Below are 70397 nucleotides of genomic sequence, written 5' to 3' on the forward strand. Positions count from 1 at the left end.
CTTACAACTCTGTGCTCTCAACACACTCGCTTCTTGAGCACACTGATGTTGCTATCCTTTTGGATAATGAAGCCATTTATGACATCTGCCGTAAATCTCTCGACATTGAAAGACCTACTTACACCAATCTTAACAGGCTTATTTCTCAGGTATTTTATTTGTAGCATCACACTGTTTTCCTATTTTGAAATGATTTGTTTGATATATTTATGAGATGGACTAAAATATTGGTTGATTCTGTAGGTTATCTCATCGCTGACAGCTTCTCTGCGTTTCGATGGTGCTTTGAATGTGGATGTAAATGAGTTCCAAACTAACTTGGTTCCATACCCAAGGATTCATTTCATGCTTTCCTCATATGCGCCTGTGATCTCTGCTGAGAAGGCCTACCATGAGCAACTTTCTGTTGCTGAAATTACTAATACTGCATTTGAGCCATCGTCTATGATGGTCAAGTGTGACCCACGCCATGGGAAATACATGGCCTGCTGCTTGATGTACAGAGGTGATGTTGTGCCCAAGGATGTAAACGCGGCTGTAGCCACAATTAAGACCAAGAGGACCATTCAATTTGTGGACTGGTGCCCAACTGGGTTCAAATGTGGTATCAATTACCAGCCACCAACTGTTGTCCCTGGTGGAGACTTAGCCAAGGTGCAGAGGGCTGTTTGTATGATTTCAAACTCGACTAGTGTTGCTGAGGTCTTCTCAAGAATTGACCACAAGTTCGATTTAATGTACGCGAAGAGGGCTTTTGTTCACTGGTATGTGGGTGAAGGTATGGAGGAAGGAGAGTTCTCTGAGGCTAGAGAAGATTTGGCTGCGCTTGAAAAGGACTATGAGGAAGTTGGATGCGAGTCTGGTGATGGTGAAGATGATGAAAATGAAGAGTATTAGGTTCATTTCTCCATGTATTTTTCTTGGATGATTATGTAGCCAATGGTCTCATTGGTACCTAAAATTAGAAGTGGTTCATATTCAGTAGGTTCATGTAACTTTCTTCTGAATATGTACTTTGCTATTTTCAACTTCTTAATCTCTCTGTTGTCTTATCAAATATTCAATTATCTCAACTAATTTATTGGAAGTCATCAATTCTTTCCAAATACATTGATGTTGATATATTCACCATACTAACGTACGTGTTCATTAACTTTTTGTACATTGACGGGTAAGTAATCACTACACTATTCTCTTAACTTTGCTTATCAACTACGTTTTTGGTATTTCAATATTTTAATATACATAGTGGAAGTTGGAGATTCCGTCTATTTTCTTCCTACGTATTATACTGTACATCAAAATATACATTAACGGAAGTGATAAGATAGTAACTTCATCTCCATCTCTATTTACGTCATCCCTTTTTCCTGTAGGCGGTGTATGGCCCTATTCCCAAGCATAGATTAAATCTTCCTGTTCCAATCAAGCAGAATTATTATTAACCTGTTAATTTACAACATTTTTCGTATTCTACAAAGCGAATAAAGATTCTACAGTAAAAAATTATACTACTACTAATCGTTCTTTTGATATATCAACAAGTGGTAAAGTAAAAAATGTTAAACCAAACTAAGGAGATTTTTAAAAAAACGCTCTACCTTGAACAGAGACCAGTTCCGAAGGAAATTCAATTGAATTTCAAAAGAAGAGAAAAAAGTCCATTAAAACCCCTGCCGGACGCTATATTAGAAATTCAAAGACCAAAGAGTACTTGTGCATTCACCGCGTTTATAAAAAATTGTCAAAATCTATAGTTTAATCTCAAATTTTGAATCCGTCTCTAATCTGACTAGAGAAAAAATGGAAAATAAACAAGAAAGGATAGTCGAACTCACCTAGGTAGCAGACTTGATTGGCGTTTTTCCACCAAGTGGTGAAGCAGGCAACATAGGCCTAGAAGACAACATAAAAACAGAAGCAACATCCTGATCAACAACTCTCTCCCTAAGCTTCTTAGCTATATCTTCCCCAAGCTGTGAATCTTCTGCTCTAATTCTCATAATTTGGCTATGAATATATGCATTCATTTTGCTAGCACGACTATACTCAATCTCTCTTTCTTGATTAGTCTCCATTTGTGAGTGTTGATATATCATTATGGATCCAAATTTATATTGAGGAAAAAGGATAGATGAATATTTGAGGCAAGCAAGTGATGGTAAAGAAAACAAAACTATGCCGCTTTGGTTTGTCATGGTTATATTGGGAGTATTTATACTAGTTATACATGTGTCCTCTCTTAATTACAAATGATAATCATAAAATTTGTGCTGCATCGGTGGGCCGGTGGGAAGCTGACTTACCTGTTGAGTTACGCATTTTAGGTGGAGCTAAAATTAAGCCTTTTTTCAACTTGTTGACACATGTATAGCCCCTTGCCTAATTTTTTTAATTTACACATCTACTTCATTTGTTGACAAGTCATATATGCTATCTCATCGTCTCATTTTTATTGTGATTTTATAAAAAATATTTGTTGACAAGTCATATATACTATCTCATCGTCTCATTTTAATTGTGATTTGATAAAAATTTTTTAAATAATTAAAGTTTTTTTTAATTAAAAAGATATTAAATTACTCTTTAACTTTACGATCTTAAATATATATTACTTGAAAAATTAATTTATTTTAAGCTCATTTTATAAACTAACAAAAGTATTATTTAATCTATTCATATTTCAAAGTTCAAACTAGCGGTTTGAATATAATTGACTAAATTGAGAATAGCAGTATATTTGTTGAAAGGTTATATGTATTACTCTTCATAAGGACTTAAGTTTAAAGCAGATATTGATTGAATTAAACAAATAGCATCTTGGTTTCACATATAGATATTCTCTACTAATCTTTTTTAAATGAATAATGGAACGTCTAATCATGAAGTTAGTCGATACATTTGAATATAAAAAAACATGTGAGGATCTTGAATATAGCCTAAGTGGGCTACAAATATTGGATGGGAGGTCTATATCAAATCTGCACAGTCCCAATAGAGTTGCCAAACAATCAAGAAACTGATGAAGACAAATATTTTTACAATAATTCAACTACTAGTGGTGTCCAAATTGCAAGGGAATTGCAATTATGGGTGGGTCAAATGGTCATACAAGGATTTCTACGTGAGAGGAGATTGGAAAACAAGTGGCATCTTTTTTAGCTATTAAATAAAAAAAATTAGAATATGATAGATATTTCAGAATTAGGCTTTAAATTTTGACAATCGCTATCTATAATATATCAACATATTTGGATTACCAGACACGTGGAATTATTGGAAGGTTCAAAAAACTTCTGTTCTTAGGCAATTGCGTATTAACCTAATACTGGTAAATCAAGTCATTTGTTACCGTTTATTTTTTTTTTTACTTTAATTATCGTATATTTTGTTATAATTATCTTTGATAATTTGTGATGATTTTATTCTTTTTCTTGACTGCTTTAACTTAAAAATGAAGTCTGCTTTGACTTAAAAATAAAGTTTACATAATTTATTTCAGAATTCGAACTCATAAAAATATATTGAAAATGATATTTATTGTGTCAAACTCAGTAGATAGATAGACAAAATGATTTTCCATGATTTTGTGTCAAACTCAAAATTGTTCAGTACTCTTCATCCTCTTTCTCAGTGTTCATTGAAATGACAAGCAGCAGCCACCTTAAAAGTGGACTTTAGGATTCTATTGGTTGATGACTATTCAATAATGCATCTAAAGAGACTTATCTTTTGATGAATATATTTATTTACTGTACCTAGTAATAGTAAATTAAAGTTACAGAAGTCATTTACCAAAGTATTTGTATATATTTTATATATGGATCGCATTTTTTATGTCTCTTTCAAGGTATCGTAGGAAATTAAATTAGAAGAGCTATAGATAAACGGTCATGAGATTGCCACGTAATATACCAACAAGTATGGGATATTAGGCACTTTACCAGCACAAATTAATTAAGGCTGAAGATCCATTTATTTGATTTACTGAAGTCTGAATGTTGGGTTACCGTGTTATATTCATCATGCTCTAAAAATTCAAGCGATAAATCAAATTAAAGTAAATCTTAAAATAGACTAGAAATGAGATAAGATGAAAGCCACTTTAAAAATAAATTATGAAACGCAAGCTAAAAATTTATGAAATTATAGCACAATCCATTACTTTTTCTTTCTTTTTAGGATTGAGGGGAATAAAAACAGAAGATTGGAAATTGTTCCCTTCACAAATATTTAAACAATAGGGAAAATTAAAAGGTTACGCAAATATATATTAGATAATTAGTTATTATAATTATAGTTTTTACTTAATTATTGTTAACGATCAATAGAAGTGGATTCATCGTAATTAGTGGGGTTGCACGTTCACCCGTTAACTTCGAAAAAAATCATATATATATATATATATATATATTTAGAAACGGGAAGAAATTAGAATATAATTATATCTCTATATTTAGAAACGGAAAGAAACCTGAATATGATTAACAGTGCACCACGAAGAGCATAGAAATGTCTTATACTGTTTGTATAAGGTAAAGGAACCACCTGTGAAACTAGGGTCCGAATTAAGCTAGAGCATTATTATTATTTTTATTTTAAATTTAGCTTAGATATCATATTTAGTGGATCCGAAGTCTTCAATCCTGATTTGGACTGGGGTTTCGAGTTTGTATGATTCAGAATTTGCATAACGTAATTTGTATAACTTTTGTATAATGTAACTTTGTACAATATAATAACTATTTAAAGTTCAAATATTGGTGTTTGTATAAATTCATTATTTCGAATTTATATAAAAATAGTTCAATTATACAAACAAGACAGCTTGAATTCTAACTATAACCCATAAATATGCAAAATATAAATATAACGCATGATTAAATTTAGGGAAGATTGTATATAATAGTAATCTAATAACCTAAAATAAATGGAGTCGCTAGGGTTTGATTTAATTGTGTTCCATAGCAAATGTTTGCAAAAAATTGTCAGGCGCCTCTCTCCCAAATATCTCGCTCGCCACTCTCCTCCAATCTCTCGCTCACTTCTTCACTTTTTATACAAACACAAGTGTATAAAAATTGTTTCCAATTGTATAAAGCAGAGAAAATTGTATAAATACATATATTTTTGTTCCCCTCTCTCCCCTCTTCCAGATCTCGCTCGCCACTCTCCCAAATCTCGCTCGCCACCCTCGCCTTTCTCACTTATACAAACAAAAGCGAAATGTATAAATTGCGTTTCTGTTTGTATAAATCGTGAGAAAATTGTATATACACATGCAAATACATATATTTTCGTCCTATACACTTATGATTATACAATAAAAATACTCCCCTGCCCAGTCTCTTTCGCCTTTCTCTCTTTCTCGTTTTATACAATTTTCAAATTGTATCTAATTTCTCTCTTTCTCGTTTTATACAATTCGATTCAATTGTATATTCCTTGTCAAGTCTCTTTTGTCTTTCTCTATTTCTCATTTTATACAAATTCAAATTGTATATAATCGTTCTATACACTTATAATAATACAAATCATTTTATACACTTCGTTTCTATACAGTTCTCTATCCAAATATCTTTCTCTTTCTTGTTTTATACACTTAGAAGCTTTACAGCTTCCTCCACTCACCTCCACGGGCGAATAGAGTCTACTAGACTAGCCAAGAAAGAGTGAGGTAGCCTATATTTTAGGTCATTCGGAAAGGCTCCGTATAATTTTGGGGTTGCTTCAACTGTATATGTATAGCGAATTATACAGTTTCTATGTTTTCTATAGAGCGCAATTATGCAAACTTTGCTATAACATACAAATATAAATTTTTTTATTTGTTATATGTGAAAATTGCCCTTAAATTTATTGTATTGACTATTTCCGAAAATTCTCCAACTTATAAAATGGAAATAGCAAAGGTCCATTATCCACCTGATATTCTACCGACCCAATAATTGGTGTGGGCCTACGACAGGAAAATTGGATTACGATCCACAAGACCACAACATTTCAATGGGAAATAACCCATCCGTCTTCCATTGTTCCTTGTTATCCATATACTTATAGCTTTTATTTAGAACAACTTATAAAAATGTACACTTAGGAGGTTATTGAAGTTCGGTAACTAAACAGTGTCAAATTTTAACTTACAAACATTTAGGAGGTTATTGAAGTTCGGTAACTAAACTGTATTAAATTTTAACTGCATGTTATTAATTTATTATTATTATTATTATTTATATAGTAATCTTATAATGTACTAAATAATGTATGATATATTACTATAACTGTCAATCTTTTATCACTCTCTAGATCATACGAAATGCATATCCTGATTCATTCACGTAATTCAAAATTAAGTTGTATTTATGAATGTATTTATATTCATAAATATAATATATTCACGAAATACAAATTATAAATGTGTTCATAAAATTTTTAATATAAAGAGTATTATTTTTTTTCTCGCTATTTTTTTTATATGTTTTCTATTTCTACATTAATACAATTGTAATTACAATAACTAAACAAGGAAAATGTATTACTTGTACAATTAGCATGTGAATTCAATGGTGTTTCTATTTATAAAACTTAAAGTAATAATATATCAATTGTATACAACTATGTATAAGAATTTAATGTATTAATACATCAAACAAGGTAAAGTAGTACAATTTTAGCGTATGAATACTACAATTTGACAAATGCATGGATATACTATTGTTAAACAAAAAATGAATACACCACTACAATAAACATATGAATACATTGTTGTTAATAAGAAACATAGAAAAACAATAGAATGTGTAGGCATCAAAATGTGTACGTATTCGACTGTATAAAAAATTGAAAAAACCAACAAAACGTCAATCTCTTCTTGGTTAGTTTTTCCTATAATACTTGAGGTTTGGTACTGACTTAGGTATTTACTTATTTATAAAAATATAGTATTATAGTATTAATGTATTTAACTATACTTGTATTAACTAATCAACCTTTCAAATTGGATATATTACTTATGTATCCAAATATAATTGTATTCACAAATCACTATTTCAACTTGTGTGAGTATTATAATACAATTATATATGTACATAAATTTGACACTATATACAAATTCGACAAACAACAAAATTCTCTCTCGACACTCTTTGCTAACAACAGTAACCTAGAGGCTCCACTAAACTTCGGGTATCCCCACGCTCCGTCTCATAGAGCCACTAGGGAATCTCTCATCGGCGCGCCGGGACAAAGAGATGGCTCCAACAGTAGAGGTGACACTCATCGCAGTACATTTCGTCATGGGAAGAAAAGTATAAAAGCAATAATTTTCATGAAAAACAAATTCATCAGATCAAAACCCTATAAAAATAGATGAAAATAGACGTATACAAATAAAAATTTCATAAACTGAGGAAAAAAATCAATTAGAAAATACGTATTGAATTCAAATCACAAAAATCACTACTAGAATCAAACAAAAGGTTCTTGAATTGAAAGAAATTTGAGGGAAAATACAAAAAATTTGTGATGTAAAAATATTGATGAAAAAGAAAAGTATTAACGAGGACATAATTACTTATAAGTGTTATAATCACTTTCCCATTTTATATTTATTTATATTAGATATATATAAAAAAAACTGATTGTTGATATATAATTAAATTTGCTATTTATTGTTTAGTTATATCCATATAAAATAATAAAAATAAACTATAGCTATTTGTTTCAAATGTATATTGGCATTTGCCATATTCTATAGTTTTTCCTTTTATCTATTTGTTTTGATCAAATCTTAATTCCCCTTATGTTTTATAATCATAATTAGTAAATTTTAAAAAATCTCACATATGGGAATGAAATTGTATATCGTATCACCCTTTCTAATTTTTTAGGCAATTTTCAATTTTCATTCACCATATCCTCTCTTTCATTTCAATTTATGTTCTTCCTTAAATATCTTGTTCATATTTCTCTACTAGCCCAGAATATCACAAAATATTACGTAAATTCTTCGAGATTAAAATAGATTTATTACATTTAATTCTTTGTTATTAATATCTCAATATGATCAAGAAATTGTATAATGTAATCACCATGTGTAATTTTTTGATCGACATTCATTCACTTCATAGCCTCTCTCGTTATAATTTAGGTTATTCCTTAAAATTTTGTGTCAATATTTTCCTACTAACACCAAATATCTCAAATAAAGTGTACATCATTTGAAATTGGAAACAATATTATTGCGTTTGGTTCCCTATATCAATATCTCAGATATGAGAAAGAAATTATATATCATAATCACCTTCTGTAATCTTTTGATCAATTTTCATTCACTTCATAGTCTCTCCCGTTGTAGTTTAGGTTCCTCCTTGACTTTTTGTGTCATTATTTCCTTATTAACACCAAATATCTCAAATTAATTATAAATTTTTTAAGATTGAAAATAAATTTATTCTGTTTGATTTCTTGTATCAATATCTCATATATGAGAAAGAAAAGGTATACTATAATCACCCTATGTAATATATTGATCAACTTTCATGCACTTAAAGTCTCTCCAATTGGAATCTAGATTCTCCCATTTTTTTGTTTGAATTCCCTATTTATCTAACATATGAGAATTAAATTGTATATCGTATCATCATTTATATTTTTTCAAACAACTTCTTTGCTGTGTTTGATTCCCTGCATATATCTCATATATGATAAGAAAATTGTATATCGTATCACTCTCTGTATTCTTTCAGGCAACTTTCGTTCACTTCATTGCTTCTTCCTTTGCAACCTAGGTTCTTCCTTGAACTTCTTTATCGATATTTTCCCGTCAGCGCCATTTGTTTCGAATAAACTGTAGCTCCTTTGAAAGAGGAAATAAATTTGTTGCCCTTGATTCCCTGTATAAATATCTCAGTATTTTTTAACCCTCTCTATTTTTTTCGGGTATTTTCATCAACTTCATCGCCTTTTTCACTGCAATTGATACTCCTGTTAGCACAAAATATTTCAAATGAACTATAACTCCTTTGAAATTGGAAATTAACTTATCGCGTCTGATTCCTTGTATGAAAATTTCACACAGAAGAAAGAAATCATATAACATCACTCTATGTAATCTTTTCGATAATATTAAATGAACGATTTTGATTTATGTAAAAATAACAGATTACGTATCTTCATATTTGAGTAAAACCGCGCAATTATATCACTATCGATGATAAATATGCACCAATTATAGTACACTTCTGTAAGAAAAACTCCAATTAGACTCTACAAAATTTGAAAGTAAAAATTTAAGGAATCCCATAGTGTAATTCAATAATTACACTCTGTCCCGACAAATTTAGTATTTACTAAAAATCCCTTAAAATTTTTGTGGCGTGATACTTTAGACTCTAGTGATACATGGTAAATGATACATGGTAAGTTTAAACTGTTAAGAAAAAAATGGGGAAAAAACGGTACATTTAAACTTGTTAACTAAAATAGCTTAATTTACGGTAACAGATCATTAATCAACATTAAATCAGCACGTAATTGAATATTAATTTCAAATTTTGAAAATCAAATATTATATCATCTATTTTGAATACATTTTTTATGAACAATCTGTTAAACTTCGATACACAACAAATTTATGTATCAATGCATCGTCTAAAACACTATACACACTTGATGGATTCAAAATGTATCAGCAAGCACACTATTCAAAATGTATCAGCAAACACTTTATGTATCAATGCATCGTCTAAAACACTATACACACTGATTCAAAATGTATCAGCAAGCACACTTGATGGCGCAATTATTGAAATTAATCACTGATACATGATAAAAAATTTCAAAAACCCTTGATACATAGGAAATCATATGATACACATCTAATTCATGTATCAAATCATAGACTAAACATTATAATCCACTTAGTACTTATGTATTAAACCTATTGTCTGATACATGATAATAATTTTCATAATTTTTTGATACATATTGGATTCCTTAAAATTTTTACTAATTTCAACAACAATTTTAAAATAAGTATAAAAATACAAACCCGAAACAATGTAGGCCTGACAACAATGTTTGCTGCTTTTTTGTTGTTGTTGTATTTTGACAAACTTTGATTTTGATGTTTCGCCAGAGTCTTTGTTTGAATCCTTCTGAAGATTCATAGGATCATGCAAAGACTTTTTTCTATTTTCTTTCCAATTTTCATCGTCGGAATCATATATCCTTCTATTAATTAACAGATCCATTACTATGATGTAATAGAACAATTAACCAAAACAAAAAAGGGAAGAAAAGAAGAACTGATGATGGATTAAAAAGAAAAAGAAGAAACCAATAAAAGATGCTGGGTTAAGAAGAAGAAAGACGATGATGGATTAAGGAGAAAAACAAGAAACCAATAAAAGATGCTGGGTTAAGAAGAAGAAAGATGATGGAGAAAGAAGAAGTGAAGACGTGATGGAGTAAGAATAACAGTAAGAACGGGAGAGAAATTGTCCAGATTTTTGAAATTTCAAATTTTTTGAATTTTGAAATTCAAAATTTCAAAATTGGGTGTTTTAATTAAAATTAATAATTCAAAATCCAAAAACTGATTTAGAAGATTGAGTGTTTTAATGGAGAAAAAATAGGCATTATATTGGCTAATTGTGTAATATAGGAGAGAGAATGTTATGTATCTATACACTTCTACTAAAATTAAAAAAAAAGGAAATTATGTAATATTTAAAAAAAAAAGGGAAAATTAGAGAATATAAAACTTATAGTTGTGTATTTAAGTTATTTTTCCTTTAAATANCGTGTATTTAAGTTATTTTTCCAATTTGAAATTCTCAATTTGATGATGCTTTTGCACTTGGAATTTGGTGGGCCATTTTGCCGGGCTTTGAAGTCCCAAATATAGACTCAAAAACCCAAAACAGGAAAAACGAGACTCTGAGGGGTAAACGAACAACATAGAAATAAGAAATGATTGAAATATAAATAACAATGACAGATAGGAAGAAAGCAGTGTAACATAGAAGAAAACGCTCAAAGTTTCAACCGACCAAAAGTGGCTCTCTGGTTAGCCATCTTCTTGTTAATTCATCAATCTTCTTCTTCTGTTAATTTCAAAGTTCAATTCCATTTCTAATTTCTTAATCGCTAAAGTACAATTTTTTGATTTTTTTTTCATTTGCAGAGAAACCCTAAATCCCTAATTATTAGATCGGTGATTTTAAAACCTGATCGGTCGATTTCGGGTTATTAACGGGTTTAGTAAGTTTAGATTGTGGAAGTTGGAATATTCAGGCAGCGTGTGACTTCGGAAATTCAGAAAAATGAGTGCACCGAAGAAAAAAAATTTCCAGATAGAGGCATTTAAGCATCGGGTTGTTGTGGATCCGAAGTATGCTGAAAAAACTTGGAAGATCCTTGAACATGCGATTCATGAGATTTACAATCATAACGCCAGTGGTCTAAGTTTTGAAGAGCTCTACAGGTTTGCTTCTTCCTTTCTTTGTTTTTTTTTTGTTTAAGATTTTCCTTTGGTGATGTTGCTACTTGTTATAAGTTGTTTTATTAGCGGAGAAGTAATTGTTTGTATTATGATGTTTGAGGGAGAATTGATAGCTGTTAAATTACTCAACACATAGGCACCCAAGGATGCGGTATAGTGGTCAATGTAGTAAGTCGAGAATCATGAGTTCTCAGGTTCCTAAACCCAGCAGAAGTGAAAACACTAGTAGATATATTTTCATCTGTCCTAGTTTCGTGGACATAGTAACTTGGTACCTGTTGGCTGTTGCTGGGCGAGGTTAATTTTGGTCTGATGACTGTATTAAGAGACTTGAAACTATAGGATAAATACTAGTATATGGATTATAACAAGTTAATTGGTAGTAGTCCATTTAGTCTATTTGTAGGTTGGTATATTAGAGAACCCTAAATAATTGTTTTTTTGGATGTGCTTTTTTATTTAATACCTCTTTGTTCCACCCGATCAGGCTCCTTTCCATGCTGACGAATGCAAGAGGAGGATTTGTGGTCACAATTTTGACCATAGTTTATTAAAATGTGAGTCACGGTTAGGTTGACATTGATGCAACATAAAAAGCTGATACCTCAGGCTGGTTTGTCAAATGTAGATGTTCTTATATTATCAGGAGGAAAAAAGTTACCTCATTCCACCTAAGTAAGTTAAATAGTTGTAGTTAATTTTGCGAGAATATTTTCATTTGAGGGGAAGGAAATGCAATATGATATAGAGATACTATTATGTCGGTTAGGGAATGCAGTCCTTGTAGATTCACACGAAAAATCCCGCACAGAACGTTTATTGTTGAAGATTGAGCTTTAGAGGTTTTTCTTTTAATAAGTGGACTAGATAACTTTGTAAAAGGTTCTTCTCTTCGTATTAGATTTCTGAATAGCGACGTGATAATTTATATGGAAGTATGCTCCTCTTTTAAGTACACATCTATGTCATTTAAGTGCAAGTATTAAGTTATTCCTTGCCCTTCTAAGTCCAAACTGTTCCTGTTTATTTGGTTAAGGTATATTATAGGTGGTATAGCACTTGTCGTCAAAAGATTTGTTAGCTTTTTTGCCAAATGTTTTCATGCATAAACCACACAACTTCCCAGTTGACATGAACAGATAGTTTCAATATATCACTTCACTTACCATTTATTGGGGAATGGGAGTTTAGATGTTGATACAATTACTTGCTTTAATCTTTTTCTTCTGTAATTGAGCTTAGTGACAAGTTCTATTGCTTGTATTTTAAGGAGGCAATCTGCCACCTTTATTTTGATAGTTTTTTCTTCTTGAATATCCGTCTTATTACATTGATGTTCTTATTATCTGAAATCTGAGCAGAAATGCATATAACATGGTACTACACAAATTTGGGGAGAAGCTCTATGCAGGACTTGTGTCAACTATGACAGCACATTTGAAGGAAATTGCAAAACATATTGAATCTACACAGGGAGGGTTGTTTCTTGAAGAATTGAATCGGATATGGGCAGAGCATAACAAGGCACTGCAAATGATTCGAGATATATTGATGTATATGGATAGAACTTTCATTCCTAGTACTCACAAAACACCTGTTCATGAGCTTGGTTTGAATTTATGGAGAGACAACGTCATCCACTCTAGCAAAATACACAAAAGGCTTCAGGACACACTTCTTGAACTAGTTCAGCGTGAGAGGACCGGTGAAGTGATAAACAGGGGTTTGATGAGGAACGTAATACAAATGCTAATGGATTTAGGGTCTTCAGTATACCAAGAAGACTTTGAAAAACCGTTTCTTGATGTCTCGGCTGATTTCTATCGGCTTGAGTCTCAGCAATACATTGAGTGCTGCGATTGTGGGGATTATCTGAAGAAAGCTGAGAAACGTCTCATGGAAGAGATTGAAAGAGTGTCCCACTATTTAGATACAAAAAGTGAACCCAAACTTACTAATGTTGTGGAGAAACAGATGATTGAAAGCCATATGCACAGGCTGGTTCATATGGAGAACTCGGGCTTAGTGAATATGATCGTAAATGACAAGTACGAAGATTTAGGACGGATGTACAACTTGTTGCGAAGAGTGTCAACTGGGCTCGCACTGATTAGAGATGTCATGACTTCTCATATTAGAGAAATTGGGAAGCAGCTTGTCACTGATCCAGAAAAGTTGAAGGATCCTGTAGACTTTGTGCAGAGGCTTTTGGATGAGAAGGATAAGCATGATAAGATCATTAGTTCAGCATTTAACAATGACAAAACATTCCAGAATGCTCTCAATTCCTCATTTGAGTTCTTCATTAATCTGAATCCACGATCACCAGAGTTCATCTCTTTGTTTGTGGATGACAAACTTCGGAAAGGGCTGAAAGGGGTTACTGAGGAGGATGTAGAGATCATATTAGACAAAGTGATGATGCTCTTCCGCTACCTTCAGGAGAAAGATGTGTTTGAGAAGTACTACAAGCAGCACTTGGCAAAGAGGCTACTCTCAGGGAAGACGGTATCTGATGACGCAGAAAGAAGTTTGATAGTTAAGCTTAAAACAGAATGCGGGTACCAGTTCACCTCAAAACTGGAAGGCATGTTTACTGATATGAAGACCTCACAGGATACAATGCAGGGTTTTCATGCTGCTGTGGGTGCTGATCTTGCAGAGGGTCCTTCACTTACTGTCCAGGTTCTTACTACTGGGTCCTGGCCTACACAATCTGTTAATACTTGCAATCTTCCTTCGGAAATCTTAGGTGTCTGTGATAGGTTCAAGACATACTATCTGGGGACCCATACGGGTAGGAGGTTGTCATGGCAGACAAATATGGGGACTGCTGATCTGAAAGCTACATTTGGAAAGGGACAAAAGCACGAGCTTAATGTTTCCACTTATCAGATGTGCATCCTTATGTTGTTCAACAAATCGGATCGAATGAGTTACAAAGAAATTGAACAGGCTACAGAAATACCAGCTTCAGACTTAAAGAGGTGCTTACAATCTCTCGCCTGTGTCAAGGGGAAGAATGTTTTGAGGAAGGAACCAATGAGCAAAGATATTGCTGAAGATGATACCTTTTACTTCAACGATAAATTCTCGAGCAAGTTCTACAAGGTGAAGATAGGTACTGTTGTTGCACAAAAGGAGTCAGAACCTGAGAAACAGGAGACTAGGCAGAGAGTGGAGGAGGACCGAAAGCCACAGATAGAGGCAGCAATTGTCCGAATCATGAAATCTCGGAGGGTGCTAGATCACAACAATATAGTTGCTGAAGTAACAAAGCAGCTGCAGTCTCGATTCCTGCCAAACCCAGTTGTCATAAAGAAACGAATTGAGTCTTTGATTGAGCGTGAATTCTTGGAGAGGGATAAAACAGATAGGAAGTTGTATCGTTATTTGGCTTGAAGATGCCACAGGCACTGAACCTGTGATTTTTTGGGGATTTGTTGGGCCTTAACTTGTCACAATGTAAGTTTGAATGTTTATCAAGTCACTTGGTGCCCAGGCGGGCTTTAATGACAGTTGTTTGCACATCCATTTTATTCTACTTTTTCCGTTCTACTTGTTTGCAATTATCGACATCTGAACTAGATAAGCTTACAAGTCTCAGAGAGAATTCTGGGTAACTTGAACTGGAATGGGTTTAATATTAGTAGTAGATGCTGTGTTAAATAGTCCAACCCTTATTATGCAGCAATTTTTGTAATAATCATGTGCAGCAGATGAATTTTTGAGGTACATGTTAATATTAGTGAACAATTATATGAAGATGTGGTTGATAAATTTAATACGACGTGAGAAAAGAACTATACGTGTGATAGAACTACTGTTTAGAAAAAAAAATGATTTGGTGTATTTGGGATAACGCATAATGTTGTTCTTTGAAAAATTATCTTCGAGGTAGGTTTCCTTTTTGTGTTTGATTAGATGTTCAGGTAATTAATTAAACTTATATATAAGGTGGAACCTGTGTAATTGTTTGCTGAAGTAAATATAATATTCAAAAGAAACATGACTTGTGCCTATTAGTGACGGAAGTCAGTTTTCTTATTTTTGATGCAATAATTTTACATACTCTAAGAAAATAATTAAATCAGTAGTACTAGTTACGACGTAATAACATCAACAATATTTTTGCATAAGTTTCATGTATTTAATTAATAGCACCTATTGATAATGTTAAATAACAAAGTAGTAGACTTCACGTGAATAATTCTTCACGAAGAGCTCGGGTTCTTTCCCTGAAATCCTTCCTTCAAAGTTTCAAAATGGGGAAGGAAATAAAAAGTTTGAGTCCAATTTGCTAAATTTAGTAACAAAACGACACCCTAAAGATGAATTAAACGACCCAATGTCCGCAAGCGTTACTATATCTCCAACACGCTATTCATGTTCCATCTATAATCGACAAATGCGGTTCCAAAATTTAAATCTATTATTTATTGCAATTTTAATGAATTTTTACGTATAAATTTATATTTTGCATCAAACACCTTCCGTCCCGGCAACTAGTATAAATACTCTACTGCATCTCCTCAACATAGAGACGATTTGAAGAAAAAGATGAAAGGAATTTTAGTGAGTTTGTTTATGTTGCTAGTTGTGGTAGTGCAACTAGGAGAATCGATTAATTGTGGTGAAGTTGGTGGAGCACTAGCCCCTTGTGTGCCTTATTTGACACAAGGTGGAGATCCATCAGGTTCATGTTGTGATGGTGTGAAAAAAGTAGTAGAAACAACTCCAACACAGCAAGATCGGCAAGTTGCTTGTGAATGTATGAAATCTGCTGCTGCTCGTTATCCTAATGTTAAGCCAGATGCTGCATCTAATCTCCCTTCACGCTGTGGTCTTACTACTCCTATCCCAATCTGATAGAATGTATGCTTTCACTTAACAAGTAATGGACCAGGTCCCTTACTTCAACTCAGAAAATTACCAGAAAGTTGAATGCAGTAAAATCAACACAATGATTTTATGTGGAAACCTCCTTGCTTAAGGGAGTAAAACCACGACCTGTCTCACAGGATTTTCAATCGTTTTCACTAATCTTCAAAAGCAAAAGCGAAACACGATTACACCAAATATAAGAAAGAGTTATCAATCTTACCGTTAAGCAATAGACCTCTATTGCTCAACAAGCCAAAGTAGAAAAACAATCTACCCACTAAGCAATCCCACCTGGACAACCTAGACTTTTAACTCAACACACCAATTCCTTTATAGATTTAGGAGTGGTTTACAATTTAAGAACAAGAGAATAAATTCCTAAAACAACTAGACGAAAAGCTCCAGATGTTGCTGTTGTTCGAGGAATGATTCTGCCTTTTGCCTTTTTGTTAGCCTTTGCAAGAGTTCTTGAAAAGTGTTTATCAAGTTGCAAAAACTACCAAAAAGTGTTTAGGAAAGTGTCTTTTGTATTGACAAGTCCCTTTCCTAAACATCTTGCCATTGGTTGGAAAGGTCACACTTTCTGACGCCATCGGGAAGTGTGCACCTACTTTCTGTACTATCTCCAGCTGGCAGTCGACTGGCTCACTCTCAAGAGAGCCTGGTACCTCTACTAGGTCCCTGGGTTTGTTTCATCTGCAATACTTCAAACAAGACACCTGCAATACTCAAGTAGAAAACCCGGTACCTTTATGAGGTCCCTAAGTTTGTCAAATCATCAAAACTACAAATAACATTTTCCCCCTTTTTGATGATGACAAACAATGATATGATCTGAGATCTTCACCAGAGTCGTTCCCCCTGACATTGTATTCCCCCTTTCTGCATATTCCCCTTTTTCTTAATATTCCCCTTTAATGCATGTTCCCCCTTAATGTATGTTCCCTTTTATTTTGCTACTTACAGTTTACTTCCCCCTTTTGGCATCATAAAAAAGATATGCAGTAAACCATTGAGTCAACATAAATATTGTACAAGATCAGAGCTAATCAGCAATCAAACAGTAGAGGACAAGCATTCACAAAAGAAACTGGGAAGAACATCAAAGGAATAAAGTAACCAACAAGCCATTATAACATAATACATTAAAAGCAAACTAAAAATCCATTAACACGAGAATTTGCCACACAAAAAAAAAAAACAAGGAGGGATTTGATTGACAGGTTTAGGAAGAGGGAGGGGTCTTGGATAGGGACTGGATAACAAGAGTGAGTCGTGCATTGGCAGCATCATTATCCTGGATGGCCTTTTCTTGCAGGGCAGTTATCTTCGCCCTCAACTCCTTGTTCTCTTTCTCCAGAGCTTGTGCAGCTGAAGAACCAGGTCCCTCAGTTTGTGCAGTAAGAAGCTCTGCCTTGAGTACAGCAATTTCAGCCTCTTTACCACTCAAACGCACAGTGAGTTCCTCAGTCTCATGTTTAAGCTTATCCAGGTCCGCAAGAAGTTGTGCCATTTTGCTTTTTGGCAAGCCTCTGCCTTCAATGCACTCACATTCAACCAAGGTGTGCTCAGAGATGGTCTGCTTGACTGTCCCCACCTTTCCAATACCAAGAGGAATCTGAAAGTGTGTGAATACTTTAGTGAGAAAGTATCCATATCCCATTCCATGTACTCCTTTCCTCTCGATAACTGTCTTGTGAATGTGTTCAATCATAAGACCAGGAAGACTCAGAGCCTCAAAGCTGCACAGCATCTCCATGATGTACAAGTCAGCAGCAGTAGCAAGTGTTCTCTTTTCAGTTCGAGGGAGAACCACTTTGTTGACGAACTCGAAGACCAGCTGATACTCACTCTTCATGAGTTTCTTATAGATCCCAGCAACCTTGGTTGTGGGAGTCTTTGAAATCAGAGATGCAAATTCTGAAGAGCAAGTTTTCTCCTGCACGGACCGGGTCCCCTCAGTAGGCACTCTGAGTATTTTGCCCAACATCTCCTCATTTAAAGAAATGGCAATATCGTTCACACGTGTGAGGAGACTCCCATCCTCCAGAAATTGAACATTGTAATAAAACTCACGGACCTCTTCTTCATGGAGGATGGGGGATTGCTTGTTGAACAGGTGCAACCAAGACTGGATCTCCACCATGTCGTGCAGAGAGTCCATGCCTGGAAGAGTGATAATCCCCATATCAAACACTCTACCAGCAAGAACTGCTTGGTTCCTCAGACTGTCAACTATTTCCTGCATGTTGACATTCTCACTTTTCTGGGCTTGAGAACCAGGTCCCTGTGTCCGCTTTCTCTTCCTTTCAGTTTTCTTCCCTTTTGACTGTGACTTCTCAACCTTCTTTGTAACCACTTCTCTTTTCTTTTCTGACTTCTTCTTGTCACTTTTCTTTTCAACCTCTTCCCCAGACAACTCAACCAAATTTTCTTTGGGTATCTTAAAGTGTGATACCTTGAAAGTTCGTGCACTTCTGACTGCGGCAGCAGATCGTGCACTTGCCTTCAAGGCATCCCCCATTAATTTCTGTGCAGCAGACCTTGTATTAGGTCTTCTCTTAGGAGCCTCCTCCACAACCTTTTCTTTCCCTTTTCTACTCTCCACCCTCCATTTTAAAGGTTCTTCTTTACTAGCAGATTCAGATGAAGAAGAAGAAGAATACCGCCCTAAATCTGGGGTTTTGTCAAAAATGGGTTGAGAAGGCCTTACCTCTTCTCTTTCAAGAGCAACAGTGTGTTCTGTTCTGGCCTCTTCCCTCATCATTGCAAGACTCTCAATCACGAGTTCCTCACTCGCTGCTAGAATATTTGACTCTGAAGCCCTGTGTTTTGGTAGATCTCCCTCAAACATGTTGTCAGGCAACATGTCTTCACAAGTACCAGGTACTGTAGAAGTGTTTAGATCAATGGAGAAGAACGGGTTATCTGGAGCATTTTGTGAGGGACTGGGTGGGAGAGGAGTGCTGGCTGGAGCAGGTGTTGGAGAATAGAAGGCAAGAGGTGTAATTTCATCAAGTGTGCCCAGCATTTGCGTCGAAGAAGATGACGAGGAAGACATGGTTACGATACAGGAAGAACGCAAGAGAGAAGGAAGACAGATTTGCCTTTGAATGTGAGAGGTCTTTGTGATAAATGAGAGAGATAAAGTTTCAAGATGAATGAGAGTTTCAGGAGAAAAGACCCCTTTTTAAAAGAAGTGAGAAGGTGCCAGGTCCATTGATTAGACGCGTCGTTTGAGAGAAAAAACGATTGGACTGATCGGTCAGAGTAACCGATGACTGACACGTGGCATTTTCAACGGTCAAAATTTTTAGTTTAAACTTAATGTAAAATGCTAACCTGGACAGGTACCAGGTACCATGATAGAGTTTAACTTCATTCCTTAATTGTTCTAACCTCTTCTTTTTGCTGAGCAGATCCCTATTGAAGGTATACCTACGAAAGGTACAAAAATGATCTTGAGCAAATATTTAAAATTCACACAAAGGATACCTGCACAACAGTTCTAACCATCGAGGGAATATTTCTGTTTGAAGCTAAAAACATCACTTGGAGATCAACATCCCCAACTTCAGCCGATTTCTCTCAAATTGGTCCTTGCTGAGAGCCTTGGTGAAGATGTCTGCAATCTGTTCCTCCGTTGGACAGTATGTGAGCACAATATTTCCCTTCTCAACATGATCTCTCAAAAAATGATGTCTAACATCAATGTGCTTTGTTCTCTTATGATGAACTGGGTTTTTTCCCATACTCACAGCACTGGTGTTGTCACACATTAGAGGGATTGCTTTAATGTGGATTCCAAAATCTTCTAAGTGTTGCCTGATCCACAGCAACTGAGAACAACAAGCTGCAGCAGCTACATATTCAACTTCAGCAGTTGAAAGAGCCACAGAGTTCTGCTTCTTAGTGCCCCAAGAGATAAGTGAAGATCCAAGGAAATGAGCCATTCCAGAGGTGCTCTTCCTGTCAACTTGATAACCTGCAAAATCAGCATCTGCAAAACCAACCAGATCAAAAGTATCACCTGCAGGATAAAAGAGAACCAGGTCCCCTGTTTTCTTCAGGTATCTGAGAATGCGTTTTGCAGCCTTCAGGTGTGAATCACGAGGACATGCTTGAAACCTGGCACACATTCCTACACTGTAAACAATATCAGGTCTGCTAGCAGTCAGATATAGCAGGGAGCCAATAATTCCTCTGTACATTGTCTGATTCACAAGGGGATCAGATTCTTCTACTATCATCTTGGAATTTGTTCCCATAGGAGTGTCAATAGGTTTGGAATCAAACATGTTGAATTTCTTCAAAAGCTCTTTGATGTACTTCTCCTGGCATATTGAAATTCCATTTGATGATTGCTTGATTTGCAGTCCCAAGAAAAATGTCAGCTCACCCATCATGCTCATTTCAAACTCTCTTCCCATTAGTGATGAGAATTCTTCACACAGGTGTTCTGAAGTGGCTCCAAAAATTATGTCATCCACATAAACTTGAATGATAAGCAATTCTTGTTCCCTTTTTAATAAGAACAAAGTATTGTCTATCTTGCCTCTTTTGAAATCATTCTTCAACAGAAATTTTGACAGCCTTTCATACCATGCTCTTGGAGCTTGTTTCAGACCATATAGTGCCTTGTTTAATCTGAACACATGATTTGGTAGCTCTGTATCTTCAAAACCAGGAGGTTGCTTGACATATACTTCCTCCTTGAGATCTCCATTCAGAAATGCACTCTTCACATCCATTTGATACAGCTTGAATCCCATAAAAGCAGCAAAAGCTATTAAGATTCTAATAGCTTCCATTCTGGCAACCGGTGCAAAAGTCTCATCATAGTCAATTCCTTCTTCTTGATTGTATCCTTGCACTACCAGCCTGGATTTATTTCTAGTAATAGCTCCACTTTCATCAAGTTTGTTTCTGAATACCCACCTGGTTCCTATTATTGTTCTGCCTTCAGGTCGAGGAACCAGGTACCATACCTTACTTCTTTCAAACTGATGAAGTTCTTCTTGCATAGAGTTGATCCAGTCTGCATCACTTAATGCTTCTTTAACATTCTTAGGCTCAATGGATGATATGAATGCTGAGAATGCAACTAGATTTCTTGTTTTTGATCTAGTTTGAATTCCAGAATTCATGGGAGAGATGAGATTATCAAGAGGATGTGATGAACTATGCTCCCATCCTGACCTTGCAGCAGACTAATTTGGCAGACCATCATGATCTTCTTCATCAGGAGTGACATCATCTTCTGGGGGTTCTGATGTACTCTGGCTGGAGTTTTGAGTAGTACCAGGTACCCTATCATCCTGTTCAACCTCAGCATCTTCCTCAGGTAGACTGTGATTCTGATCTTCACAATCATTTTTCAGTTGTTGATCTGCATCAGTTTGAGCGCCTTCAATCTTCTTGGATGTTAGCATTTTTAGCACATCATCATCATCATTTGATCCATCACTCTTCAAGCTTCCATTTTCATCAAAAACAACATGAATGCTTTCTTCAATGCATTGTGTTCGCTTGTTGAATATTCTGTAGGCTTTGCTGGATGAAGAATATCCAACAAATACTCCTTCATCACTTCTGGGATCAAATTTTCCCAGATCATCCTTCCCATTGTTCAGCACAAAACATCTGCATCCAAAGGCTCTAAGGTAATTCAGCATTGGCTTCTTGTTGTTGAGTAGTTCATAAGGAGTCTTGTTTAGCACAGCTCTTATTAGACACCTGTTGGTAACATGACATGCTGTGTTAACAGCTTCAGCCCAGAAACTTTGAGGAAGATTTGATTCAATAATCATAGTTCTGGCAATATTCACCAAGGTTCTGTTCTTCCTCTCCACTACTCCATTTTGTTGAGGAGTTCTTGGAGCAGAGAAGTTGTGGCTTGTACCATTTTCCATACAGAATCTATCGAGAGTTGAGTTTTCAAATTCTGTCCCATGATCAGATCTAATACTGCAAACAACTTGATTCAATTTGGTTTGAATCATTTTGAAAAATACCACCAACTCATCAGCTGTATCTGCCTTTGATCTCAAAAATCTCGTCCAGGTGTATCTTGAATAATCATCAACAATCACCAAAATATACTTCTTGCCATTTCTGCTTTGAATCTTCAAGGGTCCACACAGGTCCATATGCAGCAACTCTAAGGTTCTTGATGATGTTACCTGATTCTTGGGCTTGAAAGATGATCTGATTTGCTTTCCTTTGACACAAGCTTCACATATTTTATTTTCAGCAAACTTCATCTTAGGCAACCCTCGGACCAGGTCCTTTGAAATCAATTTATTCAATAAAGATGAACTCACATGTCCCAGCCTACGATGCCAGAGATCAGCATTTTCATTTTGAGCACTGAGACATGTCAAGTCATCTCCATGAGAGATTTCCAAGTTTGCCACATACATATTTTTACTTCTGTGTGCAGTGAGAATTACCTTGTTTGTAGTTAAACTCACCACAGTGCATTTCTCAGAAGTAAACTTGACTTCATTTCCTTTATCACAGATTTGTGAAACACTCAGCAAGCTGTACTTCAAACCATCCACATGGTAAACATTGTCGATTGAATCTTCAAGAGATCTTCCCACTTTCCCAACTCCCAAAATGTACCCCTTCTTGCCATCGCCAAATGAGACTCCTCCTCCTTGGAGGGTCTTGAGTGAGAGGAAGTTATTTACATCACCAGTCATATGTTTAGAGCAGCCACTATCCATATACCAACACTGACTGCTGCTCCTCTCACTCACCTGCACCAAAAGTCACTTGTTAAGCTTGGGAACCCATTTCAGCTTGAGTTCCCAGTAGGCAGACAAAGGAGTGATCAGATTGTAATTTGCCCAATACGGTAGACTTTGAATCCTTCTAACAAAGGACCTAGGAGCAGGAACAGATTTTTTCTTTGAAAATCTGTGAGTTGGGACAGATTCTGTAGGACCAGGTCTCTTATTTGGTACATTCTGTCTTTCAGCATAATTAGAGTATCTTTCACGAGAGTTTTTCCAGCTGACACACTCTTTTTTCAAATGTCCATTTTTTCCACAATGCAGACACAACAGATTATCAGACACAAACACATACTTACTGTGAGGATTATAAGGAGGACTTATGTTTAGACTTCCTAGTCCTTTCTTATTGAAATTACTCTGACTTGTCACATTTGACAATAACTTTGATGATTTGGTCCACTTAAGAGAATTTTCAAGTTCCTCCTTAAGTTTAACAACATCCTGTTCTAATTTGTTATTCTTTTCAAGTGACAATCTGAGATTTGTCTCAGAGTTTTTCAATTTTTCCTCAATTTCAGCTTGCAAGCTATTTGGCTCTCCATTTAGTTTTTCAGCCTTTTCAGTAAGCTCACTCAACTGATACTTAAGTTCAGAATTATTTAACTCTAGAGACACCATTTTTGCCATTGTCTCTTCAAGTTGAACTTTGTTTTCAGAAAGAATTTCAAGTTCAGCATTAATGGCATCTCTTTCAGATGTTAGCTCTATCACAGAATCTAACATGACTTTTGACAAGGTTCTTAATTTCTTAAGAGAATATTTGTCCAAGTCAATTTTCATGTCAAGAAGAGTTACCTGATTGTTCTCTTCTTCATTTTCTGTGTGTGCCATGAGAGCAAACATTTCATTGAAGACAGTTTCCTCCTCATGCACAGCAACCATAGACACATCTTTTGACTCATCAGGATCTTCTGAATCACTTGAAGAATCCCCCCATGCAGCAAGAGCCCTTTTTACAACCATATCAGCAGCAGCTTTACGATCTCTGTTTCCAAGTACCAGGTCCCTTCTGTTTTCTTTGTCACCCCTGTGCTTTTGATGTTCCTTGTTTTCAGTCTTGAGCAAAGGACACTCTCTGATGAAGTGCCCAGATTTTCCACACTTGTAGCAAGTATCACCTTGAGCAGTATTTCGAGTCCCATTAGTTCCCTTTTTATACATTTTGTTTTTTCTCACAACCTTTTGGAATCTACTGATGAGATATGCCATATCATCATCATCACTTGAATCTTCTTCTGATTTATACTTTAACATCAGAGACTTGTCCTTCTTGACTTCCTTTTTTGACAAATCATTGCTTCGATTCATCTCATGTGTTTTAAGATTTCCAATCAACGCATCCATGGTCAGCACTTTCAAGTCCTTGGCTTCTGTAATGGCATCAACTTTGCTCTCCCAAGACTTTGGAAGAATTCGAAGCACTTTTCTGACTTGTTTGGTCATGCTTATGGGTTCACCCAGACTTTTCAGCTCATTTGTAATGGAAGAGAACTTGGTGAACATCTCATGTATTGTTTCACCTTCCTTCATTTTGAAGTTTTCATATCGTGAAGTGAGCATGTCAATCTTGGATTCTTTGACTTGTTCAGTTCCTTCATGAGCCGTCAACAAGCTATCCCAAATCTCTTTAGCAGACTCACAGGCTGACACTCTGTTGTACTCATCAGGTCCTATCCCACAGACCAGAAGAGTTTTAGCTCTGAAACCCTTTTCAATCTTTTTCCTGTCAGCTTCATCATATTTCTGCCTGGGCTTTGGAACAGTAATGGTCTTTTCTCCATCTTTTTCTTCCATCATGGGAACAAAGGGTCCATCTAATATAATATCCCATAACTCGCTATCTTCAGCCATGAGATAGTCATGCATTCTAACTTTCCACCAACTGTAGAAGTGTCCATTGAAACGAGGAGGTCTGTGTGATGACTGACCTTCTTCGAGGTTAAGTGGAGCTGCCATTCTTAGAACAAAATCACTTCCTTGGTGTTAACCAAATAGGTAGTGCCTGCTCTGATACCACTTGATAGAATGTAAGCTTTCACTTAACAAGTAATGGACCAGGTCCCTTACTTCAACTCAGAAAATTACCAGAAAGTTGAATGCAGTAAAATCAACACAATGATTTTACGTGGAAACCTCCTTGCTTAAGGGAGTAAAACCACGACCTGTCTCACAGGATTTTCAATCGTTTTCACTAATCTTCAAAAGCAAAAGCGAAACACGATTACACCAAATGTAAGAAAGAGTTATCAATCTTACCGTTAAGCAATAGACCTCTATTGCTCAACAAGCCAAAGTAGAAAAACAATCTACCCACTAAGCAATCCCACCTGGACAACCTAGACTTTTAACTCAACACACCAATTCCTTTATAGATTTAGGAGTGGTTTACAATTTAAGAACAAGAGAATAAATTCCTAAAACAACTAGACGAAAAGCTCCAGATGTTGCTGTTGTTCGAGGAATGATTCTGCCTTTTGCCTTTTTGTTAGCCTTTGCAAGAGTTCTTGAAAAGTGTTTATCAAGTTGCAAAAACTACCAAAAAGTGTTTAGGAAAGTGTCTTTTGTATTGACAAGTCCCTTTCCTAAACATCTTGCCATTGGTTGGAAAGGTCACACTTTCTGACGCCATCGGGAAGTGTGCACCTACTTTCTGTACTATCTCCAGCTGGCAGTCGACTGGCTCACTCTCAAGAGAGCCTGGTACCTCTACTAGGTCCCTGGGTTTGTTTCATCTGCAATACTTCAAACAGGACACCTGCAATACTCAAGTAGAAAACCCGGTACCTTTATGAGGTCCCTAAGTTTGTCAAATCATCAAAACTACAAATAACACAATCTCTCCTACTATTAACTGCAAAAGGTATTTACACTCACACTACTACCACTATTACCCATTACCCACACACAAATTATATTAGTTTCTGACCATATATGCTCTCTTTTCTTATTGCACGCAGCGTTCCTTGAAATCATGGAAAGAAGATTTTGCAAATGCAATATTAACCTAACGTGTGCAAAATATTGTACTCCTATGAATTGTGTGTATGTATGTACTGCTATTTAACAATATTATAAAAGTAAATATGTCTACCTACCTCTTTTCTTATCTCTTCCTATTAATTCATACAATATGATCTGTCCAATTACTCCGTAATTCACGCATTTAATAACTCAAGCTATTTTAATCCGCTCAAATTGGACAAACTCATCCATTAAGTGCTAATAAACTTGGATTGTATACAATCGAAATATTTATATACAAACAATTTTCATGCAAACGCCAAACAGGGAGTTAAATAATCTGTGTGGCGCCTCATGATAATGTTGCGGCTAACTTTTGGATGGATGAATGTGAATAGAGGTTATAATCTTGGTGATGCTGTTCATGTTAACATCAACGTATGTTTTTTTTTCTACAATTATTTGGTGTGTTATAGCCTGTTATTTTCACGTATGAAACCATAAATTTAATAAACAATGGATGGGTCCTCTAGTAACTGTAATTTTGTATTACTATTATGTAACAAAAGAGCAGTCATTAACCAAACCAAAATTTGATATAATTAAGTAAAATGCCTTGTTAATTACTTGAAGATTGATGTTCGATGATATTGTAACCATAAGACAACGAATATTACACAAGGAATAGAATGATACTGTTTTGCAACGAATTTTAATTACAATCACAAATAAAATATGAAAAATATATATTTTATTCATGAATATTTGCAAGTATAATAATTCTATTTCTTTTCTTGAGTCTATCTCTGAGAATTTTCTCTTTTAATTTACCTTTGAGGGTTATTACTTGTTAGTAACGTATTTTTGAAAATTTGATCGCTACGAACGTCGGGTTAATCTTGAGAAAGATTCCCTTTTGATTACTTCAGATTTGAGAACAATTAATTATTTGATGTTTTTTTTTTTTTTATGAATATCCAATTTATGATATTCGAAATGTGTTTTTAAGAAAATATGTTTTCTTTTTACCGGCGTTAGCTAGCCTCTAAGTAACTCTAACGGACCTTAATTAGAGGTAGATTTTTATTTTAAATTCATTAAAAATTCGATCTGTTTGCTCTAAAGATTCAGCACATGGTGTCAAAATCACATATATTAATTCTATTTTTCTCCAACAAAAATGATCCTGTTAGTGCTGGCAGAGTAGGATTGATCTATAATATGAAACTTCTAAATTAAGTAAGATTATTCTATCTAAAAAAAATATTAAATCATATATCCTTAAATCTTAACCTTACTATATATATTTAAGTAATGTCTCACGAGAGGATTAGTTTATTCGTGAAAACTGTCTCTAACTTTAGAAGCAAATTAAAATAATTTCTCCCCCCAATATTCCATCAATATATTTATGTCTGATATATTCTTTTTTTACTTCTGGTGATGTTAATTGATTTGCCAACGATGTATAATGACAAAGCCAATCAACTAGTCTTTGTGGGCCATCTCAATCTAGAGTAATGTATAAAATCTTTTAATCAAACAACGTTATCACTTTCTAAAATTATATTCTGTCTATAAAGTAGTGCTTTTTCTCAGCCTACTTATACATGATCTTCATCAGTATTATCTCTTTTAGTGTCTCGAAGTAATTGAGTATACACAAATCTTATTCTTATCTTAAAAATAAAATTCTTTCGGATAAATATAATATTAATGGTTATACTCATTGAACTTAAATACTCGCAAGGCCATACCTTTTGGTTTAGTTACAAAGTAAAACAGTACCCCCTACGTTCCTGGGCAATAATTACAACTATACTACCAGTCAATCCTCTAACACATGGTTTATAATAATTGGCACAGAGAAAAAGTGTGGTTAGCTCATGTTACAAGATGAACTTTGACTTGCTCCTTAAATTGGAAATTGAAATTAACTAAACGAAAACCAGAAACGTTAAAAGAGTTGGTATTGAAGAACTTCGATTCCCCCATTAATTATTATAGTATGTGAATTGATTATATCTTAATTATATGCTCTTCAGCCAGCAGACATGGGGTTAGCAATCTTATGCAAGGTTTCCACTAAACATTGTCTATATAAGGCTTATGCATATCGATAAATGATGGCAACTATGGGAAAGCTTCAATTTAGTTTCAATACTAACTATAATAATTATTTTTTTTGTAATGAAGATCGATATGATGTAATTTAACTTAAATATTTTCTTTTTAAAATTTAATTTTGAGTTATGAAATTATTTTGTAGTTGGATGACTCCTAGCTAAGCTAGTATATGTATGTTTTTTCCAATAATAGAAATAATGATGAAAAGATTAGAGAAGCAGTCAACGATATACTATATAGTAGGTGAGCTGCTCGTTGGTATATAATTTGCACATGCGCACCACTTAATTAGACACTGGTAATTAAATTCATATGTGGTTAACCTAGCTAGTCCTCAAATATACTCAACCCTTGAACAAATTCCAACCTAAATCAACGCACTTATGACGTAAATATCCAGGTTCATCAGTCTTCTTGTTCAAATTAATTTCACGTTTCTTTAAATATATTCTCTTTGTTCGTTTTTACTAGTTCAATTTAAAAATTTAAGACATAATATCTCATATTATACCTACTTTATCCTTTTTATTAAGTTCTCCCTCAGATCATTTTTACTTATTATAGTTAATAATAAGGGTAAATTAGAAACTAAGTGATAAATTATATGTTATTTTTTATATCAGACAAGTAAAAATGAATAGACAGGGGGAGAACTGTTATTTTATTCAAATTAAAGAATGATATAGTAAATTAAACTTAGCATTTCATTATTAATTATTTTTTACGAGGTACGACAAGTTAAACTTGACCAAGTAAAAATAGACGAAATATATTTTTATCAACTTAACCTCTTTTATAGAGCTTCAAAGTAATTACGATACTTTATGGTAAACCGAGTATTGGAGAATTCAAAATTTTAATCCTCTGTAACATTATCTCACATTGCAGAGGAATTCTATATATGGTTTAGTAACCAAGTTGTAGTAATTAGAATTCGACAGTATAAATGGGTTTATTGAAAAGACAAATGTTACAAGACAAACACTAAAGATAAACATTTTATGACGAGTACTGCCTTACCAAACTTTTAGACTTTTATCAGTTCCAACTTTAAATATGAAGTGAGCATAAAAATATAACGTAACCATGATTAACTAATAAATGTATATAAAACAAGTAAAAATGAACAGATCGAGTAGTAGCATATTCAAATTTTTGTTTAATGAATGATTATCTATCGAAGATTTAAATGGGGAAGGTCACGTGATCTTAGGTGACAGAAAGAATAGAAGCTATTTTATATCAGAGAATAGAAACTGCCATTTTTAGATCCAATGACCTAAAAAGTCATATTTTAATCAGAAGATGTACACAAAACATTGGCAATGCATCTTAAACAAAAAACTATTCAAACTCCCAATATATTATATATTAGCATGCACTAATTTCATTAGAAGATTGACTTGTCATTTTGTTTAGAACTCAGAAGAATATAAAGGATAGCCAACAATAAGCACATCATGGGATTGGGAGGTGTGAAAACATATCTCCATACACAATAACTTTGTAGTCTTTTCTAGATCATAAATTTGGTCTCTTGCTATCATTTTTAAGGGACAATATTGCCTGTCAATTTGCTCTAAACTACAATCACAATCTAAACTTTGCCTGGTGAAATTATGGATGACAAAAGTGATGTGGAAAAGCTTGATGAAGTGATGCTGCCTGGTTTTCGTTTTCATCCGACTGATGAAGAGCTGGTTGGATTCTACCTAAAGAGAAAGATTCAGCAGAGATCTCTTCCTATTGAGCTCATCAAGCAAGTTGATATATATAAATATGATCCATGGGACCTTCCAAGTAAGAAACATATATAGTTCCTCCGATTCTCATGTCTATACTCTTTGGGTTCATTTTTTATTTCTAATTTCTTAGTATATAGCTAGTAAATTGTTTCTTCAAATATCTGTTTGGCCATGAAATTTGATCGAGGTTCAACTATAGTCTAATATTTCCTTATCATACCAATTTTTGTCCAGAGCTAGCATCTACAGGGGAAAAAGAGTGGTACTTTTACTGTCCAAGGGACCGTAAATACAGGAATAGCGCCCGTCCCAACCGTGTAACAGGAGCTGGTTTTTGGAAGGCCACTGGAACTGACAGGCCAATTTATTCATCTGATAGCACCAAATGCATTGGTCTTAAGAAGTCCCTAGTCTTCTATAGAGGCAGGGCTGCCAGAGGCATAAAAACAGATTGGATGATGCACGAGTTTCGTCTTCCTACGACTAACAACGAATCAGGACCACCTAAGAAATTCTTGGAAAAGAATTTTCCACCAAATGTAGGTTCACTATGTAGAATAATGAACCCCCTTATTATCCATTGAAGACTTAGTATTATCTTAGTTTAAATGGATATATTCTCTTTGGTCCTTGCAGGATTCATGGGCCATCTGCAGAATATTCAAGAAAACCAACTCAATGGCAAATAGAGCTCTATCTTACGCATGGGTAAATCCGTTATCTGAAGTAGCATCTCCAGAGTTGTTCAATCAAAGTGCTAATACTCATTTCGTCTCGGAGAATGTTTCTTCTATAACTGAAACAGGCACAGCTCTCCACCTATCCAATAACAATGACTTACTACAAGGAGCCTCAAATGTTCCTTCATATAAGTCCCTCAATGCTATGGCTTCAAGACCATCTTATCTTTCAAGTCCTAGCACAGACATTTCCTATAACTTCATGTTTTCGTCTCCTGAGGTCTCAGGACAAAACAACAGGTGTTTACTAGACGCAAACTCAATGTTTTTCAACATATCCCCTGGCTTAATCACTGATATCAGCAAGACCTCCGAGTCCATAGACTTTGACGGTTCAAATCAACAATTGAACAGCTTCGCAGTTAGTGCATCACAAGAGATGCAAAGAAGTATAAGTATGGAAGACGGCGAAGCAGGATTGAAGAGTAATCAAACTTCAACAAATGACAACACTGAATGGGAAAACATGAGATCAGTTGGATTTCCTTTTAGTTTGGCTGATGAATGGAAACCTAGCTTATCATGGGATTCTCCTCCCTGTCCTAGTGAGGTATCCACCAGTTTCTCAACAAACAAATGCTACAACTAGTTTTACATCCAAAAAGAGAACTCCTGGCTCTGTGTACAGCTAGTTTGTTTTTTTTCCTTTTAGGCATCCAGTATCTGAAGTAGTCGACTCAATCAACTTCAGATACCGGATGCCAATGAACAAAAAAAATCCAAAAAAAAGTCCAGCGATAGCACTAAAAAACAGCAATATTCTGTTGAAAGTTATTGTACAGTTTTATTTTTTATTAGCTTGCTCGAATTTAAACGTTATTTGTTTGGATGAAATTTTCATGTTCTTTTCTTAGTATTTATTAAGTACTCCATGTTTTATTGCATGTTTACCCTTTCTGATGTTGGACTTTTCTCCTTCTTTTTCCCCCCAAAACCTTTTAGTATCAGATTATATGCTGTTTAAAGGCTAACAGGCTAAAACTAGTTGAGGTGATGACTTTTTGTGTACTCTCTAAAACCTGATATTATGGGAGCAAACCTGACCCTTATGTAACCCTAAAATGACAGAAACTGGAATTGGATGAATAGCAAGTTAGATCAACTTCAAACTAGAATAAAATTGGATCAAACGGAAACCTTAACATAGACTTACCAAGACGAAAAATAAGCTTTGTAGTGCTTTGTTAATTAGCAGGGAGCGACACTATGCTTAGGGTTAAAAAATGTTTTTTCTAATAAAAATGGGAAAAATAAAAAAAATGTCAGAAGTGGGATTTGAACCCACGCCCTCTCACGAGGACCAGAACTTGAGTCTGGCGCCTTAGACCACTCGGCCATCCTGACATATGCTCAAAATAAGTTAGCACATTATATGTACTGAAAATAACGACTTTCCCATTTTGATACACATGAAATTGCATTTTGTTTTGTTTTGTGATCCTTTACCATTTGACAATTACCATGTATTTTTTTAGATTTAGGTTATAGCCTACTTGTCACACTCTTCTTCATTACGAGATTTCTCTCCTTGATTTGGCAAGGGTCTGGTTACATGACAATGTTAATTGTTAAATCGTAGAAAAAAAAGAAAAAGGAAAACTTACTGTTGTATCTCCAGAAACATAACTCGAACCAGCTAACTGAATGTCCTATGGCACTTAGGTTTTGAATGAATCAATCTGGACAGGCTCCTTGAGAATATATAACTCATCAAAGTCATAATTTCAGCGGCTCTGCGGGATTGGTTTTATGCATGTATGGCTCTTTGTGTTTGCTTCAAATTTTACTAATTTCTCTTTTGATACCCTATGTTTTACCTTTTGTAATTTAACTAACTGATTAAAGGGAAACATAAAATCATTTCTAAATTAAATCTTCCGCATCGTCGGCTTCTTCGCATTTCAAAGGTAATAATAATATTTTAGTGACTATACCACTCCTGTGTATGTCATCCGAAAAAGATAATATTCTGGCTTGAGTATTAATCACAACAGTAAAGTAGAGTGGAGTAATCATGCATTAAAGTATCATTTAACCGGAAAGAGGAAACAACCTCATCCAGTCAGTTGGCACTAGTTCCAAAAAGGAGTTTGCAAAACCATACTAGAGCTTAAATTCTGAATGAAATCTAGTACTTGCATTTCATCAAGTTCTTTCACACATATTCATCGTCATCAAAGCTAAGTTATCTTAAAACATAATAGAAGTGACAGACTCCAGGGTCTCTACATTCAGCTCTTTGAAGCTAATTTTTCCTTTGCCTTCTGAATCTTCAACACTTTTTTCACAATTTTTTGTTCTTCAACTAAGAAAGCCCGGATGATTCTACATAGGTAAATCATGGATAGATTAATATACTTGCATCGAGAAACTCTGAGTTATATATACCAAAAGCAAATATGCAATATTGCTGACAAAAAAGGCATACCTCTCCCTTACAGCACTTCCAGATAGCACACCTCCATAAGCACGGTTCACAGTCCTGCGGTTTCTTGGCAATCTGGATCTCTTATATTCAGCAGGTCTCAAATGTGGAATCTAAACAAGATAGAGAAACACATCAATGTATTATTGTTGCTTGGGAGTCCTTTTTGAACTCTAGGACAGAAAGAGAATAGGGAATAAAATAAGTTAATGTTCGGTGATCTCAAAAAATTCCGACTGTAGTAAAAATAATAGGACTGTTATAAGCCGACAAACATGAGTTCACCCAATCATGGATGGATACAGATATCTAATGGGAATTTTTGACCCCCTTACTAATTTCCTCACTTCCCTCACCAAACATCCAGACTCCATCAACCATAACTTCTCCATGTCTAGATTTTCATGCTTAAATATTGAGACATTTTTTTCTAGCATAGTACATGAGAATTCAAATTTAATATACTCGAGGAGGCTTCATACTATTTTTTCTTGTATATGTAAATAATACACTTAAAAGATTTTAAAATTACAATCTGATACAGAGAGGCTAGGATCAAAAATAATTTATATCCATACACTAAAACTGGAATTAAAGGTACATAGGCCAGCAATAGCACATTCACTATTAATCTGGAAAATGAAACGATGACCACTTCTGTAAACCATTAGCTCCATTCTTTTTGTTTGCGGAATGCGAGGTCATGACTCTCTACTTTATGGCCGCTTCTCTTTGGTACCAGTTGTTGCTTCTATTTTAAAGACGGGCTTGAAGGTGTGAAGAGGCTGGGGTAAGAAATGTTTGTCTATATACACTAAATAAGGTTCTTGCATTCTCAGTAATTGGTCACTATGTCCTTTAGCAGAACCAAGGTTGAGTCTTAGCTTGTTCTGGATAAATACCTTCAAACAACAATAAAGTGCTACTTACTTTAGTCCAGCTTTACTCTATCGGTTAGCCAAGTTCTAAAGGGGAAAGAGAAAACAATTAATAGCACAGTCTTAGGATTGTTAGCCAACCCACTCAATTACTTCAGAACAATTCCCGTTAAAACAAAAGTAAATTTACTTGTTTTAGTATCACAATTCACGGGAATAATAATCTTTCGAGTAGGAATCCTTCATTTTAAAATCGAGTCACAAATAAAAGAGGAAAAGAACTAAATCATAGAAAGATTAAACAATAAATTAAAAAAGAAAAGTACCCCTTGGATTCTCTTTCCAGTAACTGGACATTTAGGGCCACTGGCTCTCTTCTTGGTGGTCTGGTAAATTAGCTTTCCACCTAATTAACAAAAAGATGAACATAACGGTACATCAGTAATCACATAACTAAGTTATAACAAAGAAATTTCAGCGGCAGATGTACATATACAGTACTAATCAAAATTAACTTCAGCTCGAACTACGTAATAGGTGTAACACTTTTACAAGGTACTTCTATATGATTAGGATAAGTATGCACACTAAGTTAAATTCAGGATCTGTCTTAGTACAAACAATAAGAACAATGTTGAGACAAATCCAAATCAATGAAAAGAGGGGGGACATTAGGTTACAGTATGGAGCAATTTACCCGGAGTTTTGACAATCCTGTGTTGATTGGATTTGGTGGCATAACTGTGCCGCTTTCGATACGTAAGTCTCTGAACCATCTTCTACGATAAGTTTTGCCGTTTCTCTGCAATGGAGACAAGAATGGACGAAAAGAGAAAAGGCTTGGTAAGGAGATGCATATTTATAATGGGGTATGTACTGTTGCAAACCCTAATTTAGGATGCCTCGCTCTTTATTCCAAAAGTGCCCATCCGATTTTGAGAATATTACGAAAGCACCTCTCGTTTGGGTAAATGAGATTGATCAACTTAATTCATTTTCTTTTTAAACTTGAAAAAATACTACTCCTTACTTTACTAAATACTTGGAAAAGTTAAATATTTTCACAAGTTATTTATATTTATGCATAAATGTATTAGGAGGCTAGGAGTAACAATAAAAATAAATGTTAAATGATATCTTATCATATAAAAATATTATTTTATTTATATGACCCTTGTTTGTTAGGAATATATATATTTGTTTATCTCTTTTCGAACTTGTATGATATTTATATTGTTAATTTTCACCATGTACTTAGACCTCCTTTGATACTCTATGCTTAAGTGATTTTACTTTAAAGTTAGTGTTATGCTTACTTTGATATTTTAAGGTATACTACATTAATACGTCTTTTAAATCGACTTTAACTTATACGTATATTTTTTAAATTTGAATTTATATAAGTAAACATGTAAATTTATATTAAATTATATAAATATATATTTACATTTTACGTGACATAATATACATAAACGTCAATTAGCCATGTAAGACATCACATAAAATATCACATATATCTATAACTTTATGAAAGTTAATTATTTGTTTGTGTACACATAAAAATTAAATAACATAAATACAAAATAAAACTAAACTAAAAAGCATTCATCTATTATGTATTCACTGTCTTTTTAGTGTATAAGAATTTTGCAAAAATAGCATCTCCATTTGAATCTTTACGGTCTCAATAGTATTCAATTTAGTCTTCGTTCACAAATACAAGTAAAAGAATCCGGCTCTTCTTCATTTCTCTTCTTTTCTTTTAATTTTCTCCAACTTTTATTTGGATTAGTGACACGTAGTTATGATTTAATTTTTCAAAGTGAATCTCTAACCATGATGTAGTTAATAAATACATTATATATTAAGTATTAAAATTATTATAATCTTATAATCTTAGCAACATATTATCTTGTTGATAAATATAGGGAAAAAGTTCTCTTTCTATTTAATTTTTTTTACCGTCGAAACTTTTTTCTATTTTTCTTTTAGATAATATTTTTATTATAATCTTTTGTTAAATGCATCTTGATCCATGATTAATTAATTATCTAGAAATAATCAAACCATTTTAACAAACTAATTTTAGTTTCATAATAAGGTTAAGAATACAGTAATATCACTTCATACAGTAGGTTAATTATAATTACTATACTTTTATTCAATTAATTATTCTTCTAATTAGATAAAAAGATTATTTAAAAGAATTTTTTTTAAAAAAAAAAACAAAATCTTACATATAAAAGAAATTAGGAAGAGAATTTCTTTCCCTGTATTTATGGACAAGATAATATTGTCGAATTATAATAATTTTTAATACTTAATATATAAGATATTTATTAATTAAACCATGGTTAAAAATTTACTTTGGAAATTAAATCTTAACTATTTATTTTAACATATGTCATGTGTCACTTATCCAAATAGGAACTTACGGAAAATGGAGAGAAAAAAAATGGGAGATGAGTCGGATCCCAAGTAGAAGACTAAAATATTAGTTTCATTTACTAATAATTAGAGATTAACTAAAGATCAATTATTTATTTAACATTATCCAAATTCTCGGATTAAGTTTCCATTTTTTTTAAATAAAAGTACCATATAATTGAATATAGAAAATTAACACGCAAGAGAAATAATATCCCAAACGTCGCTAAAGTTTAAGTTGAAATTTCTGAAAGTAATTTGTTCCATACATGTGTAAACTTTCTAACATACCCTAATGTTATTGAAAGTTGAATTATCTACGTTTACATGAATTTCAAGCGGATGAAATCGATTGAGCGGTTCCAGTTGGATAGAATTACGCATGTTTATGATTATATTATTTGTTAACTTTTAAATTGGCTCATCAATCAAGAAAATAAGAATTGACGTAGTAAATTTATCATTTTACCCTTATTAATTATACAATTGATGAATTAAAAACTTAAGTATTTCAATAACATTTTTCAAAATAATTAGTTGAGGGTATAATATATTAGACAAAAATGTTTTTTTCTGAATTTGTCAATTTGGACAAATAATTAGGGATAATTTAAAAAGAAAAATTGGACAAATAAATAAGGACAATTGGAGTATGATTTTTTTTCATCATGATCATATCATTCACGTTTTGTTGACTGAATTATTTTTCTAATAAATTTAAGTTTGGGAAAAAATTATGCGGTTAAGCAAACTTATACTATTTAATTACTCATAATAGCTATAATTTGTTATAATTACCACTCACGACTAACATTATATATTAATTACGTGGGTTGACTTCGAGTTTGTATGATTAACCACATTTTGTATATGTATAATTCATTAGAATATACAAATACATATGTATAATATATAATTATCTAATCGATATACATATACAATTCTCCTTTCTCCCACTCTCTGCCCTCTCATGCTCGCCTCTCTCCTCTCTTTCCCAATCTCGCTTGCCATATATACAATTGTATAAATATAATATACAATTATCTAACCAATATACGTATACAATTCACCTCTCTCCCACTCTCTGCTCTCTCTCACTTTCCTCACTCCCAATCTCGATCCCGCTCTCTCCTCTCTCTCCTAATCTCACTTGTCATATATATAAATACATATGTATAATATAATCTAACCGATATACATATACAATTCATTTTTCTCCCATATTTTGCCTTCTCTCTCGCCTCTCTCCCCCAATCTAACTTGTTTCTCTCCTCTCTATACACAAGTAGCTATAAAATATAATCATCAAACTATAATTATGAAAAGTAATTAGAGTATTTCCCCATTTTTAAGTTTGAGCTATCCAATATCAAAACTGGCTTGCCGTTTCGCTGTCAAAGAGGGTAAGTTGGTCAATTTAATATAGAAATGACGGGTTGTTTTTTCATAGGATCGGGTCAGGGCACGCTATTAGAAATCTAGAGCAACTTAAGGATTTCTTGGTTTCTTCCAGAATAATACGCAATTGTGATTCAACATGGTGAATGGAGAAATGCAAAGTTCCTACAACGTAAAAGATAAGATTGTTTTGGAATTGATGGATTCGACGGACAACTATCTACATCTTATGAATTCTCTGTCATCATCACTTCGCGAGGTTTCAACTTCTTTCTTTATCCCTCTTCTTTTTTTTCTTCAATAAAAAACATCTAAATAGTACATTAGATGGGTACTGATTCCGCTGTAATCCTCTCTATCCTTGATTTAACTTTGAGTTGTATCTCCTCCTTAGGTGGATCCAGAATTTAGTTTAACAGACTTGTAATGATGCATATGTACATATAATGCTTATTCAAGTGGATGGAAATTTGAGTTTGATTGCGGGTGGATGACATTATAATTCGTGCAAGTAACGTCTAGAAGTTATTATAGTATTGACTTTGAATTTGGCTTACCTGGCAGGGATGGCTGGAGCTGGCGAGTGCTAGGCATTCCATGGGCGCTTCACGTATCAGTAGTGCATTGTTTGATCTCAAATCTCATTCTGCTGCCACTACATTGCAATTAAACCATCAGGATGGTAAATACATACTCATTACAGCATTTCAGCCTTTCGGTTGATTACAGCAACATACCCAGTGTAATCCTACAGTGGGGTTTGGGGAGGGTGGTGTGCCTTTTGCTTGACGACACACAATATGCCTGTGATTCATGGATTTCCTTTTTTCTGTTAGAAAATGCTTAATCTGTAGAACTCGTGGGAGTTCTAATGCGGTTATGTAGCTTTCCATTACCCAAATTGTAATGATGGAATTTTCTATCTAGGGGATCATTTATAAGACCATGCCTGATTTATCTTTTTCCTCATTTACATGTGTAGGACTCAGCGTTTCTTCCATTCTCCATGTAATTGATTATATGAATAAAGTGGGCTATGGACCTGTATTTAATTATATTTTTTATCCTAGATTTTCTTTATAACACTGGCTGTGATGTATACTGATTTGTTATGCAGCTGGGCCTAAATCGGAGGAATCGCATTTCAGTTTGTGTAAGTGGGCATCATCTGAGAGTCCAAAGAGCTGTTCTGAGGAGGATACGCTATTACAGAAGAAATCCAATAGCCCAAAAGTTCTGAATCAGGATGGTTCGTCAAATTCTGGTACAGATGCATGTTCCTGGCTCTTTTAACACTTATGCTGTTTCTTAAGAAGCAGTTTTATGAATTATAAGATACTAGGCGTCTAATATAAAGTAAAACACCTACTTGTTTCAAACATGATAATAGACTGAATTTTCAGCTACTGCATGACAACATCTCTAACCTTTTTCCTTCAGCACTTGATGTTAGTTAGTTCCATGTAAGTCCAGCTTAAGGAATGCTTCTTCTACACTTAAAGCAAAAAATAGTATAAGATATATATTCAAATAAGTAAATAAAGGATGCATCATAAAATCCTTTATCTGAATTGAGCTTCTTTGATAAATAATTTTTTTTCTATTACTTGCAAAGAAGTTCAGGAAGAAGCGTCAGAAGCACCGGAAGCTACCGAATCACCACGTACGGTGGAGGATCAAGTAAGTGACTCACCAATTTATATTCTCACAACAACTTCCTATTAAGTAGTGTTTTCCAGGTGGTATGATTTTGTAAAGCGATGCTCGCCTCTGGCACCTGTACATGCATTATTCAATTTATCTCCCCAGCCATGCAGTACTTCCCCTTACAGAGAGAGAGAGAGAATGCATGAAGAGTTACGAAACAACCTTTGAGTACATAGATTATGCGGCAGTGACAACATATATAATTGCTTCACGCCCAGTAAATTCATTTATCATTTGATTATTCCATTAAGAATCATTGAATCACCCTTGTACTTTAGCTTTGCTACCAAATTTTTATTTATGATGTGATTTAGAAGTGAACATAGGTCAAGGTTAACCAAAAGGTTTAAAACTTTAATCTTGTTTTCAGCTGATTTATCTCCTCAATTATACGATCCCCGCTCTTCATCCACGTTTTCCTGGCAATTTTTTTCCGTGAATTGATAAACTGAAATGAGAAATAATCTGTCTCGGCTTCTTCTTCCTTTACACCTTTAATTGACATTGTCTCAACAGACTATTTCTCTTCTACATGGCATGTTATCTATCATCGTTTCAAAGCATCCTTCACCAACCTTAATGAAAAAGTCCATCAAATCCCCTCCCCCCCCCCCTTTTTTTTATCTCCGAGCTACTTGCCCAAAATTGGATAGGTGGAGCGCAGATCTGCAATGTTTGAATTTTACCTTTCCCAGCCTTTTGGCTAATATGAAGTGTTAATAAATCTGCAAAAGTTTGAATTTTCAGTGATCACCTTGGATATATAATTTCATTATTCTTTGGTAATACCTTTAATATCTAACAATTACATAATCTTTAATGTTCAGGACTCATATCAATCTCACCGTTTTCTTTTTTTAATCAACACCTATCTTACTATATTCTTTTCTTGACTACCTCTCGTTTTATTAATTTGGCAGGGTTAGACTATATTTAAATTGAGAAATATTGTGTACATTAAATTTAGCGGTACTGTATTTTCTTTTCTAGGCTCGAAAAGAGCGACTCAAGTCATTATCCATGTTTGGAGTGCTGGTCTGTCCAAAGCTTCGAGCTGCCCAATCGTCATTTGAGACAGGTAAATTACTTTCATCCCTCCAGCAACCATCAGAAATATTTTTTCACATTGGTATACTGGAGATAAAAGTGGCTTTAAGTAACAAAAAATCCCTGGTGAAATTGAACTTTTGAGGACTAAAAATGCCAAAATTATGCCGTAGTACGACGAGTGGGCATCGATTTTATGTATCTATTTTTACAATCTTCTGTGCCTCATATGATGGAATTAGTGGCTTTATATTTTGCAGCTCTTGAAACTCTAGTAGAAGTAGCAAATAAACGGGCAGACCTGCTTAATGCTTATGAGCAAGTGCAAGAAAAGATGGAGAGTGCGACCAACTGACGAAAGGTTAGACTTCTCTTGCTTTCTCTGGCTCCTTAATCCGTGGGTGTTTGTTTCTTTTTCGTTAGGGTTCAGAAAAATTATGTGTAACGAGTAAATGTTAGGCTCAAGTAGCATGTTAATGAACTTCAAGTAATATTTTTTTCCTTGAAGGTTCTGCATAACATGTTCTTTTGTGTGCCTTTTACCAGAATCCAAGCCCTGTGTGTGGAGATCTCACCTCCTTCTGACCCTTCCTTCCCCAAGGGCGAATTTGGGAATAAATGAAATAAATGCAAATACAGCCATGCCAGGAAAACAAAAAGGATAAACGAAAAGAAAAGAAGAGAACAGATTCGAAGGTCCCAGGGATGATGGCATTGGTATAACAGACTAACAGAGAGATGATTACTTTATTTGAACTGATCTATCTTTTGTATTTGTGCTTATTTGTAAGATTCTCCGGTGTAAGTTCTTGCACATGTCATATGGTTTTTTCATAAGGAAGATATTTAATTTGTGCTACTAACTCAAAACTTATGAGCTAGTCTTTTTTGGGTGGTGTGGGTTCCAATAGTCTTACGTATTATGTTAAACAGTGATATATAGGAAGACTTTTATTGGTGACAGAATGTTCAATGATTTCATTTTGAGATATCATCTAAGCAGAGCATACTCAAGCAAGTTGACAGAACATCCATTCCATTTATTAAAATGTAAAGATTCCATACTGAATCTTATGACAATCCACGAAATTCTACGAATTGGTTGATTTACTGTCTGAAATCAACTTCAGTCCATAGAAGAAATTTTCGCGTTTTCTTTTTTCACCTTTAAATTACAGAAAATGATACAGCTAGTCCAATCCACGTTCCTTCGTGCAAGAAAGAGACTTTCCCAACATGTCACTTCATGTTCATCAGAAGTTACCTTAAGATTATCCTTGGAGTTGGGGAAGCTTCCTACAATGAAAAGATAAATAGACAAGCTACCTCCTTTCATGGCCAAAAGATCTATGGTACCTATCTTTATGCTTCCACTAGTAGAAGATTGAAAAAGAAATCTAGTATATAAAATTTCAAGAATATGAACAGAAATTTGTTGGCTTAATTTGATACTAAAATAATGACTAGTATTAACAAGGGAAGAGCAAAAAAGAGGGCTCTACATGTATTTTCCTACGTACAAAACTAATCCTGCTTAATTTATTGTGACACCACACTAGTTGATCTTTGGTTAGCCTTGGCATGTTGAGGACCCTAGCCACTAATTTCACATCTACTTGAGAGAAAAAATAGAGTACATGATCTGAATCCTCTTCTCTGTGCTTCCTGAACTTCCTCAATATGCAATTTCCACTTCTCAATACTTCCTGCAGCTTCTTCTCCTTCTGCATTCCGTAAAAATACATTCAAGGCAATCATGTCATTGTAGATTCTAGATATCGAAAACAGATATTGTTAAGGCATAACATAATTGAGTAAATAAAAATGTGTTTCCTACTGAATTAGTCTCAATCAATCGTAGGCAGGCGAGTTTGTCCAACAACTTAAACTTTAGTTTAATATAGTCACAAAGTTCAATAGATATAGCTGCTACAAAAAGAAACTAACCTTTTCAAGATTTTTTCTGATCTCCAGTAAAAGCTCCACGTCCTCCTGTTCTTGTACCTCTGGATGAATCCCTTTTTGACCTTTCGCCATCACACTATAACAATCTTTATCAGCTTTGACAAAGCGCCAAAATATTCGTATAGATTCTTCCAGTATCTCCACTAGCATGTCACTTGTAATTGAAAAAACAGCTCTCTCTTTTGTTCTTGCCTTGTTTCTGTCCTTCATTCTGTCATCTGTACGTCACTTTTGAGTTCAAATACACTAGATTTTACCTCTAACAAAAATCAGCAACAAAAGTAAAAAATGTACTAACCTCTAATAACAGGAACTTGAAGAAGATTACGAAGATCATATCGACTCTTGATAAAATATTGAACTCTTGGTCCTTGAAAAGGTTCATTTTCAATAAATCTTTGCATGAGCACTTGAAACTGTTGAAACTCTCCAGCAACTTCATTATATTTACGGATCCCACGTGGATCAGAATCCCACAAATTTAAAGCCTTCATATATTGCCAGTGCAAAAATTCCCAAGAAAGGCACATCTGGCCAACGTATACCACTTCCAAATCACTCTGCATTTCTTTGATAAACCTTACCATTGGGTCAATATCATGGCTTTTATGTTTGAATAGCCTAATATTTTGTGAGAGAAGGGATTTTAGTGTTGGACCTGAAGATTTCTGGTTGAACAATAATTGCAGTGGATCTTTTAGAGGATCTTTCTGCAGGTAACCTATAAAACATTTTAGATTAGAGCAGCTGAGTATTAAAAAAGATTTAATATTTAGAAAGTATTTTGCGAGACAACTAGGTGGAACATTTTGGGAAGAGAACTATGATCCGCTACGCAATCAGTCAATCCTACAAGATTATCTTAAGCAAATTGTCTGTTGTTGGCCAACAAACTTTTAGGTATGCATTATGAAAGTATAAAAAGTTCCAACTTTCCAGATATGATCTTATGCACATTATTATATTCTTTTACTTGTGTCATGTGTGTTCTGTTTAGATAGCTACATAAGAAAGAAACAAGAACATACTTCTAGCAAAGTACTATATAATAAGGACATCTTGTTGTGTAGTCTTCCTCCTGTTCATATGAATAAACATTAAAAACAACATTTTGACTTATTCAAATGGAAACAAATGTGAAATGTGTATGAGTGTTATCATTATCTAACCTTTTCTTTTTTCATATGGACGACAACATAAAATAAGAGAAAAGGTTGTTAACCTTTTCACTGGGGCCTATTCTGTTACTTACATTATGGATCCAATGCATTGAATTTCATGTTATTATGAGTTTCAGGAGCCCAAGCTAACAAGATCTTGTGGGTCCTGATTAATTAAAGGTTAGCCACTTTATTCTCTTTTAACTTAATTTCTAATTATGATGATAACCATGGACACTAATCTTGGAGCGCCTACCATTGAAAAAGACTTCAACTTTTATAGGTTGACAGTTTATGAAAAGAAATTACGTAGCTTAGAGTTGTCAACTGACCTATTGCATACATCTTCTGATACGTCAAGATGTCGAATTTTCGCATTTTCTCTCTGTAGCTCTTATAGAATTTGTGAAGTTCGCTCATAGAATCTTCACGATGAACCATTTCATCAATCTTCCACGGTTGTAATTCGTCCATTGTTGGAGACTCGGACTCTTCCAAAATAGTAGGCAGACCCGTGGCTCTGACTTTCCGGATTTCCATTTTTAATTGTTCGATCAATTCTTGATGTTCCCACAGGGACTCTAATTTGTTTGCATCCCCAGAAGTGTCAACAATAGCTGTGTTTATTGACTTGGGATTTTCAGACTCTTGTGGACCATTTAGTAACTTGTCATCTTCTGTAACAAATTCAACCATGCCCAAATCTTCATGAATATCATTCTGGGATAAAAATTCTGAGTCATTTTTCTGGTCTTCTTGTTCTAATTCCCTTAACTCTTCCATTATATCACTATCACTGTCCTCAAAATCCTCAGATTCATGATTTTCTTCAGACATTTCAAGATTTTTTAAGTCTGAATCAATATCATGTAAAGGATCAAGCTCAAATTCACCACCAAAATCTTCATCTGACAAGAAGCCATCACTGTAGGAATTTACTAACCTGCTCATAAGCGAACGCATATGCTCAAAACCAACTGAAACAGTGTCTGAATCCGTACCCGAAGAATCTCTCTCTGATTGAAACAAAAATTCATCAGGAAAATCTGAATCACCCAAAAATTGTTTGCACCCAGTATCTGATTCTCCCTTGAAGAATTCCATTCCTTCAATTTCCTTTTGATGACCGTGGTGTTCAGGCACGCTTGTATGCTCCTCTTCCTCCTGAATGCCTTCTGTTTTATGCTGTGGTACTTCGTCCAAATCAAACACATCTTTCGTATCACAACCAATCTCTTCAGCATTCAGGTTCACAATCTCAGGTTCTTGAATTAAACTGCTAAAACTCTTTTCTTGTACAAAATCAGACGCGATAACTTCACCCGTTTCTGTCTTGTCTTTACTAAATTCCTCATAGGTTGGGAATTTGAACTTGAAACAAAACTCAGTTTTCTCCTTATCGTCATTCTTGTCCCAATCCACTTTCTCAAAATCTTCAAACTTTGGTTCTAATTCTTGCTCAACCTTCACATTGTCGGATCGTTTCTGGTTATTTTCTTCAGGCAGAACTTCAAAAAATTCCGAATTGTCGTTTAAAGTAGCGTGACCCCTTCTTAATCTACAAAGTGAAAAATTAGGGATGATATAATCACAAACAACATAAAAATTACTGAAAAGAATGAAATTTGATACCTGACTAACAATGTAGGGATGAAACTGAACAGAGGAACCAAAAAGAAATAAACAGAGATGAATAGGATAGCGAGTAACAACAACAGATTCTGAAAGAATAAGCGATAATAGAAATCCATTTTCAAAGAAACCAGGAGGGTTGGGAGAAAGAATCCGCCATGGATTTTAACACCCAGTGGTGAAAAATTCAGTTTGAAGGAAAGGAAGAGAGGAAATCTGAAGGAAAACTCATAGCAGTTTTGAATTTTGCAGAGCAAGAAATCGACAGAGCACCTGTAAACAAATACAAAGTCATAAAAGAAAAAAAAAGTTGAATTTTTTTTAGTGTGGGTCGAGAAATTGAAACGTGACCTAACTGGAGAATTTCACAGATTTATGAGAGCTACCAGTCACCATCTTGGCCTAAAAAAAAAATTGGAGAGAAGAATTGAGTTTGTTATATAAAAAATCGTCGACAGAATCGGAATTTATCAGTTGGACAAGTCCTCTTCTTCCTGCTTATTCTTTGCAGACGAAAATGTTGGAGAGTGGGCGTGGGGTTTGGGGGTAAATAAACAAATAGGGATAAATTGGGTTAAAAAGGAAATTTATTTTACCAAGTTGCAGTCGGCACTACCTTTTCCTTTAAATTTTATATTTTTTATAGATTTTTAATTCTTCGTATTATTGGTCTTTGGTCATTTTACAAACATTTCTAAAAGAAATTAAAAGCCACACAAGTATGAAAGTTAGAGAAATATGAAAATTAGTTAACTTTTCAGCTATTGAAATTAAAAAATGTGATATATTGCATTATAATTGTTTATCATCTTCGATCTAAAAAAATGTAAACTTCACAAAAGAAGAATATAATTATTAAAAAAATCAGTTTATAGTGTGAATATGTATGTGGACCTATGATCAAATTCTGGCCTAAAGAATTCACACTATTCTATTTAAGTTCAATTCTCATACTATTTCATTAAATAAATAGTGTAAAATTCAACCATTTTAGGATCATACTCCTAAGTACGTAGTGTCTTTGCACGTGCAATAGGCATGTGTATTAAACGGACTTTGTCAAATTATTTTGTAATGTCTCATTCGAAAGTTGAAAAAAAAAAAATTTAGCGAGAATGATAAAACAACATATTTTATATTATATTATTTTATTTTTTAATTTTAATATTTTTTTAATTAAAAAATTAATTTATCATAAAATTTTTAAATTTCTTGTCAAATTCTAACTAAAATTTTTGTTCATTTAGCATTATTACAAATAGATTGAATGGACATATTTTGGAATTGAGCAATAAGCGTGTCTACTGGGGTAATTGTGCTATAAAGGAAACTTCTCTACTTTTACTTACGCGTTGTTTATAATTGATAAATTAACGGTACTATTCATAATTACATGGCCTCAAAAGAAGAATGATAAAAAACTAAATTACGAATGAAATTTAATTTTCTTAGGTGGCTTTGGCATCCGCGTAATTTAATAATAATTACACAAAATAAATGAGTTATCTATCCCCTACCAATAAATGAATAATCCCTTACTTATAAGTAATAATCAAAATAAATACAAATAAAATCCCATATCAATAAATTCTGTTACCTACTTGGCTACTTACCAATCTATCAATGCATCATAGCTAAATTGACCAAGCTCATAAATTAAATTGCTACTCTATCTATATATCTCTATTTTGAATCCCTTTTGATTTATTGTTTGTGCATTTATATTTTCAAACTAGAGATAATACCTCTGTAAAAAAGATTGCTTCTTTGATTTCAAATTCTGTGAAATATTACATATTTCTTAATTTAATTTAATTGAATAGATAAATTTTAAAAATTAAATTGAATATAAATAACCTATAAATTGCAAAATCTAATACAAATGGAGAAACAATGATAATTTGAAATACTAGTTAAATTTAACATTTTAGCATAAGAGAGAAATGCGAAAAGGTACAAACCTTTGTAGTCATAGTTCTTTAATGACTTTTTTTTTTTTTTTGGGAAAATTTCTTTGAACTTATTTGTGAAATATGACATATTAATTGCACGTCGGCTTAATTTTATGATGCTTTTGACTATAAGTTTGACAAGAAAACATAGTGCTTGGGAACCACATTCTCATGGAACAAAATATGTGGAAATTATCAACATATATATATAGTGATACAAATCGCTACGTCGTTATATTTTTACTCCACGCGGGCATAACAATAATAAATATGCATGTTAGAGATCAAATTTATTTTTTCTCTTCATTATATTAATTAGAAATATATATTTATTTTAACTCCCTTCATTTTATTTTATTTGTAGTAAATAATCTTTTATTTTTATTTGTCTATTAAAGTAAATTAAGAGAGTTTTTATTATTTTTCATGCTACGTTTAATATTTATCTATTCCTAATTACTTGTCAATTTTTTCTTTTATAATTGTTGTCCCTAATTGCTTATCCACTTTTACAAATCAAGGAAAGCCCAAAAAAATCTTATTATTTACCCTCAATTACTTCCTCTGTCCGGAATTATTTGTCATGTTGCGCTTATCGAAAGTCAATTTCTAATTTTCAAATGTAAATTGGATTACATTAATTCGATATTTTAAACAAAAAAATTAGATATTCTAAAACTATATGAAAAGTACTATAAATTACAATTTTTTGCATATTAATATGATGAAAAGATACATCTTAAAATGTTGGTCAAAGTTTTTATAGTTTGACTCTAAAAATAGAAACCATGATAAATAATATCGGATGGAGGAAATAATTACTTTGAAAATATTAAATTTTTTCATCTATTTCATAATTAATAGGGATAAACTGGTAAATTAATCATATAAATAATTATTTTTTAATAAATATTTCAATTTGAAGTGAATAAGTAATTAGAGATAGAGAAAATACTCTACTTTAAATAACTAAATAGAGTAACCATGTCAAATTTAGAGTCCCAACCATTATTAATAAGGTTATTTAGTAAATGTCTCTAATAAAAGTGTTCTTAATAATTTAAATAGATAGTTATGTCAAGTCAACTTTGACCATATAAAATGGAGACGACCGAGTATTTTTCAAGTTTGGAAAAATTAAAACATATTTCCACTACTTTATATTAATTGAATATTTTGATATTTTTTTTGTTGGTTAAAATAATTGAATAGTTCAAAATTGAAGATAAATATTATTCTAGAATTTTTTTTCATATTTATTCTTTTGTTTAATAAAGTTTGATACTTTCTAAGAGATTATATTTTTGATTCCACATATAAGATAATAGTGGAAAGTATAAATTGAATTATGTTTTTGAATGTTTTTTTTAATAAGTGTGCATTACCTCGTAAAATTCGACTAACATGGAATAAATGAAGTATTTTTCTAATAGATTTTCCACATTATTAAATTTATTGTGATCAAATTAATATGCAATAACAAATTTATTATTTTGTTTTATCATTTTGATCATATAACATCAATACTAAACAAGTAAAAACAGATTAACGGGATTAACAAATCATCACAGTTTATACATCTCCATTGTTGTTAGTTTTTGTTTAGCGACCACTTACATCTCGATTACTTTTCTCATTTTCAGTTATCAGTTTCAATTCATTCAGAACTTTTTGCTGCCTTTATGAGCCCTTTTTAGCTTAATTACAATTATTTTTACATTTATGCTACTAGTGATTTGAGTGTGATAGATAACTACTTTTCTCTATCTTTTATAATTCTACATTTTGTCTATCACATGAAAAAAATGATTAACATCACTAAGAGTATTAGATCTGATATGGCTCATCATATTCATTTGGCTTAAGATGAGTATTATGATTATGTAAGAGATTTCCACTTGATATGTCTTTCCTTTTTAAGATCTCAATCTTAGACACTGATCTAGCTAGGCTGAACTTTTTCTTATTAATTAATTATGGTCACGTGATTAGTTACTAAACCTCAAATATTTATGAAAACATTAATTCTTAGTTATATAAGTGGATACACACAACCTAATTATGAATGAACACATCACTTCAGATTGTGAAAATGAAGAGGTTAGGAAGATTTTCACAAATAGAAAAAATATTTTTGCAAGTGCCCAAACTAATATTATAAATAGATGATTACGTGTTTGAATACAAGTATTGAAATTGATACTAAATTGTTGATGTAATTAGTAAAAAAGTAATGATATCATTGTTAATAAAAAAATCCTTAACCTTTTTTTTTTTAAATAATAAATTTAATTATTTTTTATCGTAAATAAAATGAAGGAGGACTAATATGGAGTAAAGAGGAAGTTTCTTGAATGGCACGGTTGGTCAATTTCATCAATATTCCAACTTAGTATTACTAAAACTTTGAAATATTATTCCTAACATAAAAAATTAAATGTTTTTTTGTTTTAAAAAATAATTTAATATTCGTTATGTAACTCAATAATAATTGACTGATCTCATTTATGCTTCAAACGAATATTTTCATCTCTTTATTCTTTTCTACTACCACAAGTTAAAATTTTGTCAGATGGAAGGCTTTGCCTTCAAAGTTGAATAAGAATGTACTCCCTTTGTTTCACACCTGTTTGACTTGGCACGAAGTTTAAGAGTATAAAAAAGATTTTTGTATCTTGTGGTCCTAAATTAAAGTTAGGTCAAATATACAAAATTACTCTTTGATTTTGTGGCCAACATGCCAAATGGAAAGTTGAAATTAAAATGTTACAAAAAAAAAAAGAAGAAGAGATCATTCCTTTTTAAACAAATTAAAAAGAAAAGGAGGTCATTGTTTTTAAAACGGAGGAAATATTTATTAGAGATATATATATATGATAGTATTCAATATTTTAATGACACACGCAGAGAAATTACACAAAAAGCTTTCAAGTAACTACTTATTATAATTCTACTATTAACTTGAGTAAAATCAAAATAAATCTCAGTATGTAAAAAAGCAAGTGAAAACATAATTGGTAGCCCCTGTTATATAGCAAAAGCCATGAATTTCGGCACAAAAGCAAACTAATCAGCGTGTGAAATTATTTACTTCTTCAATATGAATATACAGAGATTATTTACCTTATTTATAAGCAAAAAGTGCTGAAAAGAAATTAAAAAAGGCATGACCCTTCTAATTTTCCATTTTCAACCTAAGGGAAGAGACAGAACATATAAACACATTTAAGTTATCAAAGCTTTTGGTAAACACTCAAAAGCGAATGTTATGATAGGGGATACAAACAGTATTTCATGACTGTTAAAATTTTAAAATCTCACTCTTGTTATTTGTATCAAAACCTTTTACATCAATTTAGAAGAATTCCGGAACGTTTTGAAGAAATCCTTTCATGTAATCCAAAAGGAATGGAGCCGGAGTTTAGCATATTTGCCAAGAAGAAATGTTGAACTTTAATTTGAAGTCTGTTCTAAATTTCATCAGCTTACTTTTGATATATGTTCTCTTTAGTGTTTTTGACTGATTTAATAAATTTCTTTTATGTAAACTATTGTTGAGTTATTCACTTGTGCATATATTATTTTTTTGGTACTCTTATTTCCTTCACCATAAGTATCAAGAAACTTGCTAGAAAAATCGTTGGTAATAGAGAAAAAAATTTAACTTTGGTCAAGTATCAAGAAAGTCACTAAAATGAAACAAAAGAGAAGTTGATTGAATTTTTTATAACAAAAGTTGTTTACTGACTTCTTGTGATAATTAGGCAAAGACAGATTTTTTCTATCATAGAACAAAAATAGTAAAGTAGCTAAGTAGCTTTATGTGATACATACTTGGCAAAATTAAGTAACTTCCAAGTTTATATATAATATAATGAGTATGAGAGTACCAAGTATACTTGTAACAATAACAATATTATAGACATTTAATTTTTGGAGGCTACTCGAACCATAAATCCTAACTTATATCTATATAAAGGTTTTTATGTTCCTTTAGTAAGACATTTCGAATATTGAAAATCTCGTATATCATGAAATATTCGTAAAAATCAAATTCAAATTATTTTAATTCGAGAAATATGCCAGTAACATTATTTGAATCATGAATAAATATTATGAGAGAAGAATTAAGGGAGAAACATATTTGTATTCATATTGATTTATCAATTAAATATTCTTATTTCTTCATATTTTACTTGTAGTTGATTTATTTGTATCACTTTAATTTGTTGTAAACAAATTATTCAATTATATTGTATTGATATTTTCGAAAGATCACTTCTCAATATAGCATATCTACAAATTCGAATCAAAATATTAGTTTATGACGTGATTGCATATGGAGAGATGAGAAGATAAGGCTATATATGATGCTCTAAGTGTGGTTCAAATTGAAGGTGCTATATCAACATGATACATAGTACTAACACCACCAACTTTTCTTGTGGCCGCGTTGTTGAAAACACTTTGTAGTCTTATCTTGTTTAGGGTGAAAAATCTATAAAAAAATAAAATATTTATTCCATCCCATGGTAGGTATATATACTATTTTAATATATATATGGTTAATTAAGTTTCAATTTTTTAAAGAGTCTCTTCACGATAAAAAAAAAATAGGCATATGTTATTTTTTAAATCTCGCTCGTAAAATTTCATCGGCTATTACTGTTAGTTAATTTTAGCTCCACAAGCAAAAAAGTTACCTAAACTCCATGCCAAAATGTTTGAAATTAGACCAAGTTCATAACTTCAATAAAAGAATGTCTTAAGTAGGCCTTATTAAAGCCACAACTTCAATTTAAAAATCTCTCAAGTTTAACCTTACCAATTTAATAACTTCATTTACAGTTATTTGAAGTTGACTTTAATTTGGGAAAATCATATCAAACTTGGGTAAAAATATTTGATGTCCATCTTTAACAAGATATACACTTCAAACAATAACATTTGAAATTTACCAATCTTCATATGTAAATTTCCAAACTTCAAGCTCTAAGTGGTTCCAAAGCAGATATATATATATATTATCAAAAAACTAAAAAAAGTTTCACCTTCGAGTACAATTAAAATAGCAACTCCAAAATGTGATATTTTTGCACTTGGGCCAAATATAATAGGGCTCGTTGAGATGAAATAGAAGTGTAGAACCAATGCTTTTGGGGACAGTAAAGGGGCCAATTGAGAATGTTCCACTAAGGTCTAAGAATGCAGCCCAAGTTGAAGAAAGAAAAAGCCCTCAAACAAATTTCCTTGAAAAATAAGGATAAATAAGCAGGAGTTAATTCCCAATAATATGTCATTCAAGTATTAAAAGAAAATTTCAAAAGTTACTTTAATAGGATTTTCTCAATATTTGACAGACGCATATATTAATTTTAAATAATACATACATAATATTATACTATTATGAAACCATAATTTTAAAATTTGTAATCGGTCTCAGCCCTTAGACTTAGTATTTTTTTAAGTTAAAATTCGCTGGAAGATCGCAAACAGTGCAGGTTGCATGTTTGTCAGATGACTTAACAAGCATTTAAGACATACCTCTATTTCTTTTCATAACATATTTAATGCAAAGAAGTTGGCAGTGGTTTGACGTAATGGATGACCTATCAGCTCCGGCTGTCACTCTAAGAAATTTTCTATATCTGATTTAGATTTTAGCTCGATAACCCTGACCATGCTATGTTTCTAAATCCATGACAAGGACTATCTCCAACACCTACCCAAAGAAAATATTTTACGAGTTTTTAGGCAAATTTCTAGTTTACAAAATATGCGCACAGACAACTACTGACAAAGAACGTATATAATTAGAGATTATAAGATAGTCAGTATGTTCTTTAGTTTCCCATTTTATTCATAAACATAACAAACATAAAAAAAATTTATCCTTATATTTTTATGATTAAATAAATATAAAAGAAATGGTTTAATTATTCTTCAACACCTACAACTCAACTCATTTTGAAATAGAAAGTGTTTCGAAAGACATCTAATAGGGCTTATACGCTAATGAAAGGTCCTCATTCACAAATCACAAGCCCAAATTTAATGACTCCCGGCCCAGACCCGGTTGATATTTTTTGGGTTTAAAAAGTTGCTTGTGAATGAATGCTAGTATTAATAGTGGGTAGCCTAACATTAATAAATTTAAAAAGGCACTCACCGTCTGCTTTGATCGTCGATTCAGGCCCGTCCGGCTGATTAATACGCATATGAATGTCATTGTCCCTTTTTCCTCTATTATGTTATTTTCATGCATTAGATATGAAGTGACTTATACATGCATGTGCCGTTGTACACCCTTTTCTCTCTAGCACTATTCGTGATTCATTTAAATACTATCTTTAAAGTATTAGTACTATACTTATACCAGTAAGTATATTCTACTTTATAAATTTTATTCTAAAAAGTAAAAAAAAAATTAACCATGTTTAACAATACCCAGTCATAAAAAAAAATAGATATGAGAGGGTATTAGCATCCGAGTTAGTTGGGGCAGGGGAAAGGAGTATGATGTAGACAGTATGTCCTACTACAAACATTAGTGACTGGGTTTGTAGCTCGAAATGTGATCTATAAATCACGTATAGATAATTTTACTGTTAATCAATGACCTCAGTTGTGAACATCCCAATTCCAATGGACCTCGCTATAAGGAGGATGTTGGAGTCACCTAAACACATAATAATACATAATCTCATTTCATCACTCTATCGACACTGGAAGTTTATTATTTCCATGTTCGTGGCACGGAAGAACACAGTGAAGAAAAGTGGGAAACAACTATATATCTTGGTACAGAGTAGGTTAGACTTATTCAAACTACAATGAATCGAAACTTTTGATATGTGTTATTGCAGTTTGCTTTATTTGATGAAGCAGTAAAAAGTATACAGAGAGCCTTAATTAGGATTGTTAATGGCTAGAAATAATGATAGGGTGAACATTGAATGCCCACGCGGTTTCGAGGAGGCAGAGAGAGAAACAGGGCAGCTGACTTTAGGCTGAGGCTCCCATGGCAGGAGTAAATGCTCTTGCTGTCACCTTTTGACTCTTTCACTAGATGCACTATTTCAATTTATGTGATATCTTTTGAATTTCAAGATTTTCTTTTTACTATGTCTTTTTAATTATTCATTTTTGTGATTTATAATAGCTTTAAAATAAAATAATGATGTTTGACTCTCGAAAGGCGGAGAGAGTATTAAATTAGGGGTCAGCGTATTCTTCAATTGTTTCTATATATCCCAGATCAAACAACCTTAGCCCCTTAGACCTTTGTCTCTGCTTTTTCCAAGAAGAGAAAAACCACAAGACAAAAATATAACTACAAAGAGAGTTGCACCAAGAAACAGAGATGGGTAGACCACCTTGTTGTGATAAAACGGGGGTGAAGAAAGGACCATGGACTCCTGAAGAAGATATTATGCTAGTCTCTTTTGTTCAAGAACATGGTCCAGGGAATTGGAGGACTGTTCCCACTCATACAGGTTCATTTCTTTTCCTTCTTTGATTTATCGTATAGTCACTCAACTAATAGTTACTATGTCATATACTTCAAAGTGTAATGTGTTTGTTTTAATGTGCAGGGCTACGGAGATGTAGCAAAAGCTGCAGACTAAGGTGGACTAACTACCTCAGACCAGGAATCAAGAGGGGTAGCTTCAGTCATCAAGAGGAGAAGATGATTATCCAGCTTCAGGCTCTCTTAGGCAACAAGTATGTATTCTCTCATTAATTTCCTTCATTACCTATCTCGATCCTCTTCGTTTCATTTCATATGACTGTATTTGACAAAAAAAAAAAAGATAAAGAGTTTATTTTTAAAATAGAAATACCAATTTTTGGCATTATACTAAAGTACTTTTATTCCATTACGATCTTAAACATGTCATGACATTAGGGAGATTGAATTACTATTATATGGATCTGGATAGTCACTTTGATGTATTTATTTTTCATTATGAAATTCTTTAAAAAGTAATTGTTTACAGTACAGCAAATCCCTTGTTACTGATTTTCTGCTTCTTTGTACAGATGGGCTGCCATAGCTTCATATCTCCCTGAGAGAACCGATAACGACATTAAAAATTACTGGAATACTCATTTAAAAAAGAAGCTGAAGAAGCTTGAAACAAGTGATTTATACTCAAATGATGGACATTGTTTATCAACATTTAATTCAACCTCCAGAGGGCAATGGGAAAGGACACTTCAAGCTGATATTAACACAGCTAAACAAGCTTTACAAAATGCTCTGTCACTCGATAAATCAAGCCCAATTTCTGACTATACAATTCCTGATATTGGATGTTACCCATTCATAAAACAAGAAGCGAAAATGTCTACTACTACTTATGCATCAAGTGCGGAAAACATAGCCAAATTACTCAAACAATGGACCAGAAGCGAATCCACAAATGATTCAGAGCAATCAAAGGCTTCGTCAAGTACTCAATTTTCTTGTAATACTAATAATAATGCCATGACTGAATATTCATCTTCATTTGAACCGTCGAATTCAGATCAATTTTCACAAGCTACGACACCTGAAGCTGCTGGTAAATTTCATGGTGAAAGCAAAAGAGAAATGGATGATGAAATTCAGTTGTCAGTAATGCTGGAGAGTTGGCTGTTTGATGAAAATGACGATTTATTAATTTAGAAGGAATTTTATTTTTTTGCTTTTCTATTTTGTTGCATTATTTTTTGTTTTTCTCACTCCCAAATTCCCAATTAGTTTACTAGTAGTAGCATTTTAACTAGGGATGGATGTGACATCCTCATTCTTATTTTTTGTCTAGTACACAATGCTTTTTAACATTAGTGTATATTTTAAAACTTTCATAATTAAGCAAAGCAAAAAAATCTTTAATTGATTACTCAATTAAGCTAGAAGAATTTTTGTGCTTTGCCTGATTATAAAAGCTATTTATTCTCTGACGTGTACTGGAATTAAGTCTTACAGAGAATTTTTATATTATTAATGCAATTTATCTAGTTATATCTGTTGTTCAACTTGTATTCCAAACATACTTAGAACAAAACTTTGAACATCTTTGTAAGAAAACAAAGTTTAAGAACATTTTCACAACTAGAAAATTAGAACAAGTAGCGAAACTAGTATCAGAAACAGATTTTAAAAAAATATACGAAATATTTTTCTTAAAGAAGAATTGTTGTTAATATGTGTCTAAAGAATCTTACTGATTCCAACAAACTTTGCAGAAACACGAAGTTNATATTGTTGGATATTGTTATAATGCAAGACATAGTTTTAAGTATTATTTTAAATACTCCAAAATCTATTTATTGTCATCTAATGAATTTATTTGGGATCACTTGTGAACCGGCTCAGTTTAAAATAGCAAATGCTATATCTGATCGCACACACTATATGATATACATCATGCTTCCCAAAACTCTAGAACAATCCAATTGTGAGTCACTTTTGTTTTCACTCTTTTGAAATGCAAAGCTCACATTTATTGGACACTTGACAATATTGACATTCAAATATTTGAACTAGTTAAGTACCTTTTCAATGCAATGAGACAGTGAAAATGTTAAACATTATGGAGTTCTACGAATTCTTATATCTAAGATCGCATTAGCAACTCCAATAATTTTCATTCCACTTGCTTTATAGCATACGTTTAGTAGCATTTATGTCATTAGTGTCTCTATTGATGATCAACATATCACCAATATACAAACAAACAATGACCTTATGATTTTAATGTGAACATATTTATCACTTCCATCATTCTTCAATCCATTTGCCGACATGGTTTGATTGCACTATGTCATTGTTTTGGTGCTTCCATAATGTGACTTAACAAGTTCAAATACTTTCTTTTATTTACCAGGTACCACAAAACCCTCGGGTTGTTCCATGTAAATTTCTTCCTCCAATTCTACATTTAAGAAAGTTCTTTTCACATTCATTTGATGAATTTGGAGGTCATATACCACAGTAATAATTTTTGCATCCGAATGGATGTAGTTCTAATAACTAACAAGTATATATATCGATAAGATCAAAATCTTTTTTTTTCTAAAGCCTTTGACACAAAGTCTTGCTTTATATTTTTCAACAGTTCCATCAACTGTTATTTTTCCTTCTAAAGATTCATTTTGAACCCAAAGGTTTATTTTCTTGAAGAAGATCAATTAACTTTCAATATTGTTTATTGACACCATCTTTCCAAAGAATGAGTCTATAGAAGACACAGAAAATGTTACAAAATCATATTCGAAGGAAGTAAATGTCCTTTAACATTTTACTAAGCCTCGGAATCTCTTTATAAAGTACATTATCCTTTTCATTTCCTAGGCCTTTCAGACCCTTCTCTAGACTACTCAAGTCTAATTTTACAGTCCACAGTCATAGGTCCTATTTTAATTCTTTTAAGAATAGGATCTTGGACTTTGACTAGATACCCCCACACTTTGAAATATTTCAAGTTGGATTTCCTTTCTTTCCATTTCTCATATGAAAAAGATTGTATTCTGATCAAACAAAATTGCTTTCTTTCTAAAAGGACAAAACTTTTTGTTGATCCCTTTTGCAGTAAGGATAGTTCCTCCACACAAGTTGTGTAAACCGAACTTATAAATAATGCATCCATCATTTCTTTCAACGTTCGGTTTTTCATTAGATTTAGGTGAATATGGCAGTAATTTGATATTTCACTTTTCAAACATATTTCTGCACAATGAGATTTATACTCTCCATTGTAATCACTTCTTATATATTTTTTCACACTAATTTTCAACTTCGATATTACATTGTCTAGACATTTCTATTGCTTCATCCTTACCATTTAGAAAATAAACATAGTCATTTCTAATGCAATTCTCAATAAAAGTAACAAATACTTTTTCCCACCATGAGATGGTGTTAACTTCATATCATAAATGTCAGTGTAAATCAATTCTAAGGGATTAGAATTCCTTTCAACAGATTTATAAGAATGCTCAACATACTTAGATTCCACAAAAACTTGACATTTTTATTTATTGCACTCAAAGTTAGGCAAAACATCTAAGTTGATCAGTTTTTCTTACAAGGTTTTGTAATTGACATGCCCCAAGTGTTCATGTCACAAACATTGACTCAAGCAAGTAAGAACAAATAAAAACATTGAGTTTGAGAAGCTCTTCGCAAGGTAGCTTTTTCCTCACTAATATTTTGTTCCTATTTCTTACAATTTTGTGTGATACAAACATTGTTTAGATTGTCAAATATCCTTTTCAGAAGGACATTTCCATAACTTTCAATGTGATTGTTATAGAACTACCTATGAACAAAGTTTCATCGGGTTCAATAAAGACAATATAGTCCAACTGTTATTTTTACAAAAACATAACAAATGACTATTCACCAATATTCATGTCTATGCAAATACTTTTATTATAATAGACATATCTTTTCATGAAAAATCACAACATTTTAAGTGATATTTTTTTTCCATAAAAGAACACAATTATTTTGAACAAGTATATATATAATTTGGATGTTTCATACTAGTCACACTATATACTAGTAATAGAGAAACTCAACAACCACAATACCAAATATACTCCAAGAATTTTGTGGGTATAACATAATACAAAAGTATCATTGAATTTCATATCTTTTGTTCCAAAGTTAAATTAGACACCAAGTCTAATCATAAGCAAATAACCCCCACATTTCAAATGTGATCTCAAAAATATTTTTCAAGTATTTGAAAATAGTTTTTCCACATATTTTAATGTTGGAAACATTATTCTACGAAAGAATTATAGTGCTGCAATTCTCTTTGACAATGTTTACACAATGTCAAAGTTCATTCCATAGAGACACAAAATCACAAATTCTAAGTCACTGGTATTTTTCCTCTATCATAAATAGACATACCACTTAGTATTTTAAATACTAACAATAAGGAAAAAAAAAATTGTACAATTTATTTCTATATTACATTGAAGTTTATAGAAAATCAAAAGTACAACACTGACTTATTATGTGAAGTTTTCATATTCTTCAAACCAATTGCATAGTCCAATTTATCCAGAGTATAAAACCACAAAAGTTTTTAGTCTACAAAAATCAGACACACTAACATTTCTCATGGAGTACAAAACTACAAAAGTTTTTTTTTTTCTCCAAACAGAATAACACATATTCTTTATCACATAGAAATGTTTTTCTTATCAAATAGTCTTCCAACTATAACAATTTGACATACTATTTTATCAAACAAAAATATGCATCTCTCATTTTTGCAAACTAAAGAATTTTAAAAGCAACAATATCTGCGAAGTAAAATTCATTCCACAACATATGGTTTGCAAATCTTTTTCCAAAGATACACATAATAAAAAAAAATAAAAAATCAAAGATGATTACTCTTAGAAACTATTTTCCTCCTTAGATAATTTAATAAGAAGGTTACCTGGTAATCTTTAAACGGAATACCATAAAAAAAATTTTGTTACATTCTCACTTCGACTTTGCTAAAACAAAGCAACGAATTATGGAGAAGTAATGCATTTATCTTCTACTTCCATGATCAGATTCTCTCAATCAGTAGAATACAAAAAAAAAATACTAACAGTATAATAATTTCCTTAAGATTGTTGTTCATCTTGTATTCCAAACATACTTAGAACAAAACTTTGAACATCTTTGTAAGAAAACAAAGTTTAAGAACATTTTCACAACTAGAAAATTAGAACTAGTAGCGAAACTAGTATCAGAAACAGATTTTAAAAAAATATACGAAATATTTTTCTTAAAGAAGAATTGTTGTTAATATGTGTCTAAAGAATCTTACTGATTCCAACAAACTTTGCAGAAACACGAAGTTACCAAGTTTAATGAACCAGTGAAGAACAAAAGAAGAGAAGAACTGAAATTAATTCACAAATCTAAAGTTTTTTAAAACACGTACCAGAATCTGGAAAAATTTTAATAGGAAAAAGATCAAGTCCACTGAATTCACAGTGTCCCCTTAAGGAAATTATTCCCCTGTAGTATCCAAGGTTTGATTTGGAATATGACCTCCCAGGGTAAAATGATCTCAATCACCAGAGTATAGATACCAAAAACTCCGGTGTCAGCGAACCACTCAATGGCAGTAAAGTACACTTAGAATACTAGATTTAGTAGTTGAAGAAGAAGTCCATGAATTCTATTTAAAATGAGAGGAAATCGCTCAATTTATAGAAAACAAAGGATAGTGCGAAAAGGTTCTTATTGTGCCTTACCGGAAAGGTCACAAACCTTTGGAAAAGTCACAATCTTTAAGAAAGGTCGTCACCTTTCATAAAAGTCACAACTTTCCATAAAAGTCACAACTTTTCATAAAAGTCACAACTTTTCATAAAAGTCGCAACTTTTCATAAAAGTCGCACCATTTCATAAAAGTCACAACTCTTCATAAAAGTCGCAACTCTTGATTTCCATTCACACCTTTTCTAAAATCCAACAATATCAAAGTTACTGTCTATTTTAAGCAGGTATATCCGACTTATATAAGGAGTTATGTCATAGAACATCTTATTTTCTTTATAAAAAAAAAGATATGTTTTAGCAAATTAAGGAAATTTTATTATTTTTTTATCATTTATTTTTAATATTAAATAACAATATAAAATATTAATAATCAAATTTAGAATTCCAAAAGGTAATGCCAAATAGTCAGAAAATTTGATCAGAAATTTTAAAAGTTTATGATATCTCTTTTATTTTAAAGTAAATCAAAAAAAATTCATTTTTAGTTAAAAGGTATTAAAATTAAAATAATAATATTCTAAAAAATAAAATAACATAGCAAAATTTTCTGATTAAAAGGATTTTTCCAATGGTATAAATGGAGAGAGTATAAATAGTAATGGACAAAATTTAAATTCATCTCGATTTTGTCTATGCGAGTATAATCTGCATGAAATGGAGGATACACGTAGCTTGGACGAATTAGATGTTTCCAACAATACAAAGGCTACAACAGTCTCTTTGACCTAAATCAAAGTCAACGAGCATATCAAGAAAACATCAAAGTCAACCATATCTTCTACATACAAAACACTCACTATCTTGTCTACTGTACTATACAAAAATAAATTCACTTTAGCATTTTTATACTTAAAAATTAATTAATATAAGATATGTAAAATATATTTTGATCTGTGAACGATAAAAGTGAATAGATAAAGTAGTACTCCATCGTATAGGCTAAAGCTAAAAATGTATCAATATTTAAGGGAGGATATTTATGGGTACTATTTGAATATGAAGGTAGTATATATATTATTATAAGGGAGAATTATGAGAGTCCGATTTGATATACACCCTGTGACATGCTGGAGCCGCCCATATTATTCACAATTGTAGAAAAGTTTCAATTTGCTTACTAATTTCACATGATACACTCAGGCGTTGCTATCAGACTTTAGCAATGTATTATGTATGTGGGTAGAATTTGCTTTGGAAATTTGCATCTCTTTGCCTTAAATGCTCACATGCAAAGTGCCTCTCCAATTTTCAACAAGTAGGATTTGATTTGGTGGAAATGCCATGCCCAAGTCAACTTTGTACGTAATTATGATTATTGCTGTCATTAATATAAAGATAACTTAGAGATAACTAGATTTATGCATATTATTTTATTACTTCTTCAACCATCAAATACAGTCACATAAAATGAGACGAATCACTCAAATACATATAGCTTCGTAAGAGCATCAAAGTCATATATACTGATAAACAAAATGATCCGTTTTAACTCTGTTATGTCATGTATGTCCCCTGCTAAATATGGAGTCTATGTCTCGATAGTTTGTTGCTTTTCTGTTTTTCTAAATGAAGAGAGTCCAGATAATAAATTATTTAGATAATTTAGGATTACGTAGTCACATGGGGTAGGACCATACACTTACTCAGCCACGAAATGGACAAGAGTCAATAACAGATCATATAATAGGAAACACAGTCATGTGCTACATTGGACAAAGACATTTTTGCTAGTCCTATAGCTCATTTAACTCTTCCATGTGGTTTTATTTAATTGCAATTGAACATGACCAGCAACTCAATTTGTAGGCTTTACCATTAAAGCAGGTAGGGGTATTTAATTGAGAAATCAAATCAAATCGACTAAATAATCAATATAAAGATTTCACGGAAAAGATTTAAAATTGGTTTTGCAATTTGAGACATGGTTTGTTTTTGCTTTATGTTTTGCATTGACACACATTTGCTAGTACTGCTAACAAAGTAGATAAAAAATATTTAAACTTACCCTTGTTGTTTGCGGAATGTGCAAAATTGTCCCTATACTTGTTTGATTCACAAGTTGCTTTTATTCATGAACATTGCTTAAATGTGAAATGTGTACTCAATTGTTTCTAATTCTTATTTGGAAGATTTTAGACATTCCTCTATGGATTATGAAAAAACTACGCCTCTATTATGCTTCTATTTGAAGTAATAATCTTTTTCTATTTAGTAGTTGGTCAAGTTCTCATATTTGGAATATAAATTTATGTCTTTTTTTATGAGTATTAAATTGGTGACTATTTCAGATATTCGGATATGAAGTTAGGTTTGATAGTTCCAAATTTCAGATATGTTTGAAGTTTCGAATTTTAGAACAAGAATTTTCAATTCAGTCCTATAAATTTAAAGTTGATTCGCTGAGATGGCTAAATATCAAATACTTTATGATTTATAATTATTTTTTAAACAATGATGGCTATTAACGCACTGGACCTATTAATTAGCCCACTTGATAAAAAGAACGCCCAATAGTACTGCAGATGGTTATTCAGCCCATGTTGTGTTTGCAGACTGAAAATTTGGGCTCTGCAACTCTTCTAATGTTAGCTCAAAAGGAATGGGCATGAAGCCCTAAAAATTTTGTTTGCAACGACATTCTATGTAGCTTTAAATACATTTTCATATTTTTAGGAATATTTGATATTTGGTACCCCATATTGCAGGGCTAATTTTTTACAAGTGACACTTCTAATGATTTCTTTTAGAAGCTCAAATTAGCGAGAGTTTTAAATTACAAGGATCGTAACTAGAGCCGTCAATATGGGCTAGGTCTGTTGGGCCGGCCTGGCCTAGCCCAGAATTTAATAGGGCTGAACTATGATTTTAGGAGCCCATTTGAGAGAGTCTAAACTCAAAACAATTAGGTTAATATTTTTATTTAGATATTTATACTTTTACTTGAAAAAAAACTTAATACATATTATAAAGATAATTTTATTTGTAGATTTGATTAAAAAGTAGTAACATTTAACATCATGTAATATTGTTTTGTCGATATTTATGATAATATTCTTAAATTATAATTTATAATTAATTTAATAATTTTAAGAATAATATAATTTGTCAAAAAGTGAGCTGGCCCGACAAGCCTATAGTCCACGTACTTATGGATTGAATCGGCCGTTTTTTAGCGCACGCTCAAAATGGACTAGCTCGACCTGGCCTATAAAATACCAAAGTCTGTATGAGTTAGCCCGGATGAAATGAGCTAGCCCATATTAACACGGCTCTAATCGTAACTATATCATCATAACTTATTTTGATGATCTATATTGAACTTGTTAAACTTTAATTTGGTCGGTTCCTATTTTATCAACTTTGACTACTTTCACTATGTGATGACTGTAATATATATATTGATTTGACTCAAAAAGAAACAGAAGAAGCACTACTACAAGTCTACAGCTATGGGGCCAGATGAAATCTTATTTGTCCAACAAGTTGCTTGTATGATACTCCCTATATTTTTTCACTAACGAAAAATTAAACAAAGAAACAGAAAACTAGCCATGTCGTAAAATTAAATAATTAGATACAAAAGAATACTCAAGAAGTTGACCTTTGCGTTTGGATGCGTTGACCTTGCCTTTTAATTATTCTTTCATGACATAATTCAAATATTAAAGTCTATAGAGTAAAAGTCCTCCAGATCATAATTCATATCTATAAAATAAGTGAATCATAGAGATAATGAAAAAATGCTTACGTGAATCCATTATTATCTCTTTATATTAAAAATTTGTAAAACGATAATAATACTGTAATCTTTATTTCTTAAAATTTAAATCAAACTAAGTCTTATAAATTCAATTTATTTTGTTACTAATACTATAGTATATGCTTATAAATTTTTTAAGGTACACTTATGGTGTGAAGAACAACAAATTAATTAAAGAAAGAAAGGAAAAATGAAGTAGATCTTCCCGTTAGTTGAAGCAAATAAATATTGTTATATATATATACATATATATTATATTTTGCAATTACAAAAGTATGAGACGGCATCTAACTAGTGTCAAGTTGCATCAATCAACGCCAAATTTCCTAATTTAAGCAAACAATTTCATTATCAGTGTCAATAATTAAACCCGTGCTTAGTTGTCTTATTGATTTGATAATTAGTTACGTCAATAGAGGAAAAGCTAAATTTAGGTGCCTAAGATTCTTTGTTTACTGGTCCCAAAAGCTAATGAAATTCACAAGTCTTTTTATTTTATTTTTGGTGTGGAGATGGGTCGGGTAGGTGAGAAACAAATTCTGCCTTATGAGTCATCATTCAATTTAACCTTCACTAAAGTACAATCATGTTTCTCTTTAATTAAGGACCTATCAACCTCAAAATCCCATTAACATTTAACATTTACTAACTACCTTCTTTTTTTAACTTTATTTCAATTACTTTATCTAATGCATATCATAATCACATTTAACTACCTTCCTTCACTCACCCCTTCTATTTTTTGTATCGACATTTATACTCACTCGAGCACCTTCCATATTTGTATATCTTATATGTATATATAAAAATGCATTAATGTGCCCATGCAAACATTTTACGTATTATATTTTTCTTTGTTCAATTTTCGTTTTCATATCTCGATTAAAAATTTGAAATTGTAATATATATATAATAAATAAAATTAAAAGGGTTGGGTAGAAGGATACCTTAATGGGTAATATATACATGCAAGTGCGTAAAGTTTGAAACGTGCATGACCAAAATTAGTGAAAAAATATATAATGTTGATTCAGGTGAATTTAACTCTTATCGTCCTTTACCGTAAGCATGGAATTCCATGAATGGGAAACACTTAAATAAACTACTACCGTATAACGCATTTGTGACCGGCCTTTATAAATTGGATTTTTGGAAGCACGACCATTTATAACCGACCTATAAGTGAAACATAAAAGGGTGAAAAACTTTTAAGGCTCGTTGAGGTCGTTATCTAACATTGCCAAACACATTGTCTCGATGAATCAAATGTTATTACATGTGAGGCCTAATTTTCTGGTTGTTCAAAATCTAGTGCCAATAGTTCGGAACAAAAATAATAATCATTCATCAAGTACATGAGCGTTTTCAACACGTCTTTTGACTTTTTATGTATTATGATCCGTTCCAAGCTCCTAATTTGAGACCACTTATCAAGTCATGTACCAAATCAGAGGTTTAATTAAGTTAGTCAAGTATAAACGGATTATTTAGGAACGAAACTAATAATTTGCGTCAAAGTCAATAATGTTTTTAATAATTCTATTGTTGTTTAATACAAGAATAGAGCTAGTAGTCTTGTTTATTCATCATAAATGCGTCTAAATAACAAATCATACAATTTGATATATGTTATCTGGTTTCAATAGTAATAAAAATGGTGATGATTTATACACTGGAAAAAATTGCTGAAAAAGAGAGTTTATTCCAAATAACCAAATGGAGAATATTGAACTCGTTCATTTTTAATATATGCATACGTAGTAATTGGAATATCTAATTGTTAAATGGTATGAACCAAAAAAAAAAAAAGAAGTTACTTAAATGGAATATCAATCGACCATGATATTAATTTGTGTAATTACTACGCTAAACATTTTTTCTTTCTTCTTACATCTGCATGTAAATAAACTCGAGGGGAGGACAAAGGGTTTGTCTACTTAATTTTGGTACGTTATACTACAAATAATCAAATTGCGTATTTTGATTAATAGACTCTAGAACTCTCTTGGTAGTCTTGGATAATTAGAAATAGACTATAACTTTAATTATCATCAGTGAGGGCCACACAACTTTAATTAGTCTTAAATAGTAGCAAAAATATATAGCTGCCGTTCCATAAAAATCCATCACCATTAACCAATAGGTAATTATAATTTAGAATTATTAATATTTTTCCAAAAAAACTAGTGGAAACAAATCCTTTTAAAGTAAGCTAGCTAGTTTGATTAGAAGTTGGCGCAATCAATTCATTACAAAGATTACTATGACATTAATAAAAGAAGGTAACAGTAAAAACACTGTAATTAAGATTTAAAAGGAAAGTCTTAACTAGTAATATATTGGTATCATATTAGTAACTTTTTAGATACAAAGAAAAAAGGTTTTATATTAGGCTGTATAAATATGCCTTCTAGGGTTAGGGTTTTCCAGATAAGCAAAAGGGTGTATTATTATTATTATTATTATTCTCTAGCTTCCAGTAACACATATGCCATATTCAATTTTCTCATTTGTCTGAATCATTAGAAGAGATGAAAAAAGTTTTGAGGAGAAATGATTACTCAAGAAATTCTACAAATTCATCCTTTACCATGAGGAGAGTGAGATATGTTGAGTGCCAGAGAAATCATGCTGCTAGTGTCGGTGGATACGTTATCGATGGGTGCCGGGAGTACATGCCCGAGGGCACTACTTCCGGCACCCTAAATTGTGCAGCCTGTGGCTGCCACCGCAATTTCCACAGAAGGGAAGTGGAAACTGATGTTGCTTCTGAATGTACTTCAGCTTCTTCTACTACTAAATGAAGAAGTAAGTTTATATTTTTATGTGTGTGTGTGTTGAAGGAGTGAAGAAATTTTATGGGGAGGGATTTCTAATTTCCCTATTTGGAAGCTTGTGTTCTATAATTTCCCTATTTGTGTGTGTGAATAAGGTGTGAAATCGTTTGTAATGATTTGCATGTTGATGGTCAAGAATATAATGAACCTTTTATTTATATGTAATAAAATTAGTAATGAATTTAGGGGAGAAAAGATGTGTTTCTATTTTGATTAGACTTGATGGTCTGTTTCTCAAATTTTGTGTTAAGTATGACATAAGCATTTTGTGTTATCAAAAAATCTGTTTGTGCCAAACAAAATTAAAGTTATTCCAAACTTGTGGATGTCAGTTAAAGATTTATGATTTTGTTTGAAGAAGCTCTGATTGGGAGGGGAGCACGCCGATGGTGAAAGTTCTGTCTCAACCATTGATTGAATCCGAATGTTTTTCTTGTAATTAATGGTTAACCTTATTATATGATGATAAGAATTCCCCTTACTGGCTATATAGAATTTTCCATGATGGTACCGTGTCATGTTATTGAGCTATTTTTTAATCAGCCGATGGATAGAGCAAATGGCACTATAAGTATCAAATTTTGCTTAAGTGTCTACATAAATTTGATCTTGTCTTGGAATTTATCCTTGTAAGTTATGTTATGTTTGATTGCTTACTAATATTCTGCATTCCTTGTGTATATGTTATTGTCATATAACCCAAATGATTCTTCTACAAAAGTTCTTTTAATTTAAAGAAGAACATGGCAACAAATTTCTCAACATCATTCTCCATATATCCCAAATTATATGTGGCTGATAAATGTAAGTTCTAGGGAAAATTAACAGAATGGGGAGATATTGCAAAAAGCCTCACGTTTTGTGCTCTTATTAAAACGAGCACAACAATATAGTATGTCATGTTCTTAATATTGCATGTGGCTGGATAAGACCAGCAAAATTGTATGATATATATATCTTAGATAGAGTTAGGTATTATGGAAGGGAACAAAGCTTTAGGTAAGTGTTAATTTTTAATCAGGTATGTGTCAAATCTTTGAATTTATTGAAGCCTCACAGCCGCATGTTTTTTTTTTCTTTTGAATTTCACTTACTTTCTTTAATTCAGCTTGCAGTTTCATTTAAAGTTGATGTAAAGTTATTTTTTTCATATTAATTAATAAGCTATGAATTCGAACAGTACAATCAATCATTATGCCTTATAATAGTCTGTTAGTCTGCCCTACCTACATAACACCGCCTTGTTAGTCTGCCCTACCTACATAACACCGCCTTTGGAGCGAGTGTGACTCAACTCTTTTCCAAAATCTTATGTGAATGTGGAATACTTTAATTATGTACCAAATTTTCCCCATAAAAGTTACTGTGCAATATGTATAATTAAAGAGTGGGTATTCTTTATTCTCTTTTACCTGGTCTTCACCCAATTCTATTATTGTTCATGTTATATGATGAGCTAGCTAACTAAACTCGTTGGAGAAAGTACTGTGTCGACATTTAGTGCGTTCATTCTTGATCTCCTGATAGTGATAAATCATATATCTAAGGCCAAATTCAAGGACTGTCCATTTGAATGAAACTAACAAAAATGTGCAACAAGTAGAAATAAGGAAAAAGTTATTTAATTCATCAATCATATTGAAAACGAAAGAAATAAGGAAAAATGTACAATATCATTCATATTTTTCAGTGGTGAAATCTATCTAATTTTAGAGTTGCATTTTTTTTTCTCGATCAGTGGGTCAAATACGATTTTACATTGGCCTGAAAATAATTCGAACACATTATTCTAGGCTTGTTCATGGAGCTGTATAATTAATTGGGGTAATGCAAACAGATATAATTTTGAGGTTTACTATTCAAATTATACTCTATGTTTGTAAATTTTTATAAGTTTATTTACTTGTTGGAAAATTGACACAATATCAAGCTAACAAAAGCGTCTTTAAAGTTTGAACTTTCAGGCATATATGTGAGAACTTCAGGTATTTTTGATAATTAGTCCCATTCCGCAAATAATGCAACTTCAAACCATTCTGCATCACTGCATGATTTGATTTTTTGTATGGTTGTGGATTTTCATGGCCTCCACATTTGAGGGATGAAAATGATACCTTTATTTCCCCTCAATTAGCAAATGGTGTGCTTGATAAATAAAACACTACCACTTTGCTCGGATCAATTGTTATTCATTGTTTTTTAATGTATTGTATTATATTTTATTGTATTATATTATATTATATTATATTGTATGGTAGATACAATGTTTGGTTGGACTGTATTTTTTGTTGTTATTTAATAACATTTTATTATAGGGTAGGAGATTTTACTAAATTTAAATAATTAAGATAAAGTGTAAAATAGTATTTTAAAATATTATGTAAAGATATATTTAAAAAGAATAAATTAAATAACAATTGGAACACACCAAATCGGTTGTTCCATAAAATAGGATTTTTCATTGTTATGTAACAACCAAATTTAATAATACAATACAATACATTTAAATAACAATCAAAACAAACATTGTAGGTATAGAACGATACAATACAATACAATGGGTAACAATGAGCCAAACATAGTGTATGTATCCTATTCTTTGTATTTTTATGCACCTAATTGATTCGAGATTTTATGTCGTATGGTACGGTACTTAAAAATTTTGATATCGTAATTTTGATATTCGGTATCTAAAGTGCTATATCATATACTAGATTAGCTTGGTATGGTCCGGTATATTTAATTTTAATATCAATATTTTATAATATGATATTCAATAACCATAATTTGCTTCACTTCGACTTACATATATTTATAACTCTTCATACAATTCATTTTTAGCAAATAAGTTACAACCGTTCTCTTTGTCCTTTAGCTAGTATTCTCGCAAGACCAATACAATGATCAACATGAATACGAGAAATTCAAAAGCACGAGTCTCAATCATATTAGATCTAACTATTACTTTTGTTAAATATTTTCACAAAAAGAACATTTCAATGACAATCAAGTAGTCATAAATGCAAAGTTTAAATAACATTATCTAAATTATACATTAGCCTTATATAGCCTTATATACTGTTACACTACAAAAATCGTTTACGAACATGTAAACTCTAACTTGTCACACACACACACACACACATATATAT

The 70397-nt window shown here is 32.5% G+C and overlaps 8 protein-coding genes, 1 long non-coding RNA gene and 1 other non-coding gene across 14 annotated transcripts in view; 6 read left to right on the top strand and 4 right to left on the bottom strand.

Annotated features, from left to right (window-relative positions):
• The window catches only part of LOC107011400 (tubulin alpha chain), a 1926-nt gene extending 853 nt beyond the window's left edge, over positions 1-1073 (top strand). The window contains exons 3-4 of the mRNA XM_015210895.2: positions 1-149; positions 244-1073. The exon at positions 1-149 is cut by the window's left edge and continues 222 nt beyond it. Coding sequence (XP_015066381.1) covers positions 1-149; positions 244-897 — 803 coding nt within the window. The 3' untranslated portion in view covers positions 898-1073. The remainder of the gene's footprint in view (positions 150-243) is intronic.
• Positions 1074-1095: 22 nt separating this feature from the next.
• On the bottom strand, positions 1096-2320 carry LOC107011401. The gene is made up of 2 exons (XR_001455889.2): positions 1839-2320; positions 1096-1416 (listed from the first exon to the last, which is right to left on the bottom strand). It is a non-coding gene; the product is annotated as an uncharacterized LOC107011401 (long non-coding RNA).
• Positions 2321-10915: 8595 nt separating this feature from the next.
• LOC107011441 (cullin-3A-like) lies at positions 10916-15075 on the top strand. The gene is made up of 3 exons (XM_015210950.2): positions 10916-11070; positions 11189-11488; positions 12868-15075. The coding sequence occupies exons 2-3, from the start codon at positions 11328-11330 to the stop codon at positions 14906-14908; spliced, it is 2202 nt and encodes a 733-aa protein (XP_015066436.1). The 5' UTR covers positions 10916-11070; positions 11189-11327; the 3' UTR covers positions 14909-15075.
• Positions 15076-16066: 991 nt separating this feature from the next.
• Positions 16067-16375, top strand: LOC107010165 (non-specific lipid-transfer protein A-like). The gene has a single exon (XM_015209410.1). The coding sequence runs from the start codon at positions 16067-16069 to the stop codon at positions 16373-16375; it is 309 nt and encodes a 102-aa protein (XP_015064896.1).
• Positions 16376-29713: 13338 nt separating this feature from the next.
• On the top strand, positions 29714-31566 carry LOC107010166 (putative NAC domain-containing protein 94). The gene is made up of 3 exons (XM_027915094.1): positions 29714-30081; positions 30261-30565; positions 30663-31566. Exons 1-3 carry the CDS (start codon positions 29901-29903, stop codon positions 31353-31355), a joined length of 1179 nt encoding a protein of 392 aa, XP_027770895.1. The 5' UTR covers positions 29714-29900; the 3' UTR covers positions 31356-31566.
• Positions 31567-32026: 460 nt separating this feature from the next.
• TRNAL-CAA lies at positions 32027-32110 on the bottom strand. Its single transcript has one exon. It is a non-coding gene; the product is annotated as a tRNA-Leu (tRNA).
• A 655-nt stretch (positions 32111-32765) lies between these two features.
• LOC107011967 (60S ribosomal protein L34-like) lies at positions 32766-34927 on the bottom strand. 2 transcript variants are annotated; one of them, XM_015211661.2, is made up of 4 exons: positions 34767-34927; positions 34396-34475; positions 33195-33304; positions 32766-33091 (listed from the first exon to the last, which is right to left on the bottom strand). In XM_015211661.2, the coding sequence occupies exons 1-4, from the start codon at positions 34843-34845 to the stop codon at positions 32998-33000; spliced, it is 363 nt and encodes a 120-aa protein (XP_015067147.1). In that variant the 5' UTR covers positions 34846-34927; the 3' UTR covers positions 32766-32997. The 2 variants fall into 2 exon arrangements, with proteins under 2 accessions (XP_015067147.1, XP_015067148.1); XM_015211662.2 differs by lacking the exons at positions 32766-33091; positions 33195-33304 and adding an exon at positions 33431-34093.
• Positions 34928-37945: 3018 nt separating this feature from the next.
• LOC107011701 (coiled-coil domain-containing protein 115) lies at positions 37946-41611 on the top strand. Of its 2 annotated transcripts, none has more exons than XM_015211299.2 (7): positions 37946-38153; positions 38459-38576; positions 39012-39158; positions 39510-39574; positions 40592-40679; positions 40909-41009; positions 41195-41611. In XM_015211299.2, exons 1-6 carry the CDS (start codon positions 38034-38036, stop codon positions 41001-41003), a joined length of 633 nt encoding a protein of 210 aa, XP_015066785.1. In that variant the 5' UTR covers positions 37946-38033; the 3' UTR covers positions 41004-41009; positions 41195-41611. The 2 variants fall into 2 exon arrangements, with proteins under 2 accessions (XP_015066785.1, XP_015066786.1); XM_015211300.2 differs by having other exon boundaries at positions 37947-38153; positions 39513-39574.
• Positions 41612-42032: 421 nt separating this feature from the next.
• Positions 42033-46012, bottom strand: LOC107011700. 3 transcript variants are annotated; one of them, XM_027914701.1, is made up of 6 exons: positions 45406-46012; positions 44106-45331; positions 43272-43334; positions 42912-43181; positions 42596-42831; positions 42080-42372 (listed from the first exon to the last, which is right to left on the bottom strand). In XM_027914701.1, exons 1-6 carry the CDS (start codon positions 45522-45524, stop codon positions 42118-42120), a joined length of 2169 nt encoding a protein of 722 aa, XP_027770502.1. In that variant the 5' UTR covers positions 45525-46012; the 3' UTR covers positions 42080-42117. The 3 variants fall into 3 exon arrangements, with proteins under 3 accessions (XP_015066784.1, XP_027770502.1, XP_015066783.1); XM_015211297.2 differs by having other exon boundaries at positions 42118-42372; positions 42912-43334; positions 45406-45678; positions 45762-46012; XM_015211298.1 differs by having other exon boundaries at positions 42033-42372; positions 42912-43334; positions 45406-45524.
• An 8502-nt stretch (positions 46013-54514) lies between these two features.
• LOC107009054 (transcription factor MYB94-like) lies at positions 54515-56350 on the top strand. Its single transcript, XM_015208314.2, has 3 exons — positions 54515-54853; positions 54953-55082; positions 55401-56350. Exons 1-3 carry the CDS (start codon positions 54721-54723, stop codon positions 56026-56028), a joined length of 891 nt encoding a protein of 296 aa, XP_015063800.1. The 5' UTR covers positions 54515-54720; the 3' UTR covers positions 56029-56350.
• Positions 56351-70397: the final 14047 nt, after the last annotated feature.

The sequence above is a fragment of the Solanum pennellii genome, chromosome 2, assembly GCF_001406875.1.
Source record: "Solanum pennellii chromosome 2, SPENNV200".
Lineage (NCBI taxonomy): Eukaryota > Viridiplantae > Streptophyta > Magnoliopsida > Solanales > Solanaceae > Solanum > Solanum pennellii.

Bases quoted from the DNA above. Each gene is read 5' to 3' on its own strand.
- LOC107011441 (XM_015210950.2), top strand. From the start codon at position 11,328: ATGAGTGCACCGAAGAAAAAAAATTTCCAGATAGAGGCATTTAAGCAT. The intron at 11,489-12,867 runs GTTTGCTTCTTC...AAATCTGAGCAG, and splicing joins AGTTTTGAAGAGCTCTACAG to AAATGCATATAACATGGTAC.
- LOC107010165 (XM_015209410.1), top strand. From the start codon at position 16,067: ATGAAAGGAATTTTAGTGAGTTTGTTTATGTTGCTAGTTGTGGTAGTG.
- LOC107010166 (XM_027915094.1), top strand. From the start codon at position 29,901: ATGGATGACAAAAGTGATGTGGAAAAGCTTGATGAAGTGATGCTGCCT. The intron at 30,082-30,260 runs GTAAGAAACATA...ATTTTTGTCCAG, and splicing joins TGATCCATGGGACCTTCCAA to AGCTAGCATCTACAGGGGAA. The intron at 30,566-30,662 runs GTAGGTTCACTA...TGGTCCTTGCAG, and splicing joins AAAAGAATTTTCCACCAAAT to GATTCATGGGCCATCTGCAG.
- LOC107011967 (XM_015211661.2), bottom strand. From the start codon at position 34,845: ATGGTTCAGAGACTTACGTATCGAAAGCGGCACAGTTATGCCACCAAA. The intron at 34,476-34,766 runs GTAAATTGCTCC...TTTGTTAATTAG, and splicing joins CAGGATTGTCAAAACTCCGG to GTGGAAAGCTAATTTACCAG. The intron at 33,092-33,194 runs GTATGCCTTTTT...TTACCTATGTAG, and splicing joins GGAAGTGCTGTAAGGGAGAG to AATCATCCGGGCTTTCTTAG.
- LOC107011701 (XM_015211299.2), top strand. From the start codon at position 38,034: ATGGTGAATGGAGAAATGCAAAGTTCCTACAACGTAAAAGATAAGATT. The intron at 38,577-39,011 runs GTAAATACATAC...TTTGTTATGCAG, and splicing joins GCAATTAAACCATCAGGATG to CTGGGCCTAAATCGGAGGAA. The intron at 40,680-40,908 runs GTAAATTACTTT...TATATTTTGCAG, and splicing joins CCAATCGTCATTTGAGACAG to CTCTTGAAACTCTAGTAGAA.
- LOC107011700 (XM_015211298.1), bottom strand. From the start codon at position 45,524: ATGGATTTCTATTATCGCTTATTCTTTCAGAATCTGTTGTTGTTACTC. The intron at 45,332-45,405 runs GTATCAAATTTC...TTCACTTTGTAG, and splicing joins ATCCCTACATTGTTAGTCAG to ATTAAGAAGGGGTCACGCTA. The intron at 43,335-44,105 runs GTCAGTTGACAA...AATGTTTTATAG, and splicing joins TCAGAAGATGTATGCAATAG to GTTACCTGCAGAAAGATCCT.
- LOC107009054 (XM_015208314.2), top strand. From the start codon at position 54,721: ATGGGTAGACCACCTTGTTGTGATAAAACGGGGGTGAAGAAAGGACCA. The intron at 54,854-54,952 runs GTTCATTTCTTT...TTTAATGTGCAG, and splicing joins GACTGTTCCCACTCATACAG to GGCTACGGAGATGTAGCAAA. The intron at 55,083-55,400 runs GTATGTATTCTC...TTCTTTGTACAG, and splicing joins CAGGCTCTCTTAGGCAACAA to ATGGGCTGCCATAGCTTCAT.